At 44.5% G+C, this 68,512-nt stretch overlaps 6 protein-coding genes and 2 long non-coding RNA genes across 10 annotated transcripts; 4 read left to right on the forward strand and 4 right to left on the reverse strand.

Annotated features, from left to right (window-relative positions):
* The first annotated feature begins 10,603 nt into the window (after positions 1 to 10,603).
* LOC117648276 lies at positions 10,604 to 11,937 on the forward strand. Its single transcript, XR_004587884.1, has 3 exons — positions 10,604 to 10,717; positions 11,183 to 11,352; positions 11,536 to 11,937. It is a non-coding gene; the product is annotated as an uncharacterized LOC117648276 (long non-coding RNA).
* A 2,660-nt stretch (positions 11,938 to 14,597) lies between these two features.
* On the reverse strand, positions 14,598 to 16,615 carry LOC117647899. The gene is made up of 4 exons (XM_034389874.1): positions 16,369 to 16,615; positions 14,871 to 15,880; positions 14,707 to 14,776; positions 14,598 to 14,614 (listed from the first exon to the last, which is right to left on the reverse strand). Exons 1-4 carry the CDS (start codon positions 16,613 to 16,615, stop codon positions 14,598 to 14,600), a joined length of 1,344 nt encoding a protein of 447 aa, XP_034245765.1.
* Positions 16,616 to 21,849: 5,234 nt separating this feature from the next.
* Positions 21,850 to 23,070, forward strand: LOC117648057. Its single transcript, XR_004587849.1, has 6 exons — positions 21,850 to 21,950; positions 22,045 to 22,138; positions 22,216 to 22,392; positions 22,495 to 22,590; positions 22,702 to 22,799; positions 22,881 to 23,070. It is a non-coding gene; the product is annotated as an uncharacterized LOC117648057 (long non-coding RNA).
* Positions 23,071 to 29,728: 6,658 nt separating this feature from the next.
* Positions 29,729 to 31,531, reverse strand: LOC117647900. Its single transcript, XM_034389875.1, has 5 exons — positions 31,507 to 31,531; positions 30,365 to 31,461; positions 30,221 to 30,287; positions 29,979 to 30,144; positions 29,729 to 29,894 (listed from the first exon to the last, which is right to left on the reverse strand). Exons 1-5 carry the CDS (start codon positions 31,529 to 31,531, stop codon positions 29,729 to 29,731), a joined length of 1,521 nt encoding a protein of 506 aa, XP_034245766.1.
* LOC117648277 lies at positions 31,348 to 42,186 on the forward strand. 3 transcript variants are annotated; one of them, XM_034390712.1, is made up of 21 exons: positions 31,348 to 31,463; positions 31,548 to 31,784; positions 32,227 to 32,513; positions 32,976 to 33,056; positions 33,138 to 33,292; positions 33,360 to 33,494; positions 33,581 to 33,707; positions 33,803 to 33,928; positions 34,015 to 34,140; positions 34,229 to 36,406; positions 36,507 to 37,085; positions 37,236 to 37,346; positions 37,431 to 37,655; positions 37,734 to 37,949; positions 38,093 to 38,297; positions 38,424 to 38,640; positions 40,517 to 40,669; positions 40,758 to 40,907; positions 40,988 to 41,142; positions 41,239 to 41,393; positions 41,471 to 42,186. In XM_034390712.1, the coding sequence occupies exons 10-11, from the start codon at positions 34,233 to 34,235 to the stop codon at positions 37,081 to 37,083; spliced, it is 2,751 nt and encodes a 916-aa protein (XP_034246603.1). In that variant the 5' UTR covers positions 31,348 to 31,463; positions 31,548 to 31,784; positions 32,227 to 32,513; positions 32,976 to 33,056; positions 33,138 to 33,292; positions 33,360 to 33,494; positions 33,581 to 33,707; positions 33,803 to 33,928; positions 34,015 to 34,140; positions 34,229 to 34,232; the 3' UTR covers positions 37,084 to 37,085; positions 37,236 to 37,346; positions 37,431 to 37,655; positions 37,734 to 37,949; positions 38,093 to 38,297; positions 38,424 to 38,640; positions 40,517 to 40,669; positions 40,758 to 40,907; positions 40,988 to 41,142; positions 41,239 to 41,393; positions 41,471 to 42,186. The 3 variants fall into 3 exon arrangements, with proteins under 3 accessions (XP_034246603.1, XP_034246602.1, XP_034246600.1); XM_034390711.1 differs by having other exon boundaries at positions 33,138 to 33,264; positions 33,581 to 33,735; XM_034390709.1 differs by having other exon boundaries at positions 33,138 to 33,264.
* Positions 42,187 to 42,688: 502 nt separating this feature from the next.
* Positions 42,689 to 43,441, forward strand: LOC117647901 (deoxynucleoside kinase-like). Its single transcript, XM_034389876.1, has one exon. It carries the CDS (start codon positions 42,689 to 42,691, stop codon positions 43,439 to 43,441), a length of 753 nt encoding a protein of 250 aa, XP_034245767.1.
* A 382-nt stretch (positions 43,442 to 43,823) lies between these two features.
* LOC117647902 (serum response factor homolog B-like) lies at positions 43,824 to 45,221 on the reverse strand. The gene is made up of 4 exons (XM_034389877.1): positions 44,994 to 45,221; positions 44,772 to 44,921; positions 44,394 to 44,685; positions 43,824 to 43,843 (listed from the first exon to the last, which is right to left on the reverse strand). The coding sequence occupies exons 1-4, from the start codon at positions 45,219 to 45,221 to the stop codon at positions 43,824 to 43,826; spliced, it is 690 nt and encodes a 229-aa protein (XP_034245768.1).
* Positions 45,222 to 59,069: 13,848 nt separating this feature from the next.
* On the reverse strand, positions 59,070 to 64,811 carry LOC117648088. The gene is made up of 6 exons (XM_034390291.1): positions 64,251 to 64,811; positions 63,763 to 64,132; positions 63,490 to 63,690; positions 62,419 to 62,770; positions 61,894 to 62,332; positions 59,070 to 59,540 (listed from the first exon to the last, which is right to left on the reverse strand). Exons 1-6 carry the CDS (start codon positions 64,778 to 64,780, stop codon positions 59,078 to 59,080), a joined length of 2,355 nt encoding a protein of 784 aa, XP_034246182.1. The 5' UTR covers positions 64,781 to 64,811; the 3' UTR covers positions 59,070 to 59,077.
* Between the last annotated feature and the right edge of the window lie 3,701 nt (positions 64,812 to 68,512).

Consider the following 68,512-nt stretch of genomic DNA (forward strand, 5'->3'; position numbering starts at 1 on the left):
CTATCTAGGACGTTTCCTTCTTGGTGAAAGTTCGATCGGCGTCCCTGGGCGGCGGGGAATCGCACCTCACATGCGCAACACAGGCCTTAGGGGAGATGGGTTTTTCGGGTTTTTGAAGGGGAAGGTGCGAAAAATTGTCTTATTTAAGATATTTTCGCTTCCCAATTGTCAAAGAGACGAATCGAATGGTGTTTGAACGAAGAAAATCGGTCGGGCGGTTCGGGCTGTGCCTTTTTATCGCCAGTCAGTCAGTCAGTCAGTCAGTCAGTCATCTTCCGGTTTTGGGGTATTTTTGATTGATCCTTGATGTGCGTGCGTCCGTCCGTCCGTCCGTCCGTCCGAGGACTTCCCGTGGTCCGATCTTGACCAAATTTGGTATGCAGCCTCCTTGGGTGACCCTAAGAACCGCCCGGTGGCAGCAAATCCGATCCGAGCCCCGGGGCGCTCCTGCAGGTGCATCATGGTCTACATGGGGTCGAGGAGGATTTCGGCAACGGATACAGCTAGGAGGTCATGTAGGGGTATTTTTGGAATCGGGGCGACGAGACAAAACCAACGGTGCCAGTTTCAAGCGAATCGGAGAAGTTTGGACCCGGGTTCAAATCCCAGTGGGGTATATTTTGGACATTCTTTTTATACAAATTTTTGCATTGTTTCTGATGTTTTTGAGGGCGCTGATGACGAAAATAACATTTGTTTTGACCCCAGACTCAGGTTCAAATCCCATTAGGGTTAAACATAGGCGAAATTGGCACATTCCCTGATGAACGGGACGGGCCAAAGTTGCCGATGTATATCGCTACTTTTCCTGTTATTTAAAGTGTGTTTTGTGTTTACGTAACTAATTTGGAAATTTCTCTTGCAGTATTCTCGGTCACTCCCCCAGAATCTGTAGTGAGTCTGCTGGAAGAAAACAAACAACTTTCGAAAGGGGTTCTTCTTCCTGTTCAGAACTTGGTTCAAGCCAATGTACAATTTTCTTTAAATAACGTGAAATAACTGTGAAATAAGGTGCAATAACGTGAATTTGAAATAGCGATGTACAAATTTTGACGAAGTTGTTTGCCCCCGAACACGGTCAAACGGTTGGTGATATCAAAAGCTTACCCACACTGTCATTCATTTTGCGATACTTTTACTACAAATTTTTGCGATAAAACAGAGTTTCCGATTCCCACGATTTATCGCATCCTGGAGTGCGATAATTTTTTTATTGCACTTTTTTTGCAATAACCACCCCATAATTTTTGCGATAATAGAGCGTTTTGTAGTAACTTTTATCACATTTTTTTCTGCGATAACTTTTTATTGCATTTTCTTTGTAGTCATTATTGCAAAAATGCAATACTTTAGTGCAAAATTTAGCTATAATTTTTTTATTGCAGATATTTAGTTGTCATTATAGCAAAAAAATGTGATAAGTTTTTTATTGCAAAATATATACGGTGATCGCAATTTGAATAACAGTGCATTTCTCTCTTTGGATGGCACGAGATTTACTGGATAATCAGCTGCCTAAACGCCGGCCGGTGCGGTTCGAACAATGAAGAATGATACTGCAATGCAGGAAATAACCACAACAAAAGTACACAAATTTCTGCCTTTTTTTTTTCATCAGGAGTAAAGTGTACTTTTTAAGTACAACAATTGTTGTACAAAGTACAATGGAACCGGCATGGCGAGTGCAGTGCAGTACAGGGCGGCTCGTTGTGGTTAGTACAATTAATTCTCGTTACTGTCTGCTTTCGTTGTCCACAAAACTAATAATGTCACTCCTATTGATTTCCCAACACTCTTCCCTGTGATATTGACAGTTATTGGTAATGGACAATGTGTTGCCATACCCCGTCTCTTGTTGTGATCTGTGAGTGTACATACAATGTTTGGAAAATAAAGAGATATACCCTAACATTCTTTATTGTTTCTTTTTTTTTTAAATTATTTTTGAGCGCAGAATTATTTTCCTTTGTTGCGTCTGAAAGGCGTTGAGGGAAGTGCCAAATATATTGGGTGCAGGCGCACGTAATTGGCTGAGCGAAAGCGAAGCCCGTTACTCCAGTGGGGTCAGAAAACGTTTTCTGTCTGCGTGCGTGTGTGCGCGCGTGTGTGTGTGTGTGCACTACTCCTCCTGAACGGCTCGGCCGATCGGGCTGAGATTTTGCAGGGCCATTGGGTATGTCCTTGGCTCGCCACACACCAAAATTCAGCTTTCCATCTCAACCTGTTTGGTCAGTTCCGCCAAAAAACACTTAAAAAGCGGCAGAAAAAAGATATCTTTTCAGGCACTTTTAACTTTTTGTCAAGTTTCGTGTCGTTTCCTATGTTTTTGAGGCTGCTGATGACGAAAATAGAACTTATTCGGACCCCCGGCCCAAAGTTAAGACCCATTAGTGAAGATTTTTGATGACCAAATGCTTATTTTTGAGGGTATCACGCCCTTTTTACGGTCTGTCTATCAAAGCAGCGTGCCGAGGGCAGGCTAGCGCCGCAGGCGAAGGTAGGTGTATACGCTAGGCGTGGATTGTCGAAACTGGCGCAGCATCGCGAAGCCTGTTACGACAAGACACGGTCTGGCGTACACCTACCTTGTTTTTATCACAGGCTCAAAGCAATTTTGTGGCTGCATCTTGAAGGCGTTGAGGGAAATACCAAAAATCACTGGGCACAGGTGCACAAAATTTTTATCATAGCCACAACACAATTTTTATTGCAGGTACGAAAGAGATTTCTTGGCAGAGGATAAAGTGTTTATGTCTCTTAAACAAACAGGCTGTGCCTCCAAAGCTTCACAGAAAATTAATGGAAAGCGATGGAAAGTCAATATTCAATTTTTTACGTCAACTCTCCATAGTTTCTTTGCTACCACAATACGTTCTTGACCCCGCCATGTAACTGACCAAAGGTGACAGGAAAGGTGTTTGGCTCTAGTGCCTTAACTGTTGAGTTTCAGGTGTTTAGGTCTTGCAACTACAAGGTAGGTTTACGCCAGACCGCGTCTTGTCGTAACAGGCTTCGCGATGTGTCGCTGCCTGTTTCTCCAATCCGCGCCTGGCGTACCTACCTTGGCCTGCGGCGCTAGGCTGCTTTCGGCAGACAATGCTTCTCCATCATCAGTTACTTCTGAACTGTTGCATGCTGGGGGGCTCCGCTCCCAAGACCCCCTTCATTCTACATAGAGGTGCTTCATCTACAAATTACACGATCTTGACCCCTGTAACTTTTCAACTTGTCGTGGCTAGCGGGCTCCGCCCCCAGACCCCCCTTTCATCCAGACAGGAGAGGTCTACCGACAGAAAACTCAATTTTTCGCCGTTTTTTAGGTGTTTTTCGGCTATAAAAACTGAACCAGTTGAGCTAGGATGGTAAAATTTCGCGTGTGCCGAGCCAAGAACATACCTAATAACCCTGCGAAATCTCAGCCAGATCGGCCGAGCCGTTCAGGAGGAGTAGTGTACACACACACACACAGCCACACACACAGACAGACAGACAGACAAAACTTTTCAACCGCACTGGAGTAACAGGCTTCGCTATCGCTCAGCCAAAAACTTAAGTCAAGGCAAATAAGACTAAAAAGTTTAGGTCCCACACCTTAACATTTAGTTGTAGAGATCAAACAATGTGCTGTAAGACTAATACAACTTGTCGCAAATTGACCCTCGGTTCATAGCAATGAACACAATCGAACAAAGAATAGTGTCTCTTCCAAAGTTTTAGAAATTTCTTCTCTTGAAAAAAAAAAGTTGGTTAGAATTATGATTTTGTCGCGTCTTTTCTGCTAAAATATGTGCCGGATAACTTTCATTTTTCATCGCTGGCATTTTACAATAATATTTCTATTGAATATAGGCGTGAAGAAAGTTCCCTTTGCAAGTCACTGACCCCGCCGGTGAAGCGCTGGGTAGCGCGCTGCTGGGCGCTGCGCAATTTCTCATAGGGTGCTGTGATCCGGAGCTTTAGTAACGCTCCGGCCTGAGCCCCACACCGAAATAACGTCAATTTTTGAATTGCTCTTTAAATTGATTAGGTCAAATTGAACCTTTTTTCGGACGCGGGGCTCAGATGGGGATCCACTGAGGCCCATGTCGGTGCTCAAAACGGGCCCAGGACGACGTCGCGTCGTGACCACTGCGGCGACACGCTCTCATCCCCTAGCCCGTCACAGACGGCCGATCAGCTGATTGCGGTCATTTTGAACTATTTGAACCGCCGAAGGCAGGCCAGCGCCCCCGGGCCAAGGTAGGTTTTAAACGCAAGGCGTGCATCGTCGGAACTGGCGCGGCATCGCGAAGCCTGTTACGAAAAGCCACTGTTTGGCGTACACCTACCGTACTTCGTCTTCACAGGCGGATTTTGATGCGGCCAGCTCGAACTTGGGCATGAATCTGATGGAAGTCGTGTTCCTCTGAACGAAGTTAAACCCAAAAAGTTTCCAGGCATTCGCATGGTGAATCCAATTATCTTCTGGAGTTTGGAGTGATACGCCGCGACAACGTTGTTTGTCCTGTGCAAATTTGTCACCGCCTGCTCGTGCACGTTCCACACGTCGACTGGGAAAAAAGGTGGAACTGGGCGAGGCGACGAAGAGTGCGATTGCTCCTCATGTAGTTGTTATCGACATGCTTCGCCACGTTCAAGACCCTGTCGTCCGCCTCCTCCACAATCATGTCAACAAACCCTCCCCATTAGTAATAAAAAGGGACATATGATGGTACATTTAAATTGCGGGACAGATTAAGTCGCGTCGCGTGACATAGCCACCCGGGGACATTTTGTAGAGGCCATTCACTCACGGGCCCCAAAAATTATTGGACAATACGGAAAGGGGACATTTTGTACCAGCCATTTCTTCCTGACACCGTGTCAAAGTAATTTATTTTTTTCCCCCTTTGATGAGCTGCATGTAGAATTTCCCACAGTGCCTAATACTCAAAAATGTTTCTGGGACGAGGGGCGATCATATATTGCGAAAAGCTTAAATTAATGGGGGGACTTTCCAGGCGGGGGACGCTCCAGACCGCTCCAGACGTTCCCCCCAATTGTGCATTCTTATATTTGTTGCTCTCAAGGGATACTTTTGCTCAAATTGTTTACAGCAAAGTGTAATTTAATAACAGGAAAAGTAGCGATATACATCGGCAACTTTGGCCCGTCCCGTACATTAAAAACGTACGAATTTCGCCTATGTTCGACCCTGACGGGAATTAAACCTGAGTCGGGGGTTTAAAATAAATGTCGTTCTTGTCATCAGCACCCTCAAAAACATCAGAAACAATGCAAAAACTCGAATAAACAAAACATTCCAAAAATCCCCCGCTGGGATTTGAACCCGGGTCCGAACTTCTCCGATTCACGCGAAACTGGTACCTTGGTTTTCTCTCGTCGCCCCGATTCCAAAAATACCCCTACATGCCCTCCTAGCTGCATCCGTTGCCGAAATCCCCTCGCCCCCATGTAGACCATGATGCACCTGCAGCAGCGCCCCTGGGGCTCGGATCGGATTTGCTGCCCCCGGGCGGTTCTTAGGGTCACCCAAGGAGGTTGCATACCAAATTTGGTCAAGACGGACCACGGGAAGTCCTGGACGGACGGACGGACGAACGAACGGACGCACAGCAGGGATCATACATATGCCCGTCCCTCCGTCATTTTTTTTACAAAAAATAAACGGGACGGGCCAAAAAAAAAAACTTTTAAATTCAACAATAGTTTTAATTGAATAGTAAAGCAAGTTCTTTTTTTCAAGACACTTAAATTTCCCAAATAATTTACAAATAAATAAAGAACTTACAAATTAAAGAAGAACTTGAATGAATGAAAATGTACAAATAAATGATCACATAAAGATGCACTCATTGGCAAACAAAATATTCAAAGCTACAACAGTATCAGACGATGCAGCTAAATATGATTGCTCAACAATATCAGTTCTTGCCTTGTCTTTTCTCCTCTTCTTAGCAGCTAATTTTATTTGTTTGCAAACACTTGAAGCGTAACAATCACAAACATAAGATTTATTTTTTTGATTTAGTCATTACCATGGACATTGCATGAAACCCATTAAACTTTAAAAATGCCAATTTCTCGGATAAGTCTCTGAAGTGCATCAGGTAAATGTATAAAAAAATCTGTACACTGGTAGCCAACGAATGTGACATCACATTCGTTTGAACGTGAAAACGGCGATGTCAGTTTGAACGTGACAAACAGAGAAAATTCATACTCAAACGAATGTGACACACCGCACCGCTCTGTCACATTACTTCTGGTGTGACACGAAGTCAGCGGGCAAACTGTCACATTAAAACGAATGAAAACCTTGGTACCCATTGACATACATCGTGTCACATCCAAACGAATGTGACACCCATATGCTGTCACGTTCGTTTGAATGTGACATGCCCAAATTGTCACATTCAACACATTCAAACGAACGTGACAGCATATGGGTTCACATTCGTTTGGATGTGACACGATTAGTCAAGGGGTACCATGTGTCACATTCTTTTTAATGTGACAGTTTGCCTGCTGATTTCGTGTCACACCCGAAGTAATGTGACAAAGGGGTGCGGCGTGTCACATTCATTTGAGTATGAATTTTCTCTGTTTGTCACGTTTAATCTGACATCGTAGTTTTCACGTTCAAACGAATGTGATTCACATTCGTTGGCTACCAGTGCATTGAGTGACTGAAGTTACACGGTGAAAACGGAACCTGGTTTTCCCAGGAACTCCCGGGAAAACGCCTATGTCTCTCCCATAGGCTTCCGGGGAAAAACCAGGTACCGTTTTTACCGTGTAGTGTCTCTGGCCTTCAAAATCTAAGGTTCTGTGGCACTCTCTTCATCAGGCAGATAACAACACTGTTAAAAAAGTTATGAATTTTCAAAGCAATTTTGATGACAATTTTCCGAACACGGATATAAAATTTTACAAACATTGAAATTTTTCATAACTTGATGCGAAAATTCGAAACAATTTCGAAAAATTGACAATTGTTGGTAATTTTAAAACCATGTTCTGAAAATTGCGAATCTTAAATGTTGATTTTGAGCACACAATAGTAATTTTCCGAATCCGATTGTAAAATTTTATAACTAGCTCAAGAGGCGTGGCCAAGGGGCGCTGGTAGAGTCATCAGTAGCTGACCCTCCGCCTCCCGTGGGGCGTGGTAGCACAGCGGTAAAGAGCGTGCACCACAAGTCAAAGATCCCGGGTTCGAAACCGCTGATCAAAAGTAGAATCGGTTCAATAAATGGCATAAGGCCGCATCGGTGTTCATATACATGAAAAATTAGTTGTCCTTTTTTTTAACTGCCCTAAAATGACCTCGCAAACGCGAATATTAATTTTCATAACATGATATGAAATTTTTATATCGTGATTGTAAAACAATTTACAATCATTTGTGATTTTAATTTTCATAACATTGATTGTGAAAAAAAAATGCCAACCAATGTTATGAAAATTACAACTGATTTTTTTAACAGTGAATTGTAGAAGAGATTGAAGTTCCTTAATCTTGAGCATTGCCTGCTTGTGCTCCTGTTTCAGAACAAGAAGTAAAGAAAGCTAAAAACACAAAGTGCTGTATAATATCAATCAATTGATATTAAGATGAAAGGACTCGTTCTTTACTATTATGCAAATGAAAAGTGAATTGTAAAAGATCTACATCACCTCGCTTATCCTGCCCCTGTTCAATGTGTTGAGAGAGGCTCTGCCGCTCTACATTGTGTTTTGAATTCCGCGCCCCCGCTTCGGCACCCCCGGATGGCGGAGCGGCCTGCCGAAGTTCAGCCGAAGCTCATTCAACACGATCTTTAACCCGATATTTCTCCGAATTTTCATTGTGCGTGATAAAAAAAATTCCAGGTTTTATATTTAAATGAATATAGGAGTTCATGTTCGTAATGGTTAATTTAAGGGTACCATTATTGGTGAAAAGATATAAGAGGTTGAAATGAGGTTAGTTTCGACACCGGCCCCAAAATCTCGTTTTTTTCATGTTCGTTTTCTCAAAATTTTTCCCTTGAAAGTCGAAAAAAAATCCGTTTACGATTTACTGACGGACTTCTGCACTTCAAAATGATACCTTGTCTTTTCTGACTGTTTAAGTTCTGAGATGAAAGATATGCTCTGAAAAAAAAATTTTGAGCACAATACTCGTTCTCTTTACAAGGAAGGTGTACGCCAGACCGTGTCTGGTCGTAACATGCTTCGCGATGCTGCGCCAGTTTCGACCATCCACGCCTGGTGTATTCACCTACCTTGGCCTGCGGCGCTAACCTGCCTCCGGCAGGCTGCTTCCCTAGGCAGGCTGTAGAGATGGGCGTGATCCCCTCAAAAAATAGTATTTGGTCATCAAAATCCACACACTCTCAGAAATATTTGTAAATTTACAAAAAAAATCTTGGATGAACTGTATCATATTAATTTAATACAACAATTGTTGTAAAAATACAAATAAATTTTGGATGAACTGTGTCGTAATGTCTCATGTACAATACTTGTCATAAAGTTACAGTACTTTTTGTAAAGATACGAATAAATTTTGGATGAACTGAGTCGTGAAATTTCATGTACAATACTTGTCATAAAGTTACAGTACTTTTTGTAAAGATACGAATAAATTTTGGATGAACTGTGTCGTGAAATTTCATGTACAATACTTGTCATAAAGTTGCAGTACTTGTCATAAAGTTACAGTACTTGTCGTAAAGATACGAACGAATTTTGGATGAACTGTGTCGTGAAATTTCATGTACAATACTTGTCATAAAGTTACAGTACTTGTCGTAAAGAAACAAATAAGTTTTGTATGAACTCAATCAGAACACCAGTGTAGTGTCTCTCTACACTTAGAGTACAACACTTGTTGTAAAGAAACAAATAAATCTTGGATGAACTTTTCATTAAATTAAAAATAAAACAAGTTTCATAAAGATACAAACAAATTCCAAATGACTATTATCATTTAACTGAATTTGACACTCTTGTCGTTTTATTACAAACAATACATACATGAGTATTGCCATCAAGATTTAATTACAACATGTGTTGTGTTTTTACGATCAAGGCCCATGCAGAATGCGCCCAAACATTGAGTTCATGACAGGTATTGATAATTTACAAGTCAGGTCTAGACAAAAACAAATCGTCAATTAGAAATTCCAGCATTTATAGTAAAAATACGAATAAAATCTTCCCAAAATGTTCCAGCAAGTTAAGGGCCTCCCACTGGACAAAGATTTACAACAAAAGCCAACACAGAATTGGTCATCAAATTGAGAATACGACAAGAATCATTAACATACAATTTAGGTCTAGACAAAAATAAATCGTTATTTTGAAATTCCATCATTTGATGTAAAAATACGAATAAAATCTTCCCAAAATGTACCAGCAATAAAGAGCCTTCCACTGGACAAATATTTACAACAAAAGCCACCACAGATTTGGTCATCAAATTGTGAATACGACAGGAATCGTTAATATACAATTTAGGTCTAGACAAAAATAAATCGTTATTTTGAAATTACAGCATTTGATGGAAAAATACGGATAAATTCTTCCCAAAATCTATAAGTTAAAGTTCTCCCACTATACAAAGATATTCAAAGAAAGCCTGCACAGAATTGGACATCAATCATGACAAGACTCGTTTATTTATGAGTCAACTTAACACCAGAAACATCTGATGTTAGCTGACAAGCAGTGGACTCCAAGTTGGTGGTTTTAAAAAGAGGCATCAATGTTTTCTTCGAAACATTTGAAGGAAAGAAGGTCATCATTCTACTGGACACACGCTATTGCAGTCCACATACTTACGGATCTGTCCAAAAATTGACTGGATCTGGGGACCAAAAGTGAGTGGTTTTTCTGCACCATGGTGTCGAAGTTGTCACTCCACACAAGCCGATCTAATTTCACTGAGATGTTAACGTTTTATGAAAGAACTTTGATAGATAGACTGCTGAACAACACTTGCAACGCAACCGTCGCGACATTATGACAACGAGAACAGAATTTCTCCAACCAAAATATTTGTTGTCGCGGGCTTGGTCGAGGGCGCCCTAACCTTGCATTGAGTGCGAATACACTTGTTGCTATTCGCAAGCAGGGGAGGAGGGAGCAGGAGGGAGGCGCGGGGAGGGGAAGGGTCCCCCCCATTTCTGCAGAAAGTTTTGTTTACTTTCACTTCGTTTCGTCGCTTCGAAGCAGAAGATGTGAGTCTAGCTTTGGGTTTTTCTAATTCTAGAGCTGTCCGATTCTTACAAAAAGAATATATTCAGTTCTCGATTTCGATTTTGCCTTTGCATGCGTGCGTTTCATTCTTTATCATTTTGATAGTTTTTTTTTTTTGGAAAATAATATTTTGTTGAACTTTAATTAATCGTGGCTTTTGTCTGACCTAACCATGACCTAACCCGCTGGCTGAAAATACTCTTTGGCTTTGACAGCTTGTCTGTGTGGTTTTGTTTATATTTTTATTGCTTTCTTAGGTTTTATTTTATGTTGTTGTTCAGATTTTAAAAGAGGATTCACATGGTTTTTTTCTGTTTTCTTATATTTTCCTTTTTGTTGCTGCTCAGGTGCCCAAGGATGATTTCGATGCTGGAAGGTTTTTGGAGAGGAAGTGCAACGGGTGAATAGGCTGTACTGCTGCTGGATAAGCATGGAGGCACCATTCAAGAAACAGGGCCAGTCTTTAGGGGTAAGTTGTAGCCCAGTGCAAAGATCATGACATCCATTTGACCAGGATTTCAAACTCAGTTCTTCATACTTAGTCAAAATAACTGGTTGAGGGATGGCTCTAAATCAAGTTATCAGTCCCATAAGATACACTTTTCTTGCCCTGTCCTTTTTTCCCCTAATTCACCCCTAGGATCATTGTTGTTGTGAGAGATACAAGAGTGCGTTTACCAATGTTAAGCTGGTAGATTGTCACCTAAACATGCAATCAGTCCAGCCAAATTAATGACTTAAGAGAATTTTCCTCCATAACTGTTATATTTTACCAATTATTGAAATTCTTTATTCACATCTAAAACTCATTTAATTTGTGATCAATTTGTTTTGTTACATTAGTTTTACTGTTAGCAGTCTTGGCTGTCCTGCTCGAGTTTTAGTCATTATCTTTGCTCATGTTGTAATGATAGGTTATTCTATATTGTTTCAGTTCTCGTGCTGGAAGGTGACTAGAGAGCACTCTCAAATTGAGCTCGGTTTGTTCTCGAGGTCTCTTATCTGCCATGGCCTGTTCTCATCACTTTAGGGAACTTCTGTCTCTCTGCCTTCATCTGCATTTTGTCATCATGGCAATGCTCCAAGACTCAGCATCATTTTCATGTAAGCTTGTTTGTGCAAACATAATTTATTTCAAAACACTAACTTTTTATTTTTTATGTAATTGACCTTATGTGATAATTTTAATTTTTGTCTGTCCCCTCTCTGATGACAAGTTCAAAATCCTTATTGGTGTGTCATCAAGCAAACTGTACGCTTTGTGAATGACGGTTGTTTTGTTTTCAGGTTTTATCTTCATCAGTCAAAAGAAGTCTGTTTTTACGAGGAAATGCTCAAGATAAAATTTTGAGAGGACCCTGAGGCTGTTCTCCTAGACCCTACCAGAAATATCACCGCTGCTTATGCAATGATAATACAGAATCCATTATCACTGCGCATGGATTTGCTACTCATCTTTGACTCCATGTTCAACTAAATGTGAATTAGCTGTTGCTGGGAACAAACTTTTATTAGCCTTTCACCCACTATTGTTATCCATTCTTTCATGTCGCACAACTTCTCTGGAGATAAATTGCTTCCATAGCGTTTGTTTGTCTATTGCTGTTTAGTTTGACCGTTTTTCTTGTTTCTCTGAAAGATCAGTAAACCAACTTGCTCTTTAAAGTTCTCTTTGCATCTATTTTCCCATTGCCCTACCATAGGCTTTTGTTTCTCTGAGTCTTAAGTAAATGAATAAAAAAAAATATATTCTATCAAGTTTTAGGATGGTATCATCCATACTTTTTTTTTTTTGAAGTGAACTTCTTTCAAATTTAGACTCCATTAAGTGAGCTATGAAGCCTGTGTTTGTTATGCATGGTTATGTGAATAAGATATCAGAGGTAGAAATCAAATAGTCAAATAGGCTTGATTTTGAGGTATGATTATTCTGCTATCAAACAGACTATTAACCCTTTCACAACTAAGGTAAATTAGGCAAGTGTTCACAAAGAAATACAGTTTTCACTAGAAATATAATTATAGGTCTCTTCCTCAGAAAGACAAAACAAAATAAATTAAACAAAGAAAGAAAATCAATTTTTATGATAAATATTTAGCAAAAACAGTGATACTTCTATTCAGAGTCCTCATCACTGCTGCTGCTTTCAGCACGGAAATCATCATACTTCTCGTTGAATTGAGTAAGTATGTGGTGCACCATCTTGGTGCTGGTCCTCCCACCAGAGGCCTTGGCTGGCCGCTTGTTGCCCCGCTGCGGATTGATTTCAGCAACCACTCTATAATGAGAAGAAAAGGGTTTAAGGTGGTTTGTGTTCCTTCTGAAAAAATAATAAAAATGTAATAAGATTTACCTTTGCAAAAATTCTAACGTGATCTGTGCTTCAGCAGCAAACTCCAGATTGAACACGAAGTATGATGCAAGCAGCATGGCAATTCCTTCAACAAATCCAGTCGCTGTGCCTAGCAGTTGGCCGTCCATACTAAAATAAACTGTCTTGTCAGTGAAAATCCCCTGACAAACTGAGGGCCAGGTCAACTCGGGGGTAACTCGGGGGTAACTCAGGGGTAACTCGGGGGTAACTGGGGGGTAACTCAAGGGGAAGTCGGGGGGAAGTCGGGGGGAACTCGGGGGGAATCGGGGGGAACTGGGGGGGAAGTCGGGGGGAACTCAGGGGCAAGTCGGGGGAAACTCGGGGGGAACTCGGGGGAACTCGGGGGGAACTCGGGGGCAAGTCGGGGGGAACTCGGGGGTAACTCGGGGGCAAGTCGGGGGGAACTTGATCGACTCGCCCAAACACTAGAAATACGCTCCAAACTAGCACCGTTGCCTTTGTCTCGTTGCCCCGATTCTAAAAGTGCCCCTACTTGCCCCTCTAGCTCAGCGGTTCCCAACCTTGGGGTCGCGACCCCAAATGGGGTCGCAAAAAAATTTTTGAGGGGTCGCGGCGAGGTGGCTGGGGTCGCCGGGGGTCGCTGTGGTTTCCCGGCTGGCCCACACGCCGAGCACTGGCTGCTTAAATGCCGCAAAGTTGATCAAAACGGTCCCAAATGTGTGTAAAAATCGTGTTTTGGGTCGACTTTAAGCATCCACTGCTTCTGATCCGAGGCGGTAAATCGCCCTCCCTCAACGGGCAATTGGTCTTTGGACCTTCCTTTTGCATGCCTTTGTTACGGAGTGCGATTATCTGCCTTAGTTTGGGAGCAGTTTTGCCGCAAAGTTGATCAAAACGGTCACAAATGTCTGAAAAATCGTGTTTTGGGCCGACTTTAAGCATCCACTGCGTCTGATCCGAGGCGGTAAATCGTCCTCCGTCAACGGGCAATTGGTCTTTAGACCTTCCTTTAGCATGCCTTTGTTACGGAGTGCGATTATTTGCCTTAGTTTGGGAGCAGTTTTGCCACAAAGTTGATCAAAACACGATTTTTCAGACATTTCTGACCGTTTTGATCAACTTTGCGGCAAAACTGCTCCCAAACTAAGGCAGATAATCGCACTCCGTAACAAAGGCATGCTAAAGAAAGGTCTAAAGACCAATTGCCCGTTGACGGAGGACGATTTACCGCCTCGGATCAGACGCAGTGGATGCTTAAAGTCGGCCCAAAACACGATTTTTCACAGACATTTGTGACTGTTTAGACCAACTTTGCGGCAGTACTGCTTCCAAACTGAGGCAGATAATTGCACTCCGTAACAAAGGCATGCAAAAGGAAGGTCCAAAGGCCAATTGCCCGTTGAGGGAGGGCGATTTACCGCCTCGGATCAGAAGCAGTGGATGCTTAAAGTCGACCCAAAACACGATCTTTTACACACATTTGTGACCGTTTTGATCAACTTTGCGGCATTTAAGCAGCCAGTGCTCGGCGTGTGGGCCAGCCGGGAAACCACCGCGACCCCAGGCGACCCCAGCCACCTCGCCGCGACCCCTCAAAATTTTTTCGCGACCCCATTTGGGGTCGCGACCCCAAGGTTGGGAACCGCTGAGCTAGAGGGCAAGTAGGGGCACTTTTAGAATCGGGGCAACGAGACAAAAGGGAACGGTGCTAGTTTGGAGCGTATTTCTAGTGTTTGGGCGAGTCGATCAAGTTCCCCCCGACTTGCCCCCGAGTTACCCCTGAGTTCCCCCCGACTTGCCCCCGAGTTCCCCCCGAGTTCCCCCCGAGTTTCCCCCGACTTGCCCCTGAGTTCCCCCCGACTTCCCCCCGAGTTCCCCCCGACTTCCCCCCGACTTCCCCCCGAGTTCCCCCCGAGTTCCCCCCGACTTCCCCTTTAGTTACCCCCCAGTTACCCCCCAGTTACCCCTGAGTTACCCCCGAGTTACCCCCGAGTTGACCTGGCCCTCAGTTTGTCAGGGGATGGTGGTGCCTGAAGTCAAGAGTAATTTTTGAAAAATAAACTGTCTATTACAAACAAAATACTACTAGCCAAAAAGGTGTTTTCATGAAGTAAATACCAACCTTGTATTATTAAGCATGGTGTGCGGGGCAGTTCTACATGTGCTGAGATTTCACTTTCTTCAACATGTTCCTGTGCATATGAAACAAGAATAAGTAAACATTCTGATAAATTCTTCTGCTGATGAAAATAATTAACACACAAAAATTAAAAAGTAAAAACTTACATCAACCATCAACCACAGTGCCTTCTTATTTTCCTTAAAGCGTTGAATCAGAAGCAGCATGGCTGCTGCAAAGACTGGCACAGTGGAATCCTGACCCAATTCTTCGATTGCACGATCCATGTTCTTCTTTACAGACTTCTTCTTTTTGTCACTATTGGTTGCTAGCAGGAAATCAACAATTTTTTCCAACTTGGAATCCATGAAAGTTTCAAACTTCTCCTCTAGATTTATATCTGTTAATTTTGTAAAGTGCATCAGCATTCCAGAAGGTACAAATAGAAAAGGCCACCGGTCTCGTAGATCTGATGTGGTTGTGACTACTACTTGTGCCTGCTGTCCAGGGGGAACTTGTTGTTGGTTCTGATTTCCCTTATTCTTATTCCTTCTGAGCGCTTTCTGAGCTTTCAATATTTCTTCTGCCTGCCGATTGATTTCTGCTCTTTGCTGACCGAAGAGTTGGTCCATCTCCCCATTGATATACGTCCAGTCCCAGGCATTCTGGCGATGACTTTCAAAATAGTTCTCGAGTGCTATCCTCTTCTCCTCTAGAGTCTCCTCCGTTTCACCTGCAGGTAAGTCTACAACACGCCACCTCAAGCAGCCATATGCTGCTTTGATAGAAGGGGCTTGTTGTTCTGTAGTAGTCCGACGAATGGGCCTTCGGTCATTGTCGAACTTTGTCTTCATTTTGAACGACAAAGTTTTCTTGACTACTCTTCCTTTGGCAAGCTCACTTTGAAATGTGATAGAATGTTTATCATGAAGTTGTTGAGCCACTTTATCAAAGACATCTCTAGAGGCATTAGGCACTTGGTCCCGTACTTGCTGAACTATTCTGCCAATGATTTGTTTCTTTTCCCTTCTCTTCAGTTTCTTTCCTTGGATCATTTTCTTCTTGATATCCTTGTTAATAGCATAAATGTCTTGCCAATTAATTCGGAACTTGTCCTTATCATCATCTGTTGTTCCTTCAACTATGACTCGAGGTCTCCTGTTTTCTTTGTCCTGACCTGCAATAACAGAAGATATTGTAATATAAATTCATTCAATCGTTATATCAGTTCTTTCAAGTAAGAGAGTATGGGGGATGAGCAATAGTCCGAGGCGTTTTCATAACTCAAAACATGTTTGCCAATGTTCATTGGGAGGCAGAAAGGACCGCGTAGATACCCCGCGCCGCCAGGGAGTGGAGTGTCTTGTTGACGGAGTATTGACAGAACAAGACAGGTTCTTTCACCACCACGGCATGAAGGATGTTGTACTAAATAAAATACCGTGCCCAAACTGGGAAATTTAGGCTTGCTACTGACAATGCGGCAGCGCGCGGACAAAATACGAAACAACAAAGCCGGTCCAGGAGCTTGGGTGAAATGGCGCCATAATGGTCAGTTGCGTGTCCCCCTAAGAGGTAGTAAGGAGTATCATGCGCAACCAAAGGAAAAGTAGGAGTACCAAAACTCAGCAAATAAGTTAAAAAACGGACAGCTTGTAGTCTTACCTCCACTAGAGCCTTCGCCCCCCTTCCAGACTTCCAAAAGTTGACGGGCTTCGAAAGGCGACAGCAGATCACCGAGGTCAGTTTCCTTCACATATGCGAGATGGTCTAACCTTCTTAGTTTCAAATCGTACAAGTGTTCAGCAACTTCTTTAGCTTTCTGTGGAGTAACTTGAATGATTCTCTGGATGTCAGTCGATATGGATTGAATAAGTTGGATATCAATTCCCTCTTCACTAGTGGACGCCATGTTGCCTCTCTTCCCGCTCTCGCTCTGCTCAACAACTGCTTCAAATCGACGGTCAACTGTCCGCCGCGACGGCGACAGGGGTCACGTGACCAACCAGACAACTGGAAAAAAATAGTTCTTACTAACTTCGATATTACATTTAGCAGATAAGAAACGACGAGGGAATATCGCAAAGGAAAATTAAATTAACTTAAGACATTTCATTTTGAAGTTAAATTATTTAGCACGGAAAAGTTTTCCTTTTTCGGCTGTCATCTGACGGACGTTCAACAGGTGGCAAGAAGGGGGCGGAGTGTTTCATTTCCTTCTCCCCGCCAATCTTCCGCACGCTGAGCCGGATGTTTCGTGCCAAAATCCTATTGTATCGAATCTTCCTAGACTTGTTTGACAGGAGTTGTCTGTTGTTTGAGTTCATGAAAGCCTTCTATCCGTGAAAAGCATCGGGCTGCAACGAATTCTTTTATCCTTGTCATTACATCAGCTAAATTTTTCCGCAATGTAGTAGTTCAGTGGTTAAGTGACTGTGTAAGTTGTAGGCGTTCGTAGTTAAGCTTCGAGGAGCAGAGCAAGGACTGAAGGCAAAATTAAAAATGAAGTCATTTAAACAGTTTTAATGGCCCATCCATCTGCAGTGGACGGTTGAATAGAGAGAGGAGTTCATAGTTTTCACCAAACTTTGGGTGTCAAATTCATTGTTATTATGTCTGACTGGGAAGTTAACCTCACGTAACCAGACTTCCAGTGTAGCAAGAAGCCTTTGATCAGAATGTTTCAATTGACGTCTGCCGTTTCTTGAGCAGTTCAAATGTTAAAAATTTTAAATAATTATGTCCTGTTTTGTTCCAGGTTGTTCTTCTTGTACTTCTCTTGGGAGCGACTCATTCGCAATCCCTCTTGTTTTGGTAAGTTTCACAGGTCTCTTTCATTTTTACAAACTCTCAGTGTTATTTGTTATTTTATGTGTGCAGTGCCAAATACAGGTACACTGTCCATAACTTTTTATTCCTCTATTTTTTCCAGGCTAACTACTATTTGGACATTTTCAATTTTTAATTTGTCAAGGTGCTTAGTGATACTGGAAAGGAAGTCAATATCTGTGGTATGGATTACAGATTTTTTTACATAAGTTACCAGTCCAAGGTGCAATCTCTTTCTATTTATATGTATTAATTTTTCATCTTCTTGTTTTGTTTTAGGGTCGCCTATACAAATGCTTTGTCTGGAATTCACTTGTACTTGTGTACAGTACCAGCAATTATGGATCTCTATTTGAAAAGATGTCTTGCTGCGCACGCAGTTTAACTCTATCATTGGTTAGTACCTTCCCTAAATTAATATGGGTTTGATTTTCATACTTTAGTTTTTGGTTTTCTCAATGAGCTGAAATTATATCAGCTGTCTATGTTGACAATGTAGTAAGAAACATAAATTTTGTTGTTCCAGATCGTACTTCTCTGGTGACCTCACTTGTTTATAACTTTTGGAAAAAGAAACTCTCTTGTTGTGGTACAGTACTAATTTGAATGTTTTTTTGATCATGTGTTTATACTATCTTACCTTTCATTAATTAAACTGTAATTTTTTTCAGACAAAATCTTGACTAAAGATGGGTGTGTCAATTGAAACCTGGAGAGCTAGGATAGGTTCATTTCATGGCAGAAGCCGTGTGATGTCTTTCTCGCCAGTGGTTCCCTCTCTCCATGCGCAGCTTCTTTGTGCATTGCACTTTCTGGTGTTTTTAATCCTGCTAGTGATTGGAAACATTGAGTTAAACCCTGGACCTGGAAACACCTACAGTTGTTCTTACTGCAATTTCAAAGCAGTTACAACGGGAGAACATCTTACTCATCAGAGGAAACATGAACTTCAGTTTAACTTCAGATATCGATGTCCTTTGCCAACATGCAGTTTTGTGTTCAACTCATTTGATAGCGCAAGTGCCCATGTTTCGAATCATAGCATTTCAAGGCATCATGTAATTGGGCAAACCTCAAGCATTCAGTGTGCACATTGTGAAAAGAGAATTCCAAACAACAAGGAATTATGTGATCATGTGAGGAATGAACACATAAAACTTGGTCAACAAGTTGTGTGCCCTCTTCCGGACTGCTCGAGAACTAAACCATTTGCTACAGTGCAAATTTTCTCCAACCATCTAAGTCTGTACCATCCAGGATGGAAGTCGGACTTTTCAACTTCTGCAGCATCTAACAACCCTGTTCGTGAACCTCCGCCTCTTCCTCCTCCCTTTGATGAAAACTTAATGGACTTTGATCAAGGTGGAATGGACCCTGACCCTGGTGAAGGCAATCCCGTTGGGTTAGGGGACGATAATTCTTCTAATTCTTCTGATTCTTCTCGTGTTGAGGTGAATGTTGATGGTGATGATATAGTGATGAACTTTGCTCATTTGTATGCATTTTTGGAAGGCGATCGCCTTGTGCCATCCTTAACAGTGGATTTACTCGCTCAAAAGTTATCTCGCATATCAGAAGATCTACAGGAAAATTTAAGGGCTGAGCTCAACAAGCAACTGACATCTGTGGCTCTATCAGAAGATGACATTCAAAATATAACCACAGCAGTAACATCAAAGGATCCACTGTACAATATACATCACAAAACTGCTGCAGGTGTGTACCTTGGAACAAAACATCTCAGAAGAACCTTCTATAAGAAGCATTTTAAGCTTCTTGAAGCAATTGAAATAAACCTGAACAGAAATCCGAATGATAGAGAAGCTCTCGTGCATTATGTTGACATCAAAGATACTTTAAAAGTTTTGTTGGAGGATCCAACTGTTCAAAGGGAAGTAGAAGAGTCTTTTGAAAGGAGGCGATTGCCTGCTGGCCCTGTAATTAGTGACTACACATCTGGCAGTGTTTTTCTGAGCGGTGACAACCCAGTGAAAGCAATCGATTTACTTTTGTTTATGGACGCCTTTGGATGTGCAAATCCTCTTGGCTCTGCAAAAAACAGGAAGGAGTACAAAATAAGTGGCATGTACATGACTTTGGGAAACTTCAAGCCCCATCTACGCGCCTACTTGAAGTCAATGCGCTTAGTTATGTTGTTTCAAGATGCTTTGTTGAAAACTAAATCCATGTACAAAAGATGTTTCAAACGACTGCTACAAGATCTCAAATTTCTAGAACTGAATGGCATTGACTTTAAAGGTGAAAAAATTGCATTTAGACTCCAGTTTGTGCAAGGAGACAACCTGGGTCAACACATAATTGGTGGATTCATTGAAGGCTTCTCTGGCCACTACTTCTGCAGATTCTGTGAAATTACCAAGGCCATGTTTCATGAAGACAGAGAAAAGAGAAGGCCAGTTTTCCGCTGTGGCGTTTGGAGAACCCATGAGTCATTCTGCCGAGATCTAAACTTGAAAAATCAGACTGGATGCAAATACTATCGTGGGGTCTACAGACCATCACCATTGAACAAATTGACTCATTTTAAAGTTTGTGACCCTAGGTTAGCACCCTGTATTGCGCATGATCTTTTCCTTGGTGGTGTTGTGGATGTTGATTTGGCAGCTATGCTGAAGTATTTTGAGGAGAATGGAGTCTTTGAATATAAGAAACTGAACAGGAAAATAAAAAAGTTTGTCTTTGAAGGAGTCGATCAAAAGAACCGGCCAGCTCAACTCAACCAGTCAGGATTGAAGCTAGGAGGCCATGCGGTGCAAAATTGGACTTTACTTCGGGTTCTGCCCTTTTTGATTGGAGACATGGTAAATCCTCGGAATAAGATTTGGAAACTTTACCTATTGTTGAAAAACATCTGCGAGTACATTTCTGCTCCAGCCTTGTCGCCTGAGCAAATTGAACATATGAGAAAACTGCAGAACAAGTATATGTTGAAAAGGAGAAGACTTCCAAACAAGTGTAAGCCAAAGCATCACTTTTTCCTGCACATTCCTGATTTATTCTATAGATTTGGAGCCCTAATATATCATTGGACTATGGGCTTTGAGCATAAACACCAATTCTTTAAAAGAGTTGCAAAAGTTTGCAAAAATTTCATCAACCTAGGAGTCACTCTTGCTAAAAAACATCAACTGTTGCAAGCTTACCTCAACACTGGAAACCTATTCCCACAGAATCCTGTGGTCTCAGGAGATCAACCTCTTCTCCCAGAAAATTATGAAGCCGGCCTGCAGGCCTTCATCAGAGAGTGTAACTTTTCAGAAAGAGCTTTATCTGTGAAAAAGCTTACATTTTCTGAAATCAAGTACAAAGCTGGCAATTGGATACTGCTAGGAAAAGTCCCAAATAACAATGACCTGTATTTGGGTAAAGTGGAGATTCTAGTCTGTGATGGTGATGAATGTAAGGCTGTTGTGTCAAAACATGAAGCTAAGCTGTGGACAGAATATGGTGTTTATGTCATTTCCAAGGATGCTGTTGAAAGAAATGTCATCTCCTTTGAAGGCCTTGTGACACCAACCCCACAACCAGTGTACAAGTTCATGGATGAACTGTGTTTCTCTCTCAAACATGTGCTTCTGCACATGATGTAGTCTGCCAGGTATGATTTCTCTTTAAATGCCTTCTACAATTTAAAAAAAAAGTTCAATAATACATAGTTGTTTTTTATTGCAGGCTTATTACACAGTTGCTGCATTCAACATCAATCAGTTTACAGCAATATTATAAGTAATGGTTTTGACTAATTCCGCCTTGATTTCTGGTAAGCTTTCTTAGTATCAATACTTGGTTGTTTTTCTTTCCACTTTTCTGTGTCTAATTTGTTCTTCTGTTCCAGCTTACTACAAGTGTACATTTTTAATTTCTTTAAAACTATTATTATTTGATTCTTTAGAAGAAGTTTCTTCTCCAATAACTTCACAGACAATAAATTGAACCCCATAACCAGTGTACAAGTTCATGGATGAACTTTGTTTCTCTCTCAAAGATGTGCTTCTGCACATGATGTAGTCTGCCAGGTATGATTTCTCTTTAAATGCCTTCTACAATTTAAAAAAAAGGTTCAATAATATATAGTTGTTTTTTATTGCAGGCTTATTACACAGTTGCTGCATTTAACATCAATCAATTTACAGCAATGTTATAAGTAATGGTTTTGACTAATTCCGCCTTGATTTCTGGTAAGCTTTCTTAGTTTCAATACTTGGTTGTTTTTCTTTCCACTTTTCCGTGTCTAATTTGTTCTTTTGTTTCAGCTGACTACAAGTGTACATTTTTAATTTCTATAAAATATTATTTGTTTCTTCAGAAGAAGTTTCTTCTCCAATAACTTCACAGGCAATGAATTGAACCTGTTTGACCGCAAAATTACAATAAAGACATGAAAGATTGTAGTCCAGGTAACATCTTGCACAAAAACTTATTATTCTTGTAATTTAAATTTAGTGAAAAACCATTGATCTATATTGAAATTTATCTTCTTCTTTTTTCAAGAACTGAACAATATTTTGCTTGTACCATACATAACAGCATTTGTAAGGAAGTAATAGATGATTCACGATTCCCTAGTATTCATACTTCACTACCGGTAAGCTTTCTTAGTTTTTTCCATTAGTAGTAGTACTCTTTCTCTTTTTCTGTATCTAATGTGTTCTTTTGTTCCAGCTTTCTACACATGCTCATTTTTCATTTCTATCAGCAGTGTTTGACTCTTTAGAAGAAGTGTTTGTTCTCCATCAACTTCACAGGACAAATTGACTGTGTTTGACAGCAAAATTTCAACACAGGCAACAAAGTTTTGACAGCAAAATTACCATGAAGGGAACAACGATTGTAGTCCAGGTAACATCTTAAAAATAAGCTTTCAAAGTTTCAATAGTTCTTTTGCTCATCTTTTGTCTTGTATCTTATTTGTTCGTTTGTTTTTTGTTTTTGTTTTTTCAGTTTGCTGTGAGTTGATTTTTTTTTCAGTTCTGTAGTCACTGGAGTTGAACTGTTTTGAGGAGTTGCCTCTTTCCTATGGATATCATTTTGATAACGGTAATGATATACATCTGACTGGAAAACTGTGATATTCTAGACAGTTACTATGAGCAGCTAGTTAAATTTTATTCATTTTGTTATAATAGCCTGTTATTTACTCTGTTTCAGTTGGTTACTAGTGCAGGCACTTCAAAGTGATAATTAAAGCCAAGCGGTGCATGGCCTGGCTTTGATTTTAATTCTATAACTTCAACAGTGAAATACAGGTAATGTTCTTCTTGATAGTTTTATTTTTAACATTTATGATTTAGTACATATTTTCTAACATACGGTCATCTTCTTGGCAGGAGGAGAAGAATGAGAGCTGCAGCAGGAAGGGAAGCAAACACGCAAACATAAGTACATCATCAAAGCAGCAAGAAGACTCCAAGGAGTTATGGTGAGGTGCAGTCCAGCAATTCAAGAGCAGCAGTAGGAAGACAAGCCATCATGCAATCATCGGCGCAGCATCAAAGCAGCAAGAAGACTCCAAGTTGCGGTGAGGTGCCAGTGCAGCGATTCATCAGGTGGGCTCACAACAAGCAGCAAGCTAGAACACATGCATGGTTAAGTTAATAAGCAAGTCATTATAAACATTTTAATTCTGAAGGTTTTACATAGTGTTGTTGTAAAACTACGGCAATTTTAATCAAATTAAACAACTTTTGTCCTAGTGTACGCATTCGTGTATTGATTCAAACATTAACAACTTTTATCGTAAAATTACACCCTTCCTACTCAAATAACGAATTTGGTCGTATTCTGAGCAGGCATTTATGCTACCCATACAAATCTGATACTTTCTCTAGTTTACAACTTTTGTTGTAAAATAACAACACTTGTACTCAAATAACGATTGTTGTCGTATTCTGTGGAGGCATACATGAAACAAAAACTGCCCAGAAACTTTTAATATTTTACAACTTTTGTTGTAAAGTAACAACACTTGTACTCAAATAATGATAATTGTCGTATCCTGTGGAGGCATACATGAGGCAAAAACAACCCAGAAACTTTTAATATTTTACAACTTGTGTTGTAAAGCAACAACACTTCTACTCAAATAATAACTTTAATCGTCTTGTCTTCTGGCATATGAGCAATGAAGTCAACCAGAAAACAGTTCAACGCTTCACAATTTTTGTTGTACAATTACGACAATTTTACTCAAAGAACGGTTATTGTCTTCCACTAAGCAGGTCTCCATTGGTCCAGACAGCATCCAGACTTGGTTTGGTTTTCATCGTAAAATTACAAACATGACTTGTAAAAAAACAAAGTGTCGTAATTTAAAATTACGAAGGGTTTGTGATAGAAAATTTGCAGAGGTTTTGTCGTCATTTTACAAAAAAATTTCTCAGAGTGCAAACAAACAGCTGCGAGGCACCGCCTGCTCGCAATCGGCACTCTGACGCCTCAGAAATAGTCGGGTCCACAAACCTGCAACAGGAGAATCAAGCATAGTCGAACCGGCCATGGGAAACACCGCCTCCTACGACGAACCGGAACAACCGGCCCCCCATCTTTTCCTTGCCCGCCATCTTATATCAAAGTCAAACTTGAATCTAGACCCAACTCAGCTACTAAATCGGAAAACATCTGCAAAAAAGGCCCCCAGAACTTGGATTGCTCGGAAAAGGGAAACCCAAAGAAAAGGGGCCCCACCCACGAATTGAAGGATGGGAAAAGGGAAAGAAAACTTACCAAAAACCCAAAACCCCGCCACCACAAAGAATGGGTCAGGGAATCGCCACTTCAGCCAAAGGACACTCTCACAACGGATACGGATCGGATTACGCCACTGAAACAGAATAACAAGCAAATTAAACAAACCAAAACATCACCACTAGCAAAACTATTTGAGAGAGAGGAAGAGAAAGAAAGAAAAGCAAGACAAAGACAACACCAAGAGCTGCTTAGAAGGAAAAAGCGAGACGCAGAATTTAGGAGAGAGCAACTTGAACAGAGAGAAAAGATCAGAAAACAGAAAATTCAAGCTCAACGAGAAAGAGAAGCCAGAGAAAGAAAAGAATACGCAGAAAAACTAAAAAAAAAAAGGAAGCTTTAAGCTGGTTTGAGGACCCAGGATACACAAATTTACTAGGAGCATGGGACTCAACTTCGGAATCAGAAATTGAAGTTATAGATTTAGAAGAAAACGATTCGGACATTGAGGAGATCTACTGCACAAGTCCAAAAATAATAAAAACCAATGAAAGGGATCCAGAGTGTGTAAAGCAAATGTTGGAATGTATGAGAGCCCAAGAGAAAGAAATGATGCGAGAAATAATGACAATGGAACTCCAGATAAAAGCTATAGAAAAAGTAAACCCACCACAACAAAGATTGCAGGAAGAACAGCCCAAGCCGGTGCCCAACAACACCATCCCATCGGAAATAGTGCCAGAAAGTACAGCAACTCAGAACCAGCCGAGCCCTCCAAAAACAAGCCTCGACAAAGAAGTGCGGACACTGCAACAGAGAGAAAGGATTGAAAACGACCAACAAATTAAACAAGACATGATGAAAAAGAGAGGAAAGACAAAGAAAACAAGGTGCAACAAATGCAGACAGAGAGATCACGTCAGCAGTAATTGTCCAAAACCAACCCCGATATAAAAAGAATACAAACCTTAAACAAGAAGCAAGGAACTTAAACAGCAGTCCAATAAGTCTTGTCCCAGAGCAAAGAAGTAAACTGCTTCGACAGCAGCTCAGCCAAGACCAGAAGAAAAACAGCATCAAACCTGAAACAAAGTAAATAATTTAAAAAAAATAAATAACAACAACAATAATATACAACAACAACTGAGCAAGGGAGCGTCAACTGGGCCCTCATAGTCAACATAATACCAACCAAAAGAAAGACAAAAGTAAAAGAAGAGTGACACTCACCAGAAAATAAACAAGTCCGAACACTCAGGTCAAACTCAAACATGCAGAAATAAAAAAAAATATATGATTTGAAAGAAAATGGTAAAAAGAAAAGAGACAAATGAGAAGGCAGGCAATCAAAGGTTAATGGACATGCCCATGCAAGTTTAGTGATTCAAGCACTTTACATAACAAATAGAAACCAAGGCACAGTAACAAGTGCAAGATTACAGCACTTTACATAACAAACAGGAATCAAGGCACAGTAACAAGTGCAAAGTTAATACATAACTACAAGTTAGTCATCCGAGCGTGAAACTAATACACAACTACAAATCAATCATCAGGCTCGTCATCATCAGAATCCGAACCAGAGTCTGGGTATTCAAATCCACATTCGAAGCAACTGGCCAAAGAGAACTTAGGGTCCTTAAACTGCATTATGCCAGCTTGGCGTTCTTCGTAATCCAATGGAAAACGAAAGAGTTTGATTCCCCTTGGGGGAATGGGGACATCGTCGACATCAGAATCATCGTCATCAAGGAGCTCCACATCAAGATTTAAAGCCGCCTCCTCGGCCGCAGCAGCAAGGCAAGCCCTCCGGGCATCTCGATAACCCCGTTCGAGCTCCAACTACAAGGGCGGGAATAAAAGGAAAATACAAATAATGTCACGACATATGCCAAGTAAACCACCCGCCAAACCCACTAACGTTACAATATATGCCAAGTAAGCCACCCACCCAACCCACTCACCTCAGACACGGGCACATCAACAAGGGGCAAAGGGTCCATGGTTGCGAGGGGAGCACCAGTGGCTGGGCCAACGCCAGGCCCCAGCCAAACAAATTCCTCCTCAAAAGAAGGAAGCAGATAGGGGTGCACTTCAGCCCCATCCCCAAAAGCACCCTCGGGCTCAGGGTCAGGAAAGCCCAAGAACCCAGCATTAGGGTCAGGAAAGCCCAAGAACCCAGCATCAGGGTCAGGAAAGCCCAAGAATCCAGCACCAAGGTCAGGAAGACCCCAGAACTCAGCGTCCGGATCAAGAAAGCCCAGAAACCCTGGTTCGAGCCCAAACCCAGGCACAGGCACCAACTGTACCCAGTCGGCAGGTGCAAGATCAAGCCAAGGCTCAGGCGCAAACCCAAACCAAGGGTCATCCAAAGGGCCCAGGAAGTCAGGGACCCCAGGGCCAAACTCGAGAGGAACTTCCAGCTCGGGCAGGGGCACGGGCACGAAGTCATAGAGATCTTCTCCGGGAGCATGGTCTAGGGCCAGAAGCGGGTGATCGGGAGGCAGTACATGGTACAGGACTTCGGGCTCCAAGGGTGGGTGAGGAACCGGGGGAACAGGAATCTCCTCCTTAAAAGGAGACACGGAATTTAAATAAAAAGAATAATAGCCTACAAGAATAACCCAGACCAAACCAAGTTACGAATACTCTGCACCCACAAAAAAGGCACAAAAACTTCGGCCAAGTTTGAACGAGGGCGATAGTGTCCCATTCCTGAACCTCGACGATATCATTTGGAGGTGAAAGTTCGTAACACAGAGGAAGCCTGCCTTCTTCACATTCGTGCCCACATGCACCACACAACTAAAGGGAAAACAAGATGCAACACAGAACGTGCAAACATGCAGGACGCAGCAAGACGCCACACAAATCGAGAAGTACTCACGTAACCAGCATGCGCAGAGGGCGGAGCACAGCGGCAAACGACAGCGCGCGCCTCGAAGGACAGCGTGATAATCACCGGCTCCTCCATAGCAGCCAGAGAAGGGATAAAAACCGGCAAACAAGCAGAGACGCCTCGAAACCACAATGGCGGCCCTCCGGTACGCACTCGCTACGAGGGGGACGCCGACTGAGGAGAACACCGCCGGGCCAGGCGACGCAGGGCTTGGCGACTCCGCAGCCGGCCAATCGAGACGCAAGAATACGTCAGCCGACCCAACCAGCCAACCAGAGAACGGCGCAACGACACGGACCGCAACGCGACGACGCCGGCCGGCCCGGCAACAACGACAACAAACACGCGGCGGCTAGCAACCGGCGGCCGACAGCCGACGAACAGCGCAACACGACTGCGGTGCGTCGCGCCGGGCCGCACTAGGAATCCGACGCGCGGAGTACCGCCAGACGCGGGCGCGCGCACAGGGTATACGCGCGGAGTATCGCCAGAAGCAAGCGCGCGCGCAGCAGTTCTACGCAGGGAGTATCGCCAATCCACTGAAAAATCTTGTCGTAATTTTACGACAAATTTGGACACGAATGGCTCATACTTCCCAACAAATGAATGATTCGTATTAAAACGACTAACTACATCATGAATGATTCGTTAATTTACGAGCCATTCAAAGAAAAGTGTTACAATATGCTGTATGATAATAAAAACAATTGGTTCGTATTTAAACGAAGAATTAGAGCACGAATGATTCGTTATAAAACGAAACATTCATTAGAAAATGGCTCAAAACTACACGAAAGAATTTTCCCAAATAATAACGAATGGTTCATATATTTATGAAATTTTCGTAAGTTTACGAATGGTTCGTGAATTTCAATGTGACTAAGAATCAGTCTTGAAGGAGATGGACATGCTTATTGAGGTTAATCATACTTACAAATTGGGCATAATCTACTGCTCAGAGGGATGTCTAGAGACTGTGGAGGCCTTGGGAGGCCTAGAGTGAGGAGATCTGTAGTCTTGCATAAAGGATGTGTAAGGACTCACTGTTTCACTGTGTCACTGTTCCATTGTTGTACTAGCACTTCACTCAACTACCTTGACTCTTATTTTCCGTTAAAGAGTCCCGCTGGCTTTGTCTTTCCAGCTGCAGTTAGTAGGCATGCAGCAACACGTCAGGCTTTGATTTCACACAGCCCGTGGGTTCACAACATTCACAACAAAAACGATGATTTGAAGTGTAGCACACAATAAGGATAACTATAAAAAGACGAAACGGGAAAACACAACAGCAACTTCAACGAACTAATTGTCCAATGATGATTAGACGCCACCTACAAAATTTCACTTGCAATACTGTTTCTGCTACATGTAAACAAACAAACGAATGTCCCTTTCGCAAGGAGTAACGGCAAGAGTATGAAAAATTAGTCAGCACTTTTCTATTTCTGTTTTACTTTGATAACTAGTTTGCACAAACAATTGTTAGTAAAATACGAAAACCTATCAGTATTTTGTACAATTATTATTGATCCGTTAATATTTGAATATTTGTCAGCACAGTCGGTCTTCTTTGTCTTTGTGTGCCATAAACATTCTAAAACCTTGAGTATGAAAAATAAAGCTGCAGTATACTTTGCTGTCTGCTTTAGCTGTACACACTTAGTTGTTTTTGTTTTGAAAACATTCGAGCCCGGTTAGCCTGTGTTGAACTATTTTTATCAGAATTGTAAAGCTTTGTTACTTTGCCTCTTTTTGATTCCTTTCTATTTTGTCACAGTGCTACATATTTTGTATGCCTTGTATACCTTCTGTGAATCTCTCAATTATTCATGGAGTTGTGGCTCTTAACCTCCTTAGACTGTACATTTTGTGATTTCTTTTAAGTCCTGCTTCTATTTTTGCTGTAGGATGTAAGTGTTTTTCTTTGAGAAATGTGTCAGCCTTTGTTTAGTTTTTATTATCAGCACATTCACCAAGTAAAATGAGCTGCAAGTAACATTTGAAGTATGCCCAACATGGTTCACTTTCTCTTTCGGTTTGTCAATTCTTTCTTTTACAGATGTAATTATTGTGGAGAACTGTGGAACTGAATCCGAGTAGTTGACAAGTTTCATGGCGTCATCAGTAAAATATACAGCGGCTTCTTATGCCTTGAAATATTTTCAAATCAGGTGGAGCCAGTAGAAGAACAGACCAATTGTTCAATACTGGTGAATTTCGTAAGTTTATTGTTCTTATTAAAGTTTATAATGTCTCAGATTTACTTCAAAGGATATAATGCTGGTGAATTACATAAGTTTATTGTTGTTAGTACTGTTTATAACTTGTCATATTTACTTTTAAGGATACAAGTCTACCAGCCAGCAATGATAAGACTGACGCATCTATATTGTGATGTGCACAGTCTACAAATGAACAGTGAGGCAGCTGCTTGTAACTTTTTGATAATGATTAGCTTATTTCATATTTATCTTATCATCAGCTGCTTGTAATTTGATTGATAATAATTCACTAATTAGATTTACCAGCTGCTTGTAAATTGTTTGATATTAATCTACTTTTTTGATTTCATATAATACCATTATGTGATGTCTAATCTTCCTCTGAAGACTCCCCTTCTCTTGCCTGCAGGTGGTCATTTAACTTCTTCAACAGCCGAGATATTAATGGATGAGTGGGTGTTGTAGAAAAGTTGCCACCCTCATCCCTTGAAGTTGGCCTCTTGTGACCCTTTTCTGGACTGTGCTTGAAAATGCATCTGTTCAAGAAAAGTTAAAGACACTGCTTAATTTCATGGTTAGTACTTTTTTAAGTTTTGATACTTTTAAATTCAAACCCATACCTTTGTATGAATTCCATGGTCGCCTGACATCCGGCAGGATAGTTCAAATTAAAAATAAAATAGGGCATGTAGATGCAACATATTGTTTGAACCACATTGGTGTGGGAGGACAGAAAGCGTTGGTCAATAGTTAATAAGAACTTGCGAGCTGCCAAAAGTGATTCTCCTGGAAAATATGAAGATGTTATAAAAATATATTTTAATTTCCTCCTCTTTGAATTAATACCAAATGATAACTTTACCTGTGGCTAGCAGATGAGGGGCTGGCTGCAAAGTGGTTGTATCATAATTTGCTAGGTCAATTTCCTCCTGTAAAGAACAATAATTTGACAATATAAAACTGTTATCAAAGGAAATTTAAAACAGTATTATTTTAAACAGCTTACTTTATCCAGAGTGATGAGGCAGTTAATATCTTCTTTAAACTCAACAGCAACCATCCAAATTAGAGCTAGTAACTTTGAAAATTCTTCATTGCATCCTTCCTTGCCAAGTTGTCTGTTAAGCTTTCTATTAATACTTTGGATTACTAAGTTGTGGCTGGTTGCAAAGAACTGTAACATTTTGTCCCTCTCCTGATTGCAAAATTCATCCAATACTTTTGATACATTTATATCTGTAAGAAGCTCATGGTGGAGCTCCATACCAACAAAACAAAACAAGTAGGGAAATTCTTTTTTGATGAGAGCAATTGTAATCAAGGGCTCATCAGATTCTTCTTGTTGCTCATCTGCAGCCTGTCTTCCCCTACTTCTTCTTACTCTTTGATTTAGTAGAGCTGCTTTCACATTTGAATTAATAAGATCTCGTTGGTGTTTATATGTTACTGTCATCAAGTCTTTGATTTCCCTGGGACTGGCTGCAGCGTTTGTTCTTCTGTTTTGGAAGTGCTTTTGCAATAATACCTTTTTTGCTTCCAGGCTTTCTTGATCCTCACCTTCCGGATAGTCAACCACTTCCCATCTGACACACCCGTATGCTTCTTTGATAGGAGGACGCTCCACCTCCATCCTTGTTGGGGTTCTGTTGGATGTTTTCTTATTCTTGTCATTATCGAACTTGTCCTTCATTTGTTTAAGGATTCCTCCAGTGATTTTAACAGCACACCCTTCCTTGCCTGCTACTCCAAGAGTTTCTTGGAAAGACTGTTCATGCTTCGTGATCATTTGTTCCTGGTAAATTGTATTGAAAGTTTTTCTAGTCGCCCCTGGAACCTTGTGTCTTACTTGTTTTACGACTTCAGCAACAATAGCTATTCGATCTGCAGGAGTCAGCCGCATTCCTCTCTCCAACTTTCTTTTCAGACCAACTTCTGATTCGTAGATTGCGTTCCAGTTGAGGCGGAAATTCATTAGTGCCCTGCTCTGTACTCCACCAGAAGTTGTGGCGCTCTCCTGGTTTTCTGAAGATTGAGATGTGGCGGAGGCAGAAGACTGAGATGTAGCAGAAGCAGAAGCTTGGTTCTGTTGTTCCTGAACGTTTACTGTAAGCAGGAGTTAACGCACATTAAACACTGATGCCAAGTTACTTGAGCAGTGGATACATAAATGCATTTGTTCTCACCGACAGGCTTCCAGGCGTCTAGAAGAGTTCTGGCCTCAAAGATGTTAAGACCAGCTCCAGTGAGATCCTGCTCCCTCACTCTACATAGATACTTCAACCTCTTTAGACCTTGGTTATGGAGAGCCTTTGCTGCTTCGGTAGCTTCTGATTCACCGATGTCCTCACATCCCTGCATTATTTGCTCTTTGAGCTGCTCCATTGTCAAGCTGTCATCCATCTGGAGGAAGAGAATAGAAATTGAAGGTAAGCCAATTCTATCTTGTGCTATGATACTTGTTATTTATGACATCTGGACTTATCTGACACCTGAACCAAGGCCTGACAGTGGGCCAGAAGATCGCTGGAGGCGGCTAAAACTCTAGAGGCGTTTTGAGCTCCAGAGTCACTGGACAGGACTCGAACCAAACGTGTGACCCCACCAATAAATTCCTCGTTCGGAGAGCAATCCATTGGTGGGGCCACACGTTCGATTCTAGTCCCATTTAGCGACACTGGAGCTCAAAACGCGTCTAGAGTTTTGGCTGCCTCCACCGGTCTTCTGGCCCACTGTGTGGAGGGTGGCTTGGGCCCAAGGGCTTGCTCCAGAGTCTACAGTTACATCACTAACTAAGTAACTCTTCCTGAGCTCACAAACGCTTGAATTTTAGTGGCTTTGTACATTGTTTCTCTCACCTTGATTTTCCAGAAGTTAAGATTAGTCAACTACAAAGCCTGCAAGCTTTCAAATTTCAAAGTATCCGCAGTCCTGCCCGTGCCTCGCTGCCGGTCGAACGTCCAATCACGTTGCGCGGAGTGCCGAGCCGAGCCGAAGCCGAAGGCGAACCGAAGGCGAGCCGAGCCCGCCCGACGCCACCCGACGCCACCCGACGCCAAGCCGAACCAAATCGAGTTTCAACCAGTCAGCCTAAAAGACTTTGCCTGATGCTGGTTCTGTTTTTGTCTTAGAAACTAGACTTCATTGTGCTTTGGAAGGTAATTTTTTTATTATCACCTAATCCCTGTCTCTCCTCGTCGAAGGAAACATCACTTTCCTTTTGGTTCGATGTAATAGCTTCTTGTTTTCGCAATTCATTTCTACTGAAGTGGCATTCCCTATTCTAACCTATGCGAATCAGTGTTTTACAAACAAAAACAGTCCTAAACTTGTTTTAAGTCCTAATATAAAGCAGCAAAGAATTCAAAATTAATTAAATTTAAGCTTTCTGTGCAAACTCATCTATTTTTGTGTCAGTTGATGCCATAACCTATAAAGAATGAGCCACAGTAGTTACTTCTGTTATTGTTTTCTTGGATCGCTCCAATTTAGTGCTTTATTTTATGCCAGAGTCTTATCTTTAGTCTATTTCTTGCCTGTGGACACTTAAACAAAGGCATACTACTTTGTTTGAATCTTTTCTACTTATGAAACTGATTTTTCTGTTTTTCTACTCTTAGCTTGCAATGGATCGAGAACCTTGAATCTAACTCTGCCGCCACTGGTGCTCCATGCTCTGCAAATTCTGCACTCCTTAAGAGGTTAGGGTTTATCCATAGTCTATGTTTTTCTTTTCATTTTTAATTGAAGTTAAATGTCTGACTTTTCTTTTCTTTCCTCAGGCTTTAAACAGTCAAAACTCACATGAACAGTGGTGACAACCAAGACTCCAAGCCAGCAGAGAGACTCTAATTTTGTGTGATCTTACCCATTTGCTTCTCGGATTCTGACATTGGGCTGACTCGTGCAGTACGTTGACCTGTCCTCTCTGATGCAGGTATAGATTTGAAAGAACTCTATTGGTCTTGTATTTAATAATACTGTACTTTTCTTTCTATTTTCAGTCTCTCTATTGTTCAAGTTCTCATCAATATTAGTACCATCTGCAGCTCCTCCCCGATAAAGAGATTGAAGCCTTGAGTTGGATCAGTATACCCTGGAGACTTGCATTTCATACTCATCAGTGCTTTTTATTTAAGGTAAAGTAGTTAGAACGTTTTCCTTTTTTTAAATTCCTATCTTTAACTTGAATACTATGCCAGACTGCTTTTCTTTTCTTATTCAGGCTTAAAATTGTCAAAAGTCACATGCACAGTTGTGACAACCAAGACTCCAAGCCAGCAGAGAGACTCTAATTTTGTGTGATCTTACCCATTTGCTTCTCGGATTCTGACATTGGGCTGACTCGTGCAGTACGTTGACCTGTCCTCTCTGATGCAGGTATAGATTTGAAAGAACTCTATTGGTCTTGTATTTAATAATACTGTACTTTTCTTTCTATTTTCAGTCTCTCTATTGTTCAAGTTCTCATCAATATTAGTACCATCTGCAGCTCCTCCCCGATAAAGAGATTGAAGTCTTGAGTTGGATCAGGAGACTTGCATTTCATACTCATCAGTGCTTTTTATATAAGGTAAAGTATTTAGAGTGTTTTCCCTTTTTTAAATTCCTATCTTTAACTTGAATACTATGCCAGACTGCTTTTCTTTTCTTTTTCAGGCTCTAAAAATGGTCAACATACCCACAGCCACAGTAGCACCATCAACAACATTTGACCAGCAAATGAGCTAAAAACTCAAGTTTTTGTACTTTTTTTGTATTGCCTGTGGATGTATTTACCAATAGGTTTGTAGATATAACTACATTCTTTAAACATTTTCACTCCTAAAAGTTTATTTGGTGTTTTTATTTGTTTTTTTTTTTTCTCTTCCAGAAATATGGCTTCTTTTGAATGCACAAGTTGTAGCAAAACGTTTGAAACTTTGGGGAAACATTCTTATCATCAACGTGTTCATGCAAATGAGAAGAACTTTCTGTTCACTTGTGGTGTTGAAGCCTGCTCCCAGCAGTTTGGAACATATGGTGCTCTGAATACACATCTGCATCGTTGTCATAATGACTTCAAAACAGTTGAAGTGCCCCAACCAGGAAATCTTCAGTGCTCTGTTGATACGTGCACATCATTGTTTGCCTGTGACAAGGACCTTTGTTATCATATTTTAAGAGAGCATAACAGGAAGGGTGAAGCAGTGAAATGCCCTCTCTCTAAAAAATGTCACAGTGAGTCTCTTCTTGTCAATTTCCAGTCTCACTTGAGCAAATATCACAGAGGCTGGAACACTATCAATTCTGGGCCACTAGAATCTGCTTTGAATCTTGATAATGCTGATTTTGAAGACAGTCTATCTGAGAGAAGAACCGAAGATGCCCCTCCCATCAACAACCCAACATTTGATCAGGATTCAGATCAGGACCCAGAAGTGACATTTGCCGAAGAAGAACATCATAATAAGCAGGACGTAATTCACAATCTGGCAAAGTTTTATCTCAGGATGGAAAGTGAATTTATTTTGCCAGAATCAACAGTGCAGGCTATGAGTGAAGGTTTGTCTGGTTTGCAAGAACAAAATTTATTGCTTATTAAGGCCAGACTCATGCATGAACTGCAATCACTTGATTTGGAACCTGATGTATTATCTGGTATTGTTAATAGAGTCATGTATGCAGACGCATTATATTCAGCTCATGACAAAAGTATTGCACCTGGTCCATGGCTCTCTACCAATGCTCTACGCAAGGCATACTACAAGAAATATTTTAGATACATTGCACCAGTGGAAAACGACTTGTCTTTTGACCGTCCAGATCCAACATTTGTGTACTATGTACCTGTTGAAGAATCCTTGAAAATTATGTTGGAGTGTCCATCCGTGCAAAAAGAAGTTGATAAAAGTTTCCAAAGAACACCCAGTGAAAATATTATACGTGATTACTATGATGGTTTGGTGTATCTACAAAGGAAGAGGGAAAGACCTGAGAAGACAATAGATCTTTTCATATTCCAAGATGCTTTCAAGCCAACAAATGATGCCTCTCCTGTAGCATCCAAACACAGCACCCTTGGAGTATACTTTTCTCTTGGTAATTTAGACCCACGCCATCGGACTGACTTGGATTCTATTCAGCTTCTGATGGTGCTCCCAAAATACAAGAAACTTTTTAAGGATGATGTGTTGCGTAAACGCTGTTTTGAAGTACTTGTTGAAGATCTGAAGAAACTGGAAACTGATGGCATTGCATATAAAGGGCAGAAGTATCCAGTAAACCTAGTGTTCCTGATTGGTGACAATTTAGGGCAGCATGAGATTGGCGGCTTTATTGGTTCTTTCTCCGCTGAATATTTTTGTAGGTATTGTCCAATCACAAGGACTAAGTATGCTGAAGAACCATGGGCCACAGAACCATTTAGAACTAAGGAGGAGTATGAAGAAGATATGCAAACAGCAACTCGACTGCACGAGGAAGATCCAGATAGAGTGCACTACAGAGGAGTGAAACCTGACAAATTCAAGTGCCCTTTTAATGCCTTGGAGAACTTTCATGTATGTGATCCTGCTCTGGCCCCCTGCATAGCGCATGACATACTGTCCGGTGTTCTAGCTCAAGATTTACCAGTGATCATAAACCATTTTGTTGAGGAAGGGTGGGTATCCTACCCTCGCTTGAATGGCTTGTTGGAAAACTTAAAATTGAAGGGAACAGACGCAAACAACAAACCATCTGGAATTCCTTTTAATGGAACCACTCTGAGTGGAAATGCAGTTCAAAATTGGACTCTGCTCCGTCTCTTGCCATTCATCTTCAAGAAAAAGAAGATAAAGAATACTAAGGACCCATACTGGCTTTTGTACTTATCGCTCAAAGAAATCTGCGAATATTTGTTTGCTCCCTCCCACTTGCTTGATCAAGTTGCCTATTTGAAAAGTGCCATTGAGAATTACCAGAGTGACCGTGCAATTCTTGGGTTCCGAAGGCCAAAAGGACATTTTCTAGGCCATCTGGCTGATTTGATAATACTTCTAGGGCCACTTATTCTTCTATGGACTCTGAGGTAGGTTTTTTTTGTTTGTTTTTGATTTTTTGCAGTGTGTACTGTTTGCTCACTTAATGTTCCGGTTTGTTGTTATAATGTGGTGAATGTTTCCTTGCAGGTTTGAGGGCATTCATTCCTTCTTCAGAAGTGTCTCAAGAGCCAGTCACAATTTTGTGAATCCTGGTAAAACAATGACCAACAAGCACTGCCTCTACTTGGCATATATGTCTGCTGGAACATTCTTCCAAGATGGTATTATTGATCCAAAAGTCTCTGGCAAGTTGAATTATGAGTCCTTTCTTGAGGCTGAGACAGCAAATGTGCTGCTGGAGCAAAATTTTTCTGATGCAGCAGAAATATTGGAATCAGTGGTTGTGAATGGAATCAAATACAAGAGAGACAAATGGACAGGATGGCTCCTACTTGGCAACCTAGATGAAGTAAATATTCACATTGGGAAAATATGCTGCATCGTATGTGACAAGAATCAAATCACAATTTTACTGAAGACCTACATTGGAAGGCTGCTTAATGAGTATGGCATTTATGAGATCAGCAACACAGTTCTGAAACAAGTATGTGTGTCTCCTCTAAATTTGAAGAGCCCTTGTCTGCAAACTGTATATTCATTTGGTGGGAGAAAATGTTTTTCTCTGAAACACACTCTGTCACATGACAGTGACTACTTTGATTAAAGGTAGGTAATGTTTTTACTTTAACTTTTCTTTCTTACCTTAAATGCATGCAGAAGTGAGCATGGCATGCTTCATTTCCCTTCTGTTATTTGTGCACAAAATAAAGCAGGACATTCATTGTTAAAAATTTTTTTTACCGGGTGGTGTCACAGTGTTGGTCACAGGAACGTGGTATCGGTCTTCTCCTTACACATTTGAATTTGACATGTTCCTTGTGTCCACAACACTAGTTCAAGAGGGTGTGTTGCATTGCTACTGTCCAGGTTTGTCTTGCACTTACTTTCTTATCCAATTAATAACTACCAAAATATGGCATTGCCCACAGTAATCATTCTTTCCTATTTTAGCTCATGTTGTTGGTTCCAAGTTCCTTGCGATGCTCACATCCAATTCTGTGATGTTTGATTTATTAAGAAGCGTCCAAGAATCCTCCAGAGGCTGTACTCCAAGATCATAAGTATGATACTGCTGACTCCGATTCTTCGCTCAAACCTATCCTACTTCAAAGACCGGAGGCAGTAAGCCAACGGCTCCACATCAAACAAGAACAAAGCGATGATTGTTCACACCTAGTGAGTTTCTTGCTTCTAATTTGAAAATAAATTTCAGGGCTTTAGGTTACTTAATCTTGTCATTTCTTTTTGCCTTAGATGGAAATCATAGGTGACTTGGAGGAGAGGCTGGTAGCACAACGCAGACAGATGTCATCTGCTCAGTGGAAGGATTTTGATATCCCGTTCCTTACAAACCATCACAATAAGGCACTTCTACATCTTGCAGCAGCATTCATTGGCAAGAAGAAAATTCATCTCTAATTTTAGAAAATTGATTGATTATCGAAAGATGAAGTTGGATTCACTCCTTTGGTAAGAAGCATTCTCAAAACTATCTTGTGTTGTTCTGTTCTTATTCGATAATAAGGGAGTGTGGTTCATTGATTTCTTTTTAACATTTGCGAAGGGCATTGATATCGAACCTTTAACTTACAAGGTAATTTGTGCTTTTACAGATGTGATCCTCGTCTATAGATCATAATGATGCTGCCTCGGCTCTTTTTGATGGAATCACTCTGCATTGGATTAAGTGAACATCCTTAATCAAAGTGCTCCAGATGTTGCAAGATTTTCTGGTTTTAGCTTTGGAAGTTACTAAGTTTGAGAATGAATATTTTAAGTTATGCTCCCATGAAGCCAACCAAAGTTACTTTTATTTGTGTAAGTGATCCAGCTCTTCTCATTTCTTTTTCTTTTCTTCTTTATATTTTATTTCACACTATTTTATGTGGGCTGGTATGTGTACACCTTATCATTCTCTGTTTTCCCTTTACCTTTTTGTTACAGTGATGTGCTGTCACTTCTCTCTCCTCATCTCCTTCTCCTGCGCTTTCACCCTGCAGCTCAATTGTCTCAATGCAATCATCTGCAGCGTCAACTACTGCATCGCTGGGGCAGGTGTTTCACAGGGCAGCTTGTTGGATACTAATTTATGGGCATCATTGTCATCATCTAGGTCTCATAATGGAGTTTTCTTTACTTGAAGTGAGAGGCAAAAAATCAAGTAAGAACTACACTTATCTGAATAAACTTTCTTGCTTCTCTCCAGCAGTCAAAATGAATGGACCCTTTTTAATTCTCCGGCATAAATTTAGAGCTCCCAGTGAACAATCCACGCTCCACATTCAAGTGCCATGCTTAATAAGTTAAATGCTTTATCTAGTATGAGTTCCGGATGAGGACTTGGAAAGTGCTGTAGGTCAGTCCTGTGCCATTTAACACGGCTGATCATGTCATTCTTTTCATGTAGTTTTCTTTTCTTTTTTGATGTAAGAAATACAACTTTTACCATGCGAAGGAGTTAAAGCATTGAGTTATTGCTCTAAGATGGGAATCGGATTCAGACTCTGGGGAAACATGCAATATGTATTCTTCATTTAAATTCTATGTTTCAAGAGATGCTTTATTGCCTTATTTTTAACTTCAAGTGATATGTGATACTACCCCGTAAACAAAACTAGTACATGTCTGGAATCCGACGTCTTTCGGACGTCCCGAAGAAGTCGGTTTTGGGAGCTCTTCGGGACCTCCCTAAACGTACTACAAATGAAGCTCTCTCGTACGTCGCGCGGGGACCTAGTGTGTGGTGCCAGAGTTTGCCGCCAGAGCGCGCCCTGGTCGCTCGTCCCAAAGTAGTCGGTTCTTGGAGCACTTCGGGACCTCCGAAACGGTAGGTCTATGTGAGGTCTTTGGGAGGTCCCCCACCACACCCGTCGCAGCGTCCTGCGGCCATGTAGTTCCGAGTGTGTCCGCTAGAGCGCGCCTCGGGCCCACGCGATGCTCACCTGTTGTGCAGATGACAGTCGGCGCACTTTGGCGCGCACTGTGCTTGTGGCGTCGGATCCTTACTTCTATTTATTTTTCTGTTAACTATAGTAAATTCATTTCTCCAAAGAAAAGAAACCACGCACGAAGATGTTCAGTTCTCAGGTGCACCAATAAGAAGAATACTTCAAAGCCTGGTGCAGGCTTATTTCGTGTTTCAATCCAAATCAGAAAGTGCCGGTGTAAGTTAACCTACAATATTCTGTTACTTTGATACTATTATTGTCAAAGTGTTTATTTTGTTCGTCATCTGATTTTATGCTTGAGAAATAGGCTCTTTGCGGAAACCTTGACCCACGGAGTTGCCCAAGATTGTGGAACGATAACCTGCACCACTATGCAATTACATGTGGAACAAGAACTGACTCCTGTGCTTCAGTGTCAAATTAAGTGAATTTCCTGCGACAGAGCAAAGTAAGCATGACACCTTGGAATCAGTGCTAATTGAATTTCTTTCAGTCATTTTGGCTTTTTTTTTAATCAAGGGGTGTTACAGTTATGGTTGCTGTATTTTCTTTTCAGTCCAACTGAGATTCCTCTTTTAAATATTTTGTTTTTGAGTCCTGTCCACCATTTTTGTCTCCATATTTTCTGTTGTTCGTGACAAGTCCTATCGTTTGATTTTTAATTTAAAAAGGTCAGTGAATAAATACATTTTTCCTAACAGTTTATCTGTGTCATATTCACATCCCTATACGCATTCACATTCATATCCGGAACAGTGGCGCACCCTAGCGGCAGGCCATCGAACTACGACACAGGTGCGCGCTCTAGCGGTCACCTTCGGAACTACATGGCCGCAGGGCGCTGCGACGGGTGGTGGGGGACCTCCGAAAGACCTCTCACAGACCTACCGTTTCCGACGTCCCGAAGTGCTCCCGAAAGAGACGTCCTGAAATGTAGCACGGCAGTACTTCTTTTGGATGCCTTTTTTGTTTCATAAGGTACTCCTTCCGTACTACATTTTGGGATGTACAGAGCTCCGAAATGGTAGTACGACAGTACTACTTTTGATAGTAGTTTTGTTTACGGGGTACTTTTCTTCTCTTTTACAGGCTTTAAATGGATGATGCTTACACTCAATTTTGACGATTGCAACTCTTGGCCAGCAAAGAGACAAAAATATTGAGTTAACTTACCCATTTGGGCTTTTGATTCAGGTACTGAGCTGACTCCTACCGCAAATTGATTTGTGGTCTCTAGAACTGGTAAGGTTTTCAGAAGGCTTGCATTGGCTTTATTATTTTTGTGAGGTCAGTAAAATATGACTAACTTTTTTTTCTTCTTTTTTTCCAGCCCACTGTTTTTGATGCCCATGCCAACAGTTGTAAGAATTACACCTTTCAGCCCCCAAAGGAGGTAAAATATTCAGTTATTATACAAAGGTATAGGATAAGGATTCAGACACTGTTCTTTTAGCTCTTATTTGTGTGCTTTCCATGTCAGGTAAGATAGTTGCAACTTTTTTTAAAAAAATCCTCATCCTCTAAATATTATGCCTGCTAAGTTATTTTTTTCTTTTACAGGCTTTATATGGTTGAAGCCCATGGCCTCAGCTGAGACAACTTTAGAACACTTAGGCAGAGGAGGGACTTAAAGCTGGAATTTATTTCTGATGTTGGGACTTTGATTTGGGAGGCTAGCACTGTATTTATTATTTCTTCTCCGCATTCATTAATAGGTAAGTTTTTCTGGTCTTGGTTTTTTTTTAATTAAATAAATAAATTTTACGTGTTTTTTTTTCAAAACTTTTTGTTGTTTTTGTCTGATTGCAAAGGTTATTTTGAACTACATGTGCAAGAACTCTTCATCTGCTACGAGATGCTCCACTGTTTGATATGGATTTTAGTAAGCAGCGGAGAAAATGGAAAGCAGACACTAGATAGCATGCAATAAGGGATATGTTCTTGTTGATAATGCATTACATGCAAGGTAAGTGACTGCTTTGTTGAATACTTTGTTTTCATATTCATTTTTAATTTTGATCTAATAGCAGCTATTTTTTACAGGTGGAAAGCGAAGAAAAGCGTGCAGTTGATGCAGTGATGGGGAAAGCACCTCCACAAGCGGCAAGGCGACAAGAAGCTTCAACAGCAGCACATCATGCACACACACCTGTGAATCAAAAGAAGGAAAAACATGATTATCAAACATCAATTATGTTGCAAGGCATCATTATTGAACGACTGCAGCCAACACAAGATTCAAGATTTGGCTTCAAGACTGTGTGCGTGTGTGTGTGGACTTGTGTCATTGTTGTCATTATTCTACTTCAATCTTAACTTATGTTCCGGTATTATAGGGTGCATTTTTCCTACCTGATTCCTATTTGGAGGGTTGAAAGGTGACCGCCTGATGACCATTTTGATACTCGTGCACCCACTGGTTTTTATTTTTGTTCTTTAAATTTTTGGCCAGGGTAAAGTGGTCTGACCACATTTCTTTGAATAGAAATCAGTTTGCCCTGGCTCACTCTTGGGAAGAGATCAAGATTCCGACTTTAGAGAGTGAGCCAAAGCAACTTGATTTCTATTCAAAGAGGTGATCAAGCCACTTAGCTCTGGACATAAATTTAAAAGAAATATGTATCTAGTTGATGCTGGAGTATCAAAACGGTTGTCAGGCGGTCACCTTTCAACCCTCCAGAGAGGAATCTGGTTGACAAGACCTATTGTACATGTTTGCTTCTCCATGATTCAGAAACAATAAAAATGTGAAAAATGACTGTTGACTGTTAAAATTATGACACCCTTGCATTTCCACGAACCATTCGTTCTAAGATGATCTTTTCGTAATTTTATGAGCCATTCGTATTGTAAAGGAACGAATCATTCGTAGTTAAACGAATAACTCGTAATCATGCAGGATAAATTTTGAGCCAACTTTTTGCTCTATTTCAGCATTTTATAAATTGGAGGTATTTTACGAATCATTCGTACATTTATGAGTCATTCATATGGAAGAGTTTACGAGCCATTCATGTATACAATTTTCCCATAAATAATTCGTAACTTTACGACAAAAGTTTTTCCAGTGTCGCGAACCCGAATAAAACCACAATAAACATTGTAAACCCGACTGTACAGACACGGAAAGAAGTAAAACTATTATAAATGCTTCGCATTTCCTTCATTCGGAGAGGAGTGAGAGTACAAACAGAGCTTAGCAACTAAAAAGTCCAAATTCACAGAACCACTGCCGACTTGGCGCGCGCCCAGCGAGCCAAAATGATCTTCATCATGATGAACATCGCCTTCTTGGCCATCGTCGCTGCACTAATGGTGCACTACTTCATGAAACAACGTCGCCCGATGGCCCCAATTATCTACCTGGAAGGAAACATCGCAGCCGGAAAATCGACTCTTGCAGCCAACCTCAAGAGATTGGAGCTTTTCCCAGTACTGGACGAGCCCGTCAGGGATTGGCAGGACGTGGAAGGACACAACTTGCTAGAACTTCTCTACACCGACCGGGCCACTTGGAGCTACCCCTTCCAAGTACTCGCACTAGCCACGCTTGGCCGCCGCCAAACTAGCTTGCTGGCCAACCACCCAGAAGGGCTGACTGTCCTGGAGCGCTCGCCCCAGTGCTCACTAAGAGTGTTCGCTCAAGCCCTCGCCGAGATGAACGCCATCGGCCAAGAACACATGGCCATTCTACGAATCCTGCGCGACGCCGTCGCCCCGCCCACTCAGCGGCCGATTCACTACATCTACGTACGCACGCCCCCGGCCATAGCGTACCAACGACTAAACCGCAGAGGCCGCACAGAGGAAGCAGGTGTCACTGTCGAGTACCTCACCACCCTGCTACACGACCTGACCGACGCCTGGCTGCTGCGAGAGGAAGCCAACCCAGTTCACGTCCTGGATGGAACGCTCACCCCTGAGCAACTGCTAGCAGCCGCCCTGGACATTATCCAGGACCTGAGAGATGACGTCACGCAGGCCCAGGAGCCCCAGCCCATACGCGAGGAGTAATTCCATAAGGCGGAACATCCCAACTTCACGCGGTGTTGCAAATCGTGACGACGGTTGTAACATCCGTTTGGAGCTGTTGGAGTCTACCTGGCGTCCGAGATGTTAAAGCCCAACTATTCTTTATTTTTCTTTTTTTAACAACAAGCCGACCCGCGGGCTTAGGACTGGACACCCTAACGCCTGGCACCCAGAAGGTGTAATGGGGGAGCGAGCCTTTGTAGCATCACATCAAGACAGCGAGCAGTCGTCATCAACTCAAGAAAGAAAAACTTAAGAAATTATCAAAATTGGACATTTAATCAGACTTAAAAATTGTGCTAAATTGAGTGAGAGAGTGGGAAGATAGTTCAAAAATTTTTAAAACCCAAAACGTCAATTTAAGTCAGCGTTCTAAGTAAAGATCTGGGGAAAAGGGGGTACGAGGAAAATTTTGAGAAACTTCGTTTTTTTTCATTCAGGAGGGAGTGGTGTTATGATATGAAACAATAGAGAACATAACCAAAGCACGGCCTCTAGACGGTCATTCCCCAGTTTTCTAACCACTGCCCTAGTGATCCTGGCCAGGACCTCAACCCTCCTTCTTTTTGTTCTTCCCTCAAATACCCTGGTTCCTAAATCCCATTGGCCATGCACCCCCACTCTCCACCACACTGTTCTTCCCTATGTTCTTCTGCATCTGTAATATAAAGGCGCGCTGTCTGGCGCCAGCTACCATTCTGTACACGGTCACCTTGTTGATAATACAGAAGCTTCCGTCTCCACGAGACCTTCGACTACCCTTTCCCTCCAAGTCCCTTACACTGCCACACTATAACAGTGGGTTGCCGGGATTTAGGTGATTGCGGTGGGGGAGGTGGTGGAGGGGGTGGTGTCTATTGTGAATTTTTTATAGTAATTAGTGTTTTTAAGTAATGTTTTAAATTTATAATTATTTAATGATTTTTATACTTACTCTGAAAGTTGCAATTAGTGGAGACTTTTATTGATAGTTGTTGATTGGACATTCTGAGTGGTTTTGGTTGTTGAATTTTCAACTGGTTCATTTGACTTTGTAGTTCATTTGTAACTTCTTCATTGCAATCAGGAGTGGTATGGTGAAGCAAAACTTGTCTGTTCATGAAAACCCGAGTATTGAAACTTCGGTTATTGCTTTGTTCTTGAATGATATTTTCCATTATTTGTTCAGGTATATTATGAATGATATTTTGATTTCTATCATCACTTTGTGTATTACGATCTCTTTGCTGTATTGGAATTATATTGTTTAGAAAAAAATTATCATTGGAATTATATATAATGTATTGTTGTAATTATTTTCAATGTTACTTACAATTGGAGTTTCATGGTTTTGTACAGAAACGACATTTCTATTATTGTTGTAGTCAGAATATTGTGGTTCATCTTGCGTTTCTTGTGAGTATTGATCATTGTAATTGTTCTCATTGTCTCCATTGGAGTGTGTGGTTGATGATGAAATGTCCTGAAAGAAAGAAGTTTATCAATTGTGCTGTGAATAGGAATTATGTTATTTTTATCTATTAAATTTATTTACAATGAGATTGTTTTCATTTCTGAATGAACTGGAACCTCCATTATTATCATTATTTCGATAAAGTCTTCTTCTGTGGTAGGGCCTTCCTCTCTGGGTAGCATTCAGTCTTCTTGCGAAATTGGAAAGTTGGTAAATATTACCTTCAAGAGTGAAAACTGTGAGTTTCGGCATCTTCAAATTGTTTGCTGTCACAAATGCGTTGTCATAGGAACAATGAATATTGCCCATGGTAGTGGAGTTATTTCTTTTCATATTGCTATTCTAATTTTATTGTGTTTGAATGTTAAAAGGCTGTGGTGTCAATATGAGAAATTTGTAAATGATATTGTAATATTGGTGATTGTAACTTGTAAGGAATGGAAGTTTATGTTTTTGTAAAAATCATGTAAAATTATTAACGAAAGAAGGTATTGGTTGTGTTGGGTTTGGCAGGTGAAGGGCGAAGACAACACGTTGGCTTTGGTAGAGTGTTTATTGAGGTTCAGTGCTCACAGGGCAGGGCCAGACCGCAGACTGTTGGCGGAGCTCTGGCTCGGTTGTATTTATGGGCTGGGCAACAGTGGCACTTGCCAGTGGGGTGTTCGGGGCTTGGAGTGCGACCCTGGCCAGGGAGGGTGGTCTCATAGCCATGCAGGGAAGGGGAATAAAAGAAAGAACTTGACCATCTGTTGCTTTAGTCGTTCCTCAACATCACTCCCTTCTTTAAAAATACGATTTCAAGAAATCCTAGGAGTCACGAAGTCAATTTGATCATTGTGTAAGAGTGTGGAGAAAGAAAAGAAGTGGTGTTGTGAAGTTGTGGCTCAGGGGACTACCAATGGCAGTGGTACCAATGTGGTCGATGTGCCACCCGTCGAAATTTAAACTTGACAATAGAAATCAAAATGCTGGTAAATTCAAAAAATTCCAATGCTAATGTATTCCGCAGTGTTCTAACAATGGAACATTTTTAAAATCCATCATTACTAAATGTTCGGGGCAGAAAGAAGGCAGTAAATTTATTTTCACGGGTTGGCAACTATTTTCTCGGCGTCTGCGCCCTTGCGAAAATCGCGAAGCTGAAAGCACCAGCAGTCGCGCTTTAAAACTCCCCATCCATTGTTGCTGACGTTGAATTGTTTGGCTTGTTTCAAAAGGCTGTGGTTCTCTAGTCATGTTTTCTTCAATTCTGTGTAATAGTTCTCCCTTGCAACGTATAAACACCTTGAGGGTTTGGTTTTGACAAACTTTATAAACTCGGGAGGGATGGTTTCGAAACGCGGGTGAGTCTTGTTCGAGGAACATGACCCTGCAAGTCGCGAGGTGGAGCGAAGTGGTCCTAGTGCTAACTGAATCACAACAACAAAAAAATTTTTATTGACAAAAAAAAAAAGGAATATTTGAGAAACTTTTGTCAGAAAAAAAGAACTTTTGTTTTGCTAATTTTCTGTGAATATTTTTTTAAAAAGTCATCACACAAAAATTGAAAATTTGTTTTATATGAATTTTTATAAGCAGGAAACAAAGAAAAAAAAAAGAAAGAGAGCAAAATTAATTCAGATTTAAAATGCTACATTTGGTTTAAAACTGTTAAAAGGTTGCAAACCTTCTGCGCATGTCCAAAAACATCCAATCAAGAAGTATTATTGGATAGTTCTCCCCAAAAAACTGCGTTCGAACCGACACCAATTCTATTGTTGCATCTTGTCTACCTGCAGTCAAAAAAATTTTTTCATTTCGAACGTGCTGATTTCTGCTTTGGAGTAAGCTGTACAGCCCCCAAAAAAGCTCGGCTTTGGTCCGCCCCGGCTCGGCCCCCCCACTCCCTTTTTTTCCTTTGACGAGTCGAGTTTTGCCATGGAAACGGCGTTTTTGACAGCAAATTTCTCAAAATTGGCCACCAATTTTTAAAACCAGTTTTCAGCATGAGAATCAGGTTCAAAGTTCTACAAGTCTGCAAAGTCTCATTAAAATCGATAAAAAATTTCCCGAAATGCATAAAGGGCCACACAAATTGAATCTGGGGCCGGCTGAACCTGGGTATACTATAAGGCTACTTCGTGCCCCCTAAAAGTTACACCACTCCCTTTTTTAAAAAATTTTGGCTCGTCCCCTTGTTGCCAGCCGTACATTTAGGGTTTAAAGGGATTATTTAAAAGGATTCACTGTTCTAATGCCAATCAGGCCTCTCAGGGAAAGGGGTGTCCAGTCCTTCCCTGACTCGCCTTTCATGGTAAAATAAATAAAAATAAAAGCAAAGCAAGTTGAACTTCCGTAGAGTAGGTTGTCAGTGACTCTCATGGCACTTCCTCGAGCTAGCATTAGGGAAGCTGTCCTGAGGTCCTCTGACGCGCCTGTTAAACTTTTAAAAAAAGCATAGCTACTATTAGGGGGAAAGTGATTAGTTAACAGCCGAAGGTCTCGAGGCTCAGCGTGCTGCCTCGGACAGGCTGGAGTGAAAAAGGGGTTTCTTCTATAGGTTGTCCTTGTAGTTCTAGGAGTTCTCGGCTCTGAAGTAATTCCTGAACATACACAACAGGACTGCACAAAAAAACATTCTTTCTCCCCCCTCTAGCTACAGAGGGGGGTTTTGCCTTGGTTTTTCCCTGACTAGCTAGCTAATTCCTATCTTCAAACACCATCATTTTCTAAGTAATTTAATTACATTTAAAAAGGGTAGGAATACTTAACTTTGTTTGGGGGGGGAAATTTGGGGGCCCCCTTCCCCTTTTCCCCCCTTTTGCCCCCCCGTTTTTGGTTTTTCCCCCCGGGGGTCCCCCAACCCCAAAAAAAACACCCTTCAAACCCAAGCCTGAGAACCTCCAAAAAACTTGGGGGGAACCTTTTTTGGGGGCCTTTTTAACCGTGGACCACCCAATTATTTTTTCCCCCCCCTTGTCTCCGGGAAAAAAAGGGAAGGGGAAATCCCTTGGGGGTTTGGTGAAAAATTACTGGCAGTGGCAAATTTCCGGTTCTTGAAACGGGTTTTTTCTGCCATTTTTGAATGTGTTTTTCCTACTGTTTGTTAGTAAAGTTTTTGAACACTTCCCTTTTTTAAAAACTTTCCATTGAAAAAGCTTCCCATTTTAAAAGACTTTCTTTTTCTTGAGGAAAATCGTTTTTGGGTTTGTTGGGGCAACCCCATTTAACCCGGAAAAAGGGTTTTCCGATTTTAAGGGTTTTCCCAAAAAAACCTCCTGCCTTTTAGTTAAAGGGTTAGTGAGCCCTCCTAGCCCATAAACCCCCAAAAGTTTCCGTCCCCGCGGGCAAAATCAAAGGTTTTTTGAAAAATGGGAACCTTTTTTCCCAAAAGTGAAAAAGTGGTTTAAACCCAAAGTTGCTTCTAAATGTTTTTGTTGACTTGGTCCGTCGTCTGCTTCGCCGGCAGATTTTTCGGATAATAGCAGGGTGGCCAACCCCAAACCCTCCGAGGGCGACAAAAATTTTCCCATGTCTGTTCTTGTGAGAGGCTTCTGGGCTACGGGAGCCGTCCCATTCTGCTCCTAGGCCACTGGCCTCTGTGCGTGCCTCGAACGCGTTTTCCCGGTGCGCTATCGGTCTCGGGTTGAATGACTATTGTATTGGCCGGCACCTACCGTGCCACAAATGTCAACTCTGGCCGTCCACTCCTGTGTGGTCGCACGCTTGGTTTGGCTTTTCTCGGTTGGCACCATTTCGCTCGGTCGGCTCCCAGCTTCTGGACCGCCTTTCCGCCTTCTCGCCGAGCCCCTTTTATTTAACGATCCGCGATAACCGTTCGATTTTGGGAAAGACGTTGGTGTCAACGTACGGCTTCTCGCCTCGTAATCTCTGGAGCCTTATTATTCCGTATCGCCGAGCTCTGGCTTTTCCCTAAATTATTGGCGCCATTCCGGTCATTCAGTCTGGAGTCTCGCTGGTGCGAACCACTCGTCATGCGTTGGTCGGTACGGCTTTGCTTTTCGCGGAACTCGATGCAGTTGAAGTGGGGGAGTGCATGCGTAGCGACCCACTCGATGCGGAGCCTGGATGGGCGTCAGTCCCGCCCCTCAAGCTCTCGCGTTCACACTTGTTCTGGTACACTCATCTTTGATGGGTGTCCTTTTTACCGGGGTGCACCGTCAATCAGGAAGGCAGTGTTTAGTTGGCCAGTACCGTAAGGTTCGATCTCCGGGTCGTCTTCCCGTTAAGGTGAGTGAGTTTTCTCCTTTAAATGGAGGATTTTCCTTGGATTCTAAATAAGATTCTTTTACAGGGTCACTTCGAGTGTTGTGCTTGGGCCGTTGCCACTGAGCCTAGAGCGTGGAGTTTTGTGACAAACAGTACTGTGGACGTCCATCTGATAGCTGAGCTTGCTGGACAGTACTCTACTGGCTGGTTTTGTCACTTCCGAAAAGCGTGTCCTTTCTGTCCCACTGCTCGACTTTTCAATTTCTGGGACTGCTCTTGTGGTCGCCGAGAGGAGGCTGAGGAGTCTTCTCTTTTCCTGGTTCACGAGTACTCTGCTCCGGTGTGAGGTAAGCCTCTTTTAAACGTGAGGGAAATTTCTCTTTTCAGGGTGGTAATTTTGCAGGTGTCGGTTTCCTGGGGAAGGCCTGTGTTGTCGCCCAAATGTTTGGTTGAGTACTTCTGCGGTACTCGACTGATCCTGTGCCTCTGCCTTTGACCCGTTGCCCTTTCTGTGTCCTTGACCTTTTCCTGTGTCCTTGATCCCCTTTCCTTATCCTTGATCCTTTGCCTTTTCCTTGATCCTTTGCCTTGGCCTGAATTTTTTTTTTTTTAAATTAAAAGCGTCTTTTTTCTGTCTTCCCTTTCCCCCCTTTTTTTTTTTTTTTTTTCTGTGAGTCTTTTTTTTTTTTGTGTGTGTTTGGTCTTGGATATGGGTGTCCGCAATCGGGCCATCGACCAGGAGTCGGGGCGGCAGTGTCTAGTAGGGAAGATTGGGCGCGACCTGATGGTGACGATGGATGCTATGGGCGTTCCCGATGGGGAGCCCAAATCCTGTTCGGTGAGATTTTCTTCACTCATTTGGGTTTTGAGGCTGATTTGCCCGTGGGTTTGACAGTGTAAATTTTTAGATGTGTCTGCCATGTGTCAAGTGGCAGGTGGAAAACCAAGAGTCATTCTGGGGGGGGCAAATTTTTTTGGAAGCCCCAAATCCCTGTCGCGTTCCACCGCTACGCTGAAGTGGCGCGGGGGTACGCCCGTCATGAGACCGGCTACACCAATTGGAAATCCCCTGGAAAGTGCCCTTTCTGGGGGCGTAACCCGGGTTGCGAGGGTCAATTCCTCCGCCTGGTCTCCTGTGACTGCGATGCTCGCGGCTTTGCTGAGGGGGACAGCGACTGGTCATTGGCTAGCCTCTCGATGGCGTTCGAGGGGCTCAGTCCCAACAAATTTTCCTCCAGTCACCTCCTGAGTGGAAAAAAATTCTGTTGGACTGGGATTAGGAGGTTGGTATTTTGGGTTGCCCAGGTTGGTATGGGCGCAAGTGCCGTAGTCTGGGGGGCGGTTTGTTGACTGGGACTACTTGCTGTTTGCAGCTGCGCCTTGCCACTCGAAGTCGCCACTCCTGCTGCACCGTACCACTCCAAGTCGTCTTCCTTTCGCCGCTTCTCCATTTCGGGCCGCCATGCAGGGGGTTTCCCGCGACCGTGCCCTTGGGGGCCTTCTCACCGGTTCATGACTATGAACGAGGACTCGTCGGGGGAAAGGGCCATTTCGACTCCAGCCCTACGTTTGCACCTACGATCCTCCCCGTTGCATGAAAGGGAAGATTGTGAAGGTGGGACCCAAAGGATCTCCAGAATTTCGTTGGGTAAGAAGATAGTCGACCGATACAGTGTGTTCATGTTTTTTTTTTTTTTGGGGGAAGTTATTAAAATTGGTTGGGTTTTTTGGTTGCAGTTGTGCCACTCTTGCCCTCACATTACATTGGGTTGAGTTTGGGCACCCATGAGGTTCTGGAGCGGAAGGGCGTCGTGGAGTTCCACGAGCCCTCCGAAGCTGCTGAGACTCTATATCGCGGCATCATCGGGGAGGAGAAATACAGCAAGATGGGGTTTCCCCTGTGAGCTCACCTCGGGAATGTATCTCCTACCCTGAAACGACTGGGCCCGCAACTGCCCAACGAGGGTTGCCAAACCCGCTTCCCGAGCGAAAAAACCCCCCCCATGGAAAAAGGGTTCGTTAGGTGTAAGGCATTTGCCGTTGGCAGCCGGGGTGCCTTAGTAACGTCTTCAACCCTTGAGGACCCTTCCCCTTTTAGTAACTGGGCCCGGGGGAGACTTTTTAGGGGAAATTCTGAACTTGTAACAAAAGGGAAGTGTTTTCTTGGAATAGGGTGACTGGGGGTTGTTAAAATTAAATTTAAACCCCGGGGTTTCTTATGAAAAAACTTCCCCCGGGAAATTTTTGAGTTGGGGGACTCCCGGGAATTCATTTTTTCCCCTTGGTTTTAGGGCTCGCACTGGAGGCTTCGTTGAAGAGTGCTAAGGTCGACCTTGCCCGTGCCCAAGCCCGGGTGAACCTTCTTCAGGGTGAACTGGATAACTTCAACCCTGAGGACATTCTCGTTGAGTAAGGGAAGGTGGGGTACAGTGGGACACCGGGTACATTGGGACACCTTCAATATTTCCAACTTCCGGTTATGTCAGGTTCTCCGGAAAATTGACCATAATAGAGCGTTATTTGGTTTACTGATTTCACAACTGGGGGACAGAACTGGGTGCTTTCTGAATGAGAAACGTGGGTTGGAAGTTCGATTCCACGAAAAACGATGAAAAAGTGGCACGATTTTTGAATTTTGTTTTCTTTTTAGCGTCTGAAATGCACGTCGGATGATCGTACCGAGGTTAGGAATGTGTTCCCTGGTGCAATGGGCGTCAAAAAGGGTCAACGCGCGGAGCTGGGTTTTGAGGTCAAGGGCCACAGACCGACTTGACGTTTTAAAATGACTCAGTTCACATTGGGACAGGGTGAGGCTACTGGGCCATGTGGATACCAAAAATACATGAATGGTACATATATTGTCTTGTCTCGTCCAAACGAATAAAAGTTATCTTATGCATGTGGTCTCTAAAGTCATTACTTGCGGGTTTTCTCGAGTAGAGAGGTCGAAAAGACATGAAAAATAGTACTATTCCATTGAAAGCGGCGTATCTTCCGAACGCTTGGAACAAGAGATACGAGTCTGCGCTCATTGTATTCAGCATAACTTTTTCTACAACGTGGCAGTCCGAAAAATTAAATGCACGACTTAGATCCAGATTTTTTTCATTGCTGTCCCAATGTGCCCCGGATCTGTCCCAATGTGCCCCGGTACTGTCCACATTGGGACAAGTGCAGACTCTACGGAAAATATCTCTCCTGCCTAAAAACGTGTCGAAATAAGTTTGAATGCTTCAGGATATGATAGGCTAGATGTCAATGCACAATTTAGGCCTGCCCCGATCATCATAGCTCGAAAGCCCTCTGACGTAGAGCGCCAAGAAAAAATCCGTCCCAATGAGCCCCACCTTCCCTTAACCCTTAAGCCCGGGCGGCAGTACTTTTGTAGAAATTTTCTGTAACATTGTAACTTCAGTTGTTGTAATTGTAGTTTTCTTGATAGAGTTGGACTTAGACGGTTTTGTAGTTAAATTTAGCGGTTTCCTTATGACAATCTTCTCTGTATTTTTGCCAGTTTTTTTTTGTATCTTTCCCGTAATTCCATTTTTGCACCTTTGGTTTTAGTTTTAGTAATAAACAATTGGCTCTGTATTTGTTGTTTTCTTGGCGCTTGAACACTTATTTCCACACTTTCAATGTTGGCAACTCAAATATTAGTCGTAGTGGTTGGGGGTTGGCACCAACTAGACTGGTTGTGGAGGTGGGGGGAAACTGGGCAGGTGGAGGGGGAACCTCGGTCGCCTGGCTGCGGGTTTGTTTAGCGCGCAGAGGTGGTTCAGAGCTCAACCTGGCTGGTTGGTTCTCCGCTACTGTCCCTCCTTCGAGCGCCCGAGTCTTTTGATCTTTCCTGGCTTGATGACTCCCCCTCCGCCACCTCTGCCTCCTCCAATTCCCTCCGGATCTCCCGAGGAACGAGATGAAAAACCGAAGTGCATGGTGGGGTTGGTCGTGCGTTTTGGGCCTGGAGGAGTTGGCTCCTGGACGGTAAGTCTCCAAGTGTTCGTGGCGTTCCTTCGTGTGCCTTGGGTCATTTCTGACACGGGTCCTTCATCAGTCATGCTCCCACTGCGCCGACTTTGTCGCGCGGCAATTGGCGGCTGTTCGTCGTCCTGTGGCGGTGGAGTCAATCACGGGCTTCCACGAGCCTGTTGAAGAGGCCGAGGACGGCCTCAGGCGCCTCGCGGGAGTGCACCACGTGTGGGAGCACCAATTTCGGTGCCCCTTCGCGTCGGCCCCCCCGGGGTGTCCGGGGGTCATTCTTGTAGAGCGTGCCTGTCGGTGCGCGAAACGCCAGGCGTGGGATGCCCGCGTCCTGGCCCTCTCGCGCCGACAGGCCGCCGCCAGGGAGGAGAGAGCTGCAGCACGGGCCATCGCCGCGGCACTCGCCTCCAGCGTAGAACTATAGTTTTTTTGATGTGTATTGCTTTTTTTTTTTTTAAGAAAATTCAATTATGTGTTTTCTTCTTTCTCCTCTTGGATTATCTTCCTTTTTTTTTAAAAAAAAAAAAATGTTCTTGACTTGAGTCTTATTCATTTGAGTTTGATTGTTAATTACTTGGCCTTGTTTTATCTTAGTTCGTTAAAACTCTGGTAAAGTTTCTCAAATTTTATTTCTTTGATAAAAAAAAAGTGCTGGTTAGTCTGATAAATAAAACCAGTTTCAATACTGTCTTCCTTGTTTGTTTGGAGACGTGGACACATATTGGGTGTAGCGTATACACTGCTTGAAGCGTAAGGGAAGGTGGGGTACCATGTGACACGGCCACCATGTGACTTTGGCTTTTTCTCCCAAACGGCTTGCTGTCCAACAGCGGTAAGAAGACTCAAAGTAAGGTATCATGAAGGAGAATCGACGTGCTATAGGTCGTGACTCTCCTTCGAAAAGGACGGGAATGGTAGCGATCAGAATTGGAAACCGCCTTAAAATAGCTCATTGGAAACTTTTTCTATTTGACGCCGCGTCCGCTTTTTAACTTTAAAAAACATTTTTAGGACATATGCTCTGCAAGATGTTCTTTTTTGATGTTTTAAGCGCAAAATAAGCTTTGGCTCGATTCTCTACGGCATAAACTTTGAGCGTTATTTCTGTTTCCCCTAAACTGTTGATCTGGGTACCATGTGCACTACTGTCATTCGCTATGGGGTTCCACGATTCACTCAGTTGAAAGTGTTTAGCCCATGACATTTGTACCTAATAACTAAAACCTTCATTGCTCGGGAACCAAGATGATAAATTGACAAAATCAACGGAAATAAAAAACTGGAAGACTTCTTCATTATTCTTTGCGTATAGATACGCTGAATAGGATTTAAACCCTGACAAAAGGCCCCTGTCACATGGTGCACTAAGGGGGTCACATAGTGTACTACGTGGGGGACGAAGTGACACTTTGACTTGGCCCATTCAACTCGAGATAACTCAGCAACCAAAAAAGATAAATTAGAAATCTCAACAGAAATTTAAGGTGAAAAAAGTGTTGTCACAAAGTATTGTTTAAAGTACCAAAATTGCTTTTGCAGTTTGCAGTTTGGTTACTCGTTTGTGGTAAGAGCTTTTCTTTAATTACATGAGAAATTGATAAGAATAAAGACAAACCCTGTAACTTATTGAATGATATATCAAAATGATAGAGACCGTCACAAGCTTGTTTTAAAACCAAACATACTAGTCAGGGCTGTAAGCGACAGATTTGGAATTAACCTTGCACTTTTTGACCCCGGTCTGGCGCTTTGCACGGGTGTTCTAGAGACCCAAAATAACGATTTTAGAGTTGGAGGCACTCTGGGAAACGCTGCAGGGACTGCTGGGAAGTGAAAATCTACTTTTTGTAGGAAAATTCGTATGAAACGCCTTACAATTTCCCGAAATCGCCGCTGCATGCGTATATCTCGTCGTGAGCAGTTCTCGCGAGATGTGATAATTTCGTGTCCTCTCTCTGGTTCTTCCAACCTAAAGTCGATTTTAACCGGGTCTTTTCCTACCTTTATGTTTTTTGACCTTGCGGACAAGGTACAACTCTCATCAAGATGAAATTTTGCCTCCTTCCACCGTTAAATTGCAAGCTTTACCCTAGAATGTAATTTCCGTGGACACTTTTTGATGTCCTACGCTCCAGATTTGGGGCTTCCCGCCTATACTACAGCCCAAGGGAGTATGAGAAATCACTTTCGCCAAGTGCATTTTGTTCTACGCAAGTGAGGCTACGTTTTGACGTGTAGAACGTATCTCTCGAGTAAAATTTGCTGACACAAGATGATTCCGAAAATTGTCTTCCACAACTAAAATTCAAAAAGTCTAAAATCGGTTTTTTTGGGACGGTTTTTCTACCTTATGTGCGACCGTTCTGAAACTTTTCTCATATTGTTGGTGCATTCGTTCTACACAATTTGCAAAGTGGCGGAGTAATGTGGCACCATTAGAACGGAAATATAAAGTTAAATAAGTTCCAAAGCGCGAAAAAATTGACCTAGCAAGCAATAAGTGTAATTTTCCGTTCCACCCCTTGCTTGCAGACCATTCAAAAATTTTGATTGCGAACCAATCTTGTGTGTTTGCCTTGTGCAAGTTGTTCCAGTAAAATTTTGGTTCCGGTGGCACTTCTGGTTTGGCTTGTAACCCACCCATTTTATGCATAAATGTACTTTCCGTGGACAAATAGGTTTTTCGTTGCGTTTCACGTGATTTTGGCCCGCAAGGGGCCTCAGCTCTAAAGTATGTCGATATTTTTCTGTTTTAAACCTCTCTTATGGAGGGAATGCCATCCTGGAGGGAAATGGGCATGGGGAATGGGAAGGCAAGCTGAGGAAAGTCGTGGCGTAGTTTAACACAACATCCATCAGGTTACACTGTGGCAAAAAGCTACGGAAAATTCTGTAAACAGCTTGTAGTAATTCTCCGTAGGCCCCTTATCAATATTCTCCGTAGGCTCTTACAGTATTTTCTGTAGGACCGCACAGTATTCTCCGTAGGACCGCACAGTGATCTCCGTAGGACTATACAGTCTTCGAGGTCCTACGGAGAAGACTGTGCGGATTTACAGAGAATACTGTGCGGCCCTACGGAGAATACTGTAAGAGCCTACGGAGAATATTGATAAGAGGGCTACGGAGAATCCTGGCAAAAAAATTAACAGGATTTTCCGTACCTTTTTGCCACAGTGTAAACCCGCCGCAAGTCACAAAATGGACCCAAACGAGCAGCGAGCCGACTTTTTGCAAGAGTCTAAGCTTTCGACTCCACTCATCAGATTGGTCAAACACTGTATTTTCTGGACAACCAAGCGGTTTTATGCTGCTTTGTTCGGCGCGGCCGGCATACTGCCTTGACAGTTGTGACTGCGAGTCAGTGAAAACCGTTCAACGTTGATTATTCAGATCGGAAAGCTTAACCGAAAGCTTAATGTCTTGCAAAAATAGGCTCGCTGTATTTTGGGATCTAGCTGACCATTTAACTTGCGGTGGACTTACCTGACCGATATGTTAAGCAACATGACGTCTTTCCTAAGCTTGCCGTTCGAATGCTAAGACCCAGTTTATCGAATAAATTGCAGCAATCTGTTCCTCAAACTCAAAGAGAAATCTTCCCGAAAATATAGGTTAGTAAACGTGGGTGCCAGATATGCTTCCAGGAGGGCTAAAAGACCGCACCGCGAGCGGGCCGCTGTCTCGACCCGCCGATCAACTTTTCCTCAACTGATCGCACCCATTATTTAATATTTTCCGAACATAGACACGCAGGATCTGATCAAGAGGGACTTTCCTCCGTTGTCCACTCTAGGGCCCACATTTGCCAAGTGTGAGAGGTACCGCCTGGGAGGTAAACACTATGCAACCGTGGTCAGAAAAAATGAATTCACTCCCGAGACAAGGGAATTGAGCCGGGAGAGGTGGACACCGACCCAGTCCTGCTCAAAGAGGCTGTTCTAGGGTGCCCCCCCCCCGGGGGGGGGGGAATGTACACCTCGTCACATACTGGTCACACTACGAGTGGGACCTTGTAGCCGCACGAGGTTCTTCTCCGCCAGTAAGGGAAGGTGGGGTACAGTGGGACACCGGGTACATTGGGACACCTTCAATATTTCCAACTTCCGGTTATGTCAGGTTCTCCGGAAAATTGACCAAAATAGAGCGTTATTTGGTTTACTGATTTCACAACTGGGGGACAGAACTGGGTGCTTTCTGAATGAGAAACGTGGGTTGGAAGTTCGATTCCACGAAAAACGATGAAAAAGTGGCACGATTTTTGAATTTTGTTTTCTTTTTAGCGTCTGAAATGCACGTCGGATGATCGTACCGAGGTTAGGAATGTGTTCCCTGGTGCAATGGGCGTCAAAAAGGGTCACGCGCGGAGCGGGGTTTTTTGAGGTCAAGGGCCACAGACCGACTTGACGTTTTAAAATGACTCAGTTCACATTGGGACAGGGTGAGGCTACTGGGCCATGTGGATACCAAAAATACATGAATGGTACATATATTGTCTTGTCTCGTCCAAACGAATAAAAGTTATCTTATGCATGTGGTCTCTAAAGTCATTACTTGCGGGTTTTCCCCGAGTAGAGAGGTCGAAAAAACATGAAAAATAGTACTATTCCATTGAAAGCGGCGTATCTTCCGAACGCTTGGAACAAGAGATACGAGTCTGCGCTCATTGTATTCAGCATAACTTTTTCTACAACGTGGCAGTCCGAAAAATTAAATGCACGACTTAGATCCAGAGGGCCGTGCGAAACTGCGGCGGGTTTTATCTGCGGCATGTCCCAACTGCAGCAGGTCCCAACTGCGGTGGGGTTCGGCTGCGGCAGGTCCCAACTGCTCCCTGTCCCCACTGCGGCGTGTCCCGACTGCGGTGGGTCCCCACTGCAGCGGGTCCCAACTGCAGCGGGTCCCAACTGCGTCTTGTCCCCACTGCGTCTTGACTCCACTGCGTCTTGTCCCGACTGCGGCACATACCCAAAGCGGCAACTGCGCAGCCTTCCCTCCGCGTCCTAGCCCCCGTCCCCGACGAAGTTTCCGCGTTGACCGATAGATGGCGTGGTTTCCTCCCGTGCGGTGCCTTGGGGATGCGGTGCGTCCTTGTCATCGGCGTCGAAGGGGTTGCCTACCCCTCGGGCGCTCACTGGCAGCGTTTCGTTTTCAGGTTTTGGTCGCAGAAAAAGAAGTTTTGGGCGCGTTCAAACGCTTATCTCGATCCCTCGTTTTACCTATCAGCCCCTTCAATTTAGACCGATTGACTCGAACCTAAGTAGTCTGCGTTTGGGGCATAAATAGGGCATAATTTCACCAGAATTCCGAGGTGCCAACCCAAAGGTGCAGTTTGACCGGCGAAGACCGCCACTCCTTTTTTGAAAGGGGGCTCTGGGGGGTAGAGCTCCAGCATAAATGCGAAAACAGAATGCTGTTTCGGCATGTGATCAAGTCTGTTTGTGTACCGATGTGTGGTGAAAGAGTCAGCCGAATGCTGGCCAGGATAGGTGTTAACGCCAGGCGTGGATTGTTGGAACTGGCTCAGCGTAGCGGAGCCTGTTTCTAACCACTGTCTCGACACCTGTAAGGAAAAGGAACGCCGTAGCGGCCGCGCGATCCAGAAGGCGCTCAGTTGCGGCCCTGCGATCTGAAAGGCACGCAGGCCGCGTGCGGCAAACTGCGTGCCTTTAAGATCGTAGGGCCGCAACTTAGTGCCTTTTGGATCGCGCGGTCGCTACGGCGTGCCATTTTCTTACAGGTGTCGGTCTGGCGTACGCAAAAATGAACAGTCACATTGGTTTTTGTAATTTTTCTTAAATTGAGAGCCCCCCAAAATGGCATTTCATTCTTTCATTTTCGGAATAATGAAATGAATTAAACAAAATGGATTAATTTGAAGGGGTGGGTTTCGCCTTTTTTTATTTTTGTAAAGGGAATTAATACACTAAGCGTCTTTCACTATTTTATTATTTATTTGATCTTTATTTACACATTTAGACCCTTCTTATCAGAATGAAATTCACTATATCCGCACGGCAATACGGACATGAGTCCGCCATGAAAGCGTCTCTGCACTCATTGCACAAAAATTGGTGGCCACACATGAGGGCTGCCATGTTGGCGTCATTGGTATGGCAGATGGTGCAGGAGCCTTCAGGTCGGCCCTCGCTGTCTTCATGAGCTGAATTGACTGGCACAAACGGTGGTGCTTCGACAACTTCTGCAACTTGCATTAAATCCAGCTGAGACAGCATCTCATCCTCTTCCACTTCCCACAGTGGGTCATCGTGGGGGATACCACCAGTGTGGGCCTCTTCCTGTTGCCTGTCCAGGTGATGCTCCTCTTGTCCGTCTTCTTGTCCCTCTTCTTGTCCGTCTTCTTGTCCGTCTTCTTGTCCGTCTTCTTGTCCGTCTTCTTGTCCGTCTTCTTGCCCGTCTTCTTGTCCGTCCTCCTCGCTGCAAAATAATAATAATAATATTAATAATAATAAAAATAATAATAAACATGGGAATTTAGTATCATTTAGAGCACTGGTAAAACTGAAGCGTGATTGTACCAGGTACCTAATACCAGGGTGTTTCGTCATACCTAATTTTCGCTCAGTCAATGGTTTTTCTAAAAGGCCTTGGCCTGAAACAAACCTGTGCCAAATTTGAGCTCGATCCGATAACGGGAAGTGGAGGCACATCGAGCCTACAGTTTTTGGGGTCCGCGGCGGATTCGCGCGCACTTTCACACAAAAGCACGCCCCGTGCACACCTGGCGCGATGCAAACCCACGGGAATCATGCAGGTACGTTCACAAGGGTCCATGGTAAGGGTTTGTCAACTGGGCGGATCGACCGCGACCACCGCCCCGAAGGGTAGGTGAATTTTCAGTCGCGCTACCGTACGACCAAACGCCCTGGGGCAGCAGCTTCTAGTAATTTTACGTGCGTTAGACTGGACCGGGAAGCGATCTGATCAATAGCGTTCCTCGCGAAAACGCGACCCCAATGTCACGACGCGCCAGCGCCGGCGCGCGCCGGCCGAGCGTTTGAATTCCGCCCGGCAGTGACCGCGCCGTGCTCTGCCGCCGTGCCGCTCCCAGGCAGCGCGCTGGTTCGGCCAGGCAAGTGGCATGGCATGGCACGGTCACTGCCACGCCGTGGGCTGTGAGCCGCGCTGTGGCGCCGCGCTCTGCGCCAAGCCTTGCGTGGCCTTACCGCGGCCCGCGCTGTGGCGCCGCGCTCTGCGCCAAGCCTTGCGTGGCCTTACCGCTGCCCGCGCTGTGGCGCCGCGCTCTGCGCCAAGCCTTGCGTGGCCTTACCGCTGCCCGCGCTGTGGCGCCGCGCTCTGCGCCAAGCCTTGCGTGGCCTTACCGCTGCCCGCGCTGTGGCGCCGCGCTCTGCGCCAAGCCTTGCGTGGCCTTACCGCGACCCGCGCTGTGGCGCCGCGCTCTGCGCCAAGCCTTGCGTGGCCTTACCGCGACCCGCGCTGTGGCGCCGTGACTTCCCGTTTTTGAATGGAGCTCAATCTTGTCACAGGTTCGTTTCAGGCTCTTTTCAGGCTAAAGCCTTTTAGAAAAACTAGTGACGAACCCAAAATTCGATATTACGAAACCCTCTACCCGGAACGGAAAGGTTGCAGAATGTAGGCTTGGTGCCGCACGGGCGGGCTTGCCCATGCTCCGGTCGGCGGGTGCCAGGACGCTCTAGGGTGGTCACTTGTCCCAAACCACGGTTAGGAGTGCCTAGCACAGGCTAGGTGAGACCATTGCAGGCAAGGGGTTACCCACTCTGGTAATCGTGTGTACACTTTGTCCAGTAATCATTTGGTAATCACACACCAAAACTGGCTAGTTTCGCCGTTTTTATCAGATTTTGGGGGTTTTTCTTATGAAATTAGGCTAAAATGCTCTTAGCTGGCCAAAATTATGGAGGTTTTTTTAGTATGTTTGTAGGTAATCACTGGTAATCAGTAATCCTGTGTACACTCCTGAGCTGAGTGGTCAACCCCTTGATTGCAGGGTAGGTTACGCTGTCAGGATAGGTGAGGTCTGCTGCATGACCATGACGCTATATGCCTCGCCACTTTTCCACGCCGGCTCGGGTGGCTTGACCTAGACGTAAGACAGCCGGACAGCCGCCAGGCGGATGACTGGTGGACCCAGCGACCGCGCTCCGTAGGGCAGAGGCACTCTCATCGTTGGCAACCGAAGTCGACTGGTGGTCCGTCCGTCTGCCTTTCGTCTGGCGTCTGTCCGGCGTCCGGCTGTCCTCCGGATAGGTCAGGTTAGGTTAGGCATCCGAGCCGGCGTGGGGAGGAGGGCAAGTGTCGTTACCCATGAGACAGGTGTCACCTGTTTTGACAGCTTAACCTACCCTGAACTGGTCGCGTCGAGTCTGGGCTAGGCTTAAGTACCTCACCATAGTCATGGAAGAATGGCCACTGGCCACCCTACAGCGCCTGGGGCAAAGGGAAGCCCGCCCGCGCGCCTGCGAGCGTGAAGTCTGCAATTTTTCCGTCCTGTGGTCTCTGACCCACCACTTGGAGCACTACAAACCTAACTTTCTACAAAGCATACCGATAGCACACACTCAGAATATGCATACTTCGCCAAGTACACAGTTACAAATGCATACTGGGCAAGTTGACGCTTACAACTGCATGCTGAACCCGTTACTCTATGCTAAGCATATTCTTTTGTAAGTATGTACGGTAAGAAATAAAGTAGACCCTTGAGTAACCGAAAGGGCGCTCACAAAAATATTTAAATCTAATAGAAGAGCTTTCTCAAAAATTACCAAAACAAAGTAAATCTACGTACTCTGACTCTTCCGAGCTGGTTGGAATGGGGTCATCAATTTCTTCTTGCGCCTCTAGCTCATGCTCTTGTTCCTGTTCTTCCTCTTCATCTTCCTCCTGCCCCGCCTCGTCGTCTCGTTCTGCTGCTCTGGCTGCTGCTCTGGCTGCTGCTCTAGCCGCTACTCTAGCTTCTGCCCTGGCTTCTGCTCTCGCCAATTTTTTGAGGTACGCCCTTTTTTTCCTGCCTTGGCGCACTAGGGCGATGGTGTCCCGAATTTTCTTTCGGGACCACACCACATACTCATAGGGTGTGCGGTGGCCCAGCTCCATTTCTAGACTCGCCTTCATAATCTCCACTTCATTCAAGAGAAGGACAATGGGCCTCCAAGGCGTAATCGCGTGCATATTGAGGTCCCTATTGAAATTTATTCGCGTCTCCACGCATATTTCAATAAGCCTCCCTGAAAAATAGAAAAGAAGCATTGTCAACAACATTTCAAGGAGATAAGAATAAAATTTTTTACATATTCCAAATTGCGGCGCTTACCGAGCATGACCCATATGTTCGGCTTCTTCATGAGAAGCCGGGAGTGCCAACTCTCCAGAAAATTGTTTGTGCGGTCGGCCCTGCCGAACACGCTATAATCTTCTGGTTTGTAGCCCACCCGGCCATCCAATGAAAGCCAGTTTCTTTTAAAGTATGCCACGAACTTCTTGAAGCCATCAAGGATGCTGACAGCGAGAGGTGCATTTTCTAATATTTGCTCCACGACTTTAGGAATATCTTCCGACCTTGCTAACGGGAGTCCCATTAACTGATCCAGGACTGCCTCTGTCAAATCCCTGATGTGTCTTGGGGCTTTCAGAAGTCCTGCCTTCGACCAGTTCTTATACAAAGCCTAGAACATTAAAGAAAAAGTCAATACGGTAGTTGAGTACACTGCAAGTAAGACGGGGGCGGGGTGGCAAGGTGTTCGCGGGGCGGCGAGGTTTTCGCAGAGCGGCGAGGTGGTCGCAGGGTAGTGGGTTGTTCGCGGGGCAGTTGGGTGCTCGCGGGGCGGTTGGGTGTTTGCGGGGTGGTGGGGTGCTCGCGGGCCGGTGGGGTGTTCGCGGGCCGGTGGGGGCGGGGTGGTGGGGTGCTCGTGGGCCGGTGGGGTGTTCGCGGGCCGGTGGGGGCGGGGCGGTGGGGTGCTCGCGGGCCGGTGGGGTGTTCGCGGGCCGGTGGGGGCGGGGTGGTGGGGTGCTCGTGGGCCGGTGGGGTGTTCGCGGGCCGGTGGGGGCGGGGCGGTGGGGTGCTCGCGGGCCGGTGGGGTGTTCGCGGGCCGGTGGGGGCGGGGCGGTGGGGTGTTCGCGGGCCGGTGGGGTGTTCGCGGGGCGGTGGGGGCGGGGCGGTGGGGTGTTCGCGGGCCGGTGGGGTGTTCGCGGGGCGGTGGGGGCGGGGCGGTGGGGTGTTCGCGGCGCGGTGGGGGCGGGGCGGTGGGGTGTTCGCGGCGCGGTGAGTTCGTGATGTGGCGAGGTGTGCGAGCTGCTTTCCGATTTAGTTTGTGTGTTTCCTTATAGGACACGACGAATCTTAGTACAAAGTAAAGTGAAATGTCTAGGCATGAGTTTATTTTACCTGTGTGAAGTGGAAATAGCACCCACTTATAGCAGCGTTTGGGTACACCTGCTTGAACGCCTTTCTCATAGATTTCTCAAAATCTGCCATTATGTCAGAAGGCCGCCATCCTCTAACGAGAGTGTCTCGAAAGTACTCAAAAAGCTGTACGTAAGCAGCTTTTTTCTTCGATTCCATCATGCAAAAGATTATGGGAAACACCTGTAACAAGATTCGCAATAAGCTCAAAACAAAAGGACCAAAAGTTTTGATTACAGAGCAATGTCAACTTACATGCCCGTTCTTCTTTGCGTGCAGCGAAAATAGCTGCCGCGCCTTTGGCCTAGAGGGCATAATCTTAAAAGTAGCATCCACAAATATACTCGGGGACTCTTTCAAGCAGCGCTCAATCAGGTAAGGCGATGCAAACACCAGAGTCGTTCCATGCGGCCCCACTAATGTTTCTTGAAAAAACTTTTCTCGGGTTTCTTGCCCTGCCAATGGCTGTGACGATCCGTAAAGATCCCTCACACAAAGATTCTCGACGAGATCTAATCCTAAAGCCATTAGGTCTGCTGGAATTTTAGGTCGCACATTCCCTCGAATTTTGGCCAGCCTCTTCTTCTCTTTTACTGGAGATATGTGTTCAGCTGCAATTGGATACCTGTAACAATGGGAAAAGTTTTAATAAAACGAAATAAAGCAATAGTGGGTTTGATAATTCGGACAATTTTCTCCTAAGCTAATTATTTTTAATCTTTCGTTTAAACATTATTACTTACTGTTGGCTGACCACACGCAAAATTTCAGACAAGTCTTTTTCTGGTTCTGCTCGGACTGCTTGCGCCAAGGCAGCCTTGAGCTCTCGAGTGGAATGGGTGATGTGGTCTTTCGCATGAGTGTGAAATCCTGTTTCTATCACAATGTTTGGGCTCGCCTTCATCACCTTGGCTTTTCCGAAGCATTTTCGGTCTGTGCAGACATAGCTGATACACCTTTGATATTCAGTTTTCTTTCGGTAGTCAAAACCATTGTAATGGTAAAGAGTAGCATTCCGTTGACCAATCCACTCCTGCATTGTCACGACCTGTAAATTAAAAAAAAAGGGAATAAATAAAACAAATGAACCCGCAACACACTCAAGCGCAAAAGCAGCGGAAGGTAAGGCAAAAGTGTGACTGCACTTTGCCGCTGCAAGAATTGAGAAATAGGCCATGATCTGAGGTCCAACTGACCGCCAAAGCACGCGGCCAGCAGACCGAGAGTCGTTTTCGTCGCTCTGTCTCTCTCGCACCTTAACAGGACGCCCCATAGGTGCAAGAGAGACAAAGCGACTTCCGGAATCTGTTCATTGGGAAGGCTCACGCGGGGCCCGACCGGCCCGCCAGCAAACTAATTCCAAGAGTCGTTTTCGTCGCTCTGTGTCTCTCTTGGACCTCTACGAGACGCCCCATGAGTGCGAGAGAGACAGAGCGACGAAAACGACTCTTGGAATCAGTCTGCTGGCGGGACGTTCTGGCCCCGCGACACGGTGAGACGGGCCTGGGATAAGGTCATATGGAAGCCGGGGAGGGGAACAGGCAAGCTGCCAGTCTGGTGAAAGGCAGTAGCGGAGGACTGAAAGGCCATCATGTAAGGTCCTAATGACCGCCAAGGCGCGCAGCCAGCAGACTGGTTCCAAGAGTCGTTTTCGTCACTTTGTCTCTCTCGCACCTTTAAGAGACGCGCCATGAGTTTTAGAGAGACAGTGCAACTCCTAGAATCAGTCTGCTCACAAGGGTCGCGCGGGGCCCGACTGGCCCGGAAGCAAACTGATTGTGAGAGTCGTTTTTGTCGCTCTGTCTCTGTCGCACCTCTACGGGACGCTCTTTCAGTGCGTGAGAGAGAGAGCGACGAGGACGACTTTCCGAATCAGAAAACAGAAACAAAGACAAAAGAGCGGCGGTCAATGTGCTCACAGTGGGCTAGAAGACCGGCGGAGGCGGAAAAAACTCTAGACGCGTTTTGAGCTCCAGAGTCGCTAAACAGGCCTCGAACCGAACGTGTGACCCCACCAATGGATTCCTCGTTCGGAGAGCCTGGTGCCTTCCTCCCGGTACACGGTAAGCCTGAAGACCGGTGGAGCGGCCAAAATCCTAGACGCATTTTGAGCTCACGAGTCGCCAAACAGGACTCGAACCGAACGGGTGACCCCACCAATGGATTCCTCGTTCGGAGAGAAGTCCATTGATGAGGCCACAAGTTCGGTTCGAGTCCTATTTAGTGACTCGGAAGCTCAAAACGCATCTCGAGTTTTGTCCGCTTCCGCCGGTCTTCTGGCCCACTGTGCCCCGCTCCGGTGCGAGACAGAGTGATTTTGGGCTATTTCGGAGCCGGCCATGGTTCTGTCGACGAGCGTTACCGTCTCCATAACTCGCACATGTTGTCACCGACTTCACCGAATGGGGGCTCTTCTGGCCTGCCACACTGTCCGCCACAGGCCCCGCCACCCTGGCCTGAGGATCGGCACCGAGACTGGTCAACTTGGCCTCGTACCTGAATAGTAAAATTTTTCATCGGTTCCTTCGGCTATTTTAATATAAGCTTTACAGAATGTAGCCATGCCCTATGGCAGAGCTAGTTCTGGAAAGCAAGGCGCGCCGCCGCGCTGTGTCCGGGAGGCACCCTGCTGGGCTCGGCGCTCATCTGGCGGCGACGGAGGCGTGGGCGTGGCGGCCACTTCCTGACTGCCAACAGGTATAGCTCGGTTTGCAGGCCCAACCTTGGGTCGATCTGCCATGGCCATGGCCTGTGGCACCGAGCTGGGCCAAACGCTCGAGCCACCCTGTGACCGCCCACAGACCGACTTCAAACGGCTCCGCCGGAACGCACCATGAGAGCGGGAGACACCGTGCGACAAGGCACTGCCTGCAATCAATCCGCAGGACCACTCGCCGCAACAGTGGTGGAAAGGAGGGCGAGTGGGAGGGGCGGCTGTAGCGGTAAAGATGCACACACGACACCCTGCCACGTCCGTGTGTGCGAGAGAGAGGCACAGAGCGTGGACACAGCGCCCGGTAACCCCCCACCCCCACCCCCCGCCCAGACGACTGCCGAACGAGGTCCGGCATCTTGGAAGGGGGGCCGCGCTGTGATTGGAACGAGGAGTGCAGGGGAGGGGGCACTGCAAGCGCGGGGAGGTAGGGAGGGGCGGGAGCAGAGGCATTCACGGCACGCGGTGAGGATCCGCCAACCTGACTCGGACTGAGGCCGGACTCCCCGAGCCTTGCACCAAGGCGGCCTGAGATGCACCCAGCTCATCAGGAAAGGAGCCCTGCGACCTCGCCATTCCCTCCTCCCTTTCACCAAATCCGCCCTGCGACCGGAGACCAGAGTGTCACCGCCCAGTGCTGCGCAAGAGAGACAGAAGATTCGGAACTAGCCGAGGCAGCCAAGGTGCACTCGAGTGCACTGGGGCCGTCTCCCGAACGGCAGCCGAACTCATAAGAGCGTTCGTCCCGCCGTCGTCGCTGCCAGTTTCTCCTGTCGGTTGACGGGGAACCGCTCGGGCCTTCGGTTCGGCCGCGGGCGGTTCGGCCGCGGGCGGTTCGGCTCCAACCGAAGCCATGCTCGGCGGTCGAACGGTTGGTAGCAACCGACCGATTGGACGCTCTGCCTGCGACCCCACCAGGTCCGATAGGCCCCTCCAAGCGGGCAGCGCGCTCGGCGGGGACTAAGGCCCTGCGGCCGCCCCTCCGCGAGCCTCTCTCCCTTTCCCCTCCAAGCGGGCAGCGCGCTCGGCGGGGACTAAGGCCCTGCGGCCGCCCCTCCGCGAGCCTCTCTCCCTTTCCCCTCCAAGCGGGCAGCGCGCTCGGCGGGGACTAAGGCCCTGCGGCCGCCCCTCCGCGAGCCTCTCTCCCTTTCCCCGCCAAGCGGGCAGCGCGCTCGGCGGGGACTAAGGCCCTGCGGCCGCCCCTCCTCTCCGCTCGGCGGGGCAGTCCGCTATTCTCGCTCCGTCTCTCTCGCACCCGTACGGCACATATTAGTGGCGGCGGAATCGGTCGACAAGGTCGGACACTGTGCAAATGCATTGCCCGCTGCGGAACACACATGTTAAAACGCTACGACACGTCATGCCCTTTCCCTGTCCTTCACGGGCAATATAAATTAGCTGTGCCCTGCCTTGCCGTCTCGCTTTTACGCGTTTGTCCGACAGAGACGGACAATAGGGCCGCGTCGGGTAAAGGCATTCATGCGCAGGGGAGAAACCAGGGTTTCCAACGGGATTTGGGTTCACTAATCGACGCTGGCAAAGTGGTTCTCCCCATCCATCCGCCGCAACGTGCCGAACCGAACAAGGCTTCTAAGGTCGTGCTTTGGAGACACGTGAAACAGAGTGGTGCGGCGTTTATAAAACAATGCAAAGTGCACTGCAAAGGCCCAAAACGGAGCCCTGTATCCTTTACTTTATCCTCCCTCGCGACAGCCGCGCCCGCCGTCGTGAGCCACATGACGAACGGTTTTGCGCGTTTTACGCTGCCACCAGTTAGAACAAGAAATGGAAGTGACGCGAAGTTAGCGTCTGTTGGCACGTTGCTGCAGTGCCACCGTTGCGGGCCTTGCTGACCAATTCCGCCGCCACTGGAATCGGACGGGTGCGAGAGAGACGGAGTGAGGACTGCGGGTAGTGAAATCGACGACTGGTCACCGCCTGAGCCAGAGACACCGCGCCCAGCCTCCGCACGGCGGGAAGGCGCGCTGCCCGAGGCCAGCCGAGTGGCACGGCATGACACGGTCACTGCCACGCCGTGGGCTGTGAGCCGCGCTGTGGCGCCGCGCTCTGCGCCAAGCCTTGCGTGGCCTTACCGCTGCCCGCGCTGTGGCGCCGCGCTCTGCGCCAAGCCTTGCGTGGCCTTACCGCTGCCCGCGCTGTGGCGCCGCGCTCTGCACCAAGCCTTGCGTGGCCTTACCGCGGCCCGCGCTGTGGCGCCGCGCTCTGCGCCAAGCCTTGCGTGGCCTTACCGCTGCCCGCGCTGTGGCGCCGCGCTCTGCACCAAGCCTTGCG

This window comes from Thrips palmi, unplaced genomic scaffold, assembly GCF_012932325.1.
Source record: "Thrips palmi isolate BJ-2018 unplaced genomic scaffold, TpBJ-2018v1 HiC_scaffold_3, whole genome shotgun sequence".
Lineage (NCBI taxonomy): Eukaryota > Metazoa > Arthropoda > Insecta > Thysanoptera > Thripidae > Thrips > Thrips palmi.

Excerpts from the sequence above, each read along its gene's own strand:
- LOC117648088 (XM_034390291.1), bottom strand. The coding sequence starts at position 64,780 with ATGGGGCGTCCTGTTAAGGTGCGAGAGAGACAGAGCGACGAAAACGAC. Across the intron at positions 64,133-64,250 it reads TTGCGTGTGGTCAGCCAACA|GTATCCAATTGCAGCTGAAC; the intron begins GTAAGTAATAAT and ends CCATTGTTACAG. Across the intron at positions 59,541-61,893 it reads ACCAGCTCGGAAGAGTCAGA|CGAGGAGGACGGACAAGAAG; the intron begins GTACGTAGATTT and ends ATTATTTTGCAG.
- LOC117647899 (XM_034389874.1), bottom strand. The coding sequence starts at position 16,615 with ATGGCGTCCACTAGTGAAGAGGGAATTGATATCCAACTTATTCAATCC. Across the intron at positions 15,881-16,368 it reads GGGCGAAGGCTCTAGTGGAG|GTCAGGACAAAGAAAACAGG; the intron begins GTAAGACTACAA and ends CTGTTATTGCAG. Across the intron at positions 14,777-14,870 it reads CACTGTGGTTGATGGTTGAT|GAACATGTTGAAGAAAGTGA; the intron begins GTAAGTTTTTAC and ends TCATATGCACAG.
- LOC117647902 (XM_034389877.1), bottom strand. The coding sequence starts at position 45,221 with ATGGGCAATATTCATTGTTCCTATGACAACGCATTTGTGACAGCAAAC. Across the intron at positions 44,686-44,771 it reads AAAACCATGAAACTCCAATT|CAAAGAGATCGTAATACACA; the intron begins GTAAGTAACATT and ends ATTCCAATACAG. Across the intron at positions 43,844-44,393 it reads CACTAATTGCAACTTTCAGA|ATCTTTACTTAGAACGCTGA; the intron begins GTAAGTATAAAA and ends CCTTTTCCCCAG.
- LOC117647901 (XM_034389876.1), top strand. The coding sequence starts at position 42,689 with ATGATCTTCATCATGATGAACATCGCCTTCTTGGCCATCGTCGCTGCA.
- LOC117647900 (XM_034389875.1), bottom strand. The coding sequence starts at position 31,531 with ATGCATTTATGTATCCACTGCTCAA. Across the intron at positions 30,288-30,364 it reads GCCTCATCACTCTGGATAAA|GAGGAAATTGACCTAGCAAA; the intron begins GTAAGCTGTTTA and ends TGTTCTTTACAG. Across the intron at positions 30,145-30,220 it reads CCCTCATCTGCTAGCCACAG|GAGAATCACTTTTGGCAGCT; the intron begins GTAAAGTTATCA and ends CATATTTTCCAG.
- LOC117648277 (XM_034390712.1), top strand. The coding sequence starts at position 34,233 with ATGGCTTCTTTTGAATGCACAAGTTGTAGCAAAACGTTTGAAACTTTG. Across the intron at positions 36,407-36,506 it reads ATTCTTCTATGGACTCTGAG|GTTTGAGGGCATTCATTCCT; the intron begins GTAGGTTTTTTT and ends GTTTCCTTGCAG.